The sequence below is a fragment of the Ixodes scapularis genome, unplaced genomic scaffold (genome assembly GCF_016920785.2).
Source record: "Ixodes scapularis isolate PalLabHiFi unplaced genomic scaffold, ASM1692078v2 PGA_scaffold4__175_contigs__length_147842914, whole genome shotgun sequence".
NCBI lineage: Eukaryota > Metazoa > Arthropoda > Arachnida > Ixodida > Ixodidae > Ixodes > Ixodes scapularis.
Window position 1 is genome coordinate 129,168,141 of NW_024609879.1, and position 50,927 is coordinate 129,219,067.

General features: G+C 45.7%; 1 protein-coding gene across 1 annotated transcript; it reads left to right on the top strand.

Moving 5' to 3' along the window:
* The first annotated feature begins 1,458 nt into the window (after window positions 1–1,458).
* LOC115316204 lies at window positions 1,459–39,864 on the top strand. Its single transcript, XM_029975548.2, has 10 exons — window positions 1,459–1,531; window positions 14,749–14,823; window positions 19,650–19,706; window positions 19,872–19,984; window positions 20,321–20,392; window positions 29,901–30,040; window positions 31,854–31,891; window positions 33,559–33,667; window positions 36,040–36,192; window positions 39,798–39,864. The coding sequence occupies exons 1-10, from the start codon at window positions 1,459–1,461 to the stop codon at window positions 39,862–39,864; spliced, it is 897 nt and encodes a 298-aa protein (XP_029831408.2).
* The last annotated feature ends 11,063 nt before the right edge of the window (window positions 39,865–50,927 follow it).

Below are 50,927 nucleotides of genomic sequence, written 5' to 3' on the forward strand. Positions count from 1 at the left end.
TATAGAACTAGCTGAACCTGCCAAATGTTACCATGAACACCTTAATACATTCCTGAAATTAGGGTGTTTCGAGGGAAAAAAAAAAAAACAACGAAACTCTTCTCGATAAGAAAGTTCCAGCCACGACGGACGTCAGGGATTGCGAAAATATGCTAATCAACTAAATAATGAGCTTAAATTTTATCTTTTTTTTTAATTTTGAAAATATACACATGGTTTAAGCTAGCGACTTGCTGGATGTCATCAGAAAACACTACATCAATCAAATTTAAGATGACTTGAAGTACGTGAGAAGCGCGGGGGTGCGCTAAATTGCCACTGGTGCAGCAGGCGCAATTACACCGGCGATGGGAAAACGCGCATGGCACTGTAAGAGTGTTAACTTCCAACACACTCTGGCGTAGTCCACATGTTTAAAGTCATCCTAAAATTGCCTGATCTAGTGATTTTCAATGACGCTCAGCGAGATGCTAATGTGAACCATAGGTTTACATTCAGAAATTAAAAAAAAAGTAGTGAGTAATTGTAAGTAATTTCTAATTAGTGTGCTAATTAGTATGCTCTTGCAATTCACGACGACTGGCACTTTGTTCCTGAAAGTAATTTTTTTTTCTTTTCAAACACTTTGTTTTTTAGGGATGCTTTAGTGTTTTCGGAGAAACATTCAGCATTCTATTCACAATCATGACACAACGACCCAACTTTCTCAGCTCCAGCTCACCGTTATACTGATTTCTTTTAAGGCATTCATTTCTGTATGTGAAGGTAAGATGCCTGTTGATACAAGTGTTCTCCTGAGGGCATTCTTTAGTGCGTTTAAATGTCTGCTTGGCTCGTGTCAATCATTGTTGCAAGAAATGAGAGACCAGAAGATCGTTATTATCAACATAAGTATGACGGTTTTTCATATTGGGATATATTCTAAACATTTTTGTCATAATGTTTGCATTTTCGTTCTTAAAGTAATGTTAACTAGCCAATTAAAAAAAAACTTTAATTGTTATCTCCAGTTATCTTTCAATAAACTTAAACACGTGACGTTTACAAAAACAACAACAACAGCAACAGCAACAACGACAACAACAACAACAACAACAACAACAACAACAACAAGAAAACTTACAGTTTTAGTTATTCTTCGATGACCTTTAAAACCTGACGTCGTCGTCTTGGGGCGTCACAAAGCAAAGGATTCGCACGATCATTTACTCTTCTCACATGCTCACATGCTCAAACTGAGGGCAGCGTAGTTATATACATATTGTTATACTTGAAGTTAAAAAGAAAAAAAAAAAAGCCTTCCGGATTTCTTGCGAAGAAACAAGATATAAAGTTCGACATGCAACGGCGTAATTGCTGTTTACAAAAGGAAATACAAAATAAAATATGTTGCGCTACGCATATAAAAATACACGGACGCCTTTTCGTATTTCAGCACATTTCTGCATAGTGCACACAATGCTTGCACAGTATCTTGCCGTTATTTTTTTGTTAAGTGTTAACGCACATGGCGAGCAAGTTCATCCGAAGTGTAAGTAACAGATGCACATTTTGCTAATGGCCAAAACCTTAGTTGACAATTGACTAAACAGATATATAACAATCGCATCGATGACACCGCGCGCGTATGGCGAATAGAATTGGGTTAGCACTCGGAGGGTGTCAGTCAAACTGGGTTTTTTAAACAGACGGTCGTTAAAAATCCGCTACGTATTCACGCATTTTTAGCAGACGAAAATGATGTCTTTCTAACGCGTCCAGCCGCTTTAGAGCGACTATAGGGTCACTAAAAAGGCTACGTTTTAGAATAACGACACTGAAGCCATCTTGGTGTTTAGAGCCATCGTTGCCAGTTATTTGAAGCTTTATTTTAAATCGCAATAAACGCCTTTTTGTCTTCCAGAAATGTTAAATACGGTTCACGACAATACAAAACCATAGCGTCTGAACATCCTGTCACTGTGTCTACACCTGATGGAGTCGTATTTTTGAATCGAAACGATTGCGCTTGTTCTGCACTGTCACAAAATCCGGCTATGTTACGTTATTCATGTTACAAAATCCGACTGTGTTACGTTATCCATTCTCCCGGGCCAGACGCGTCCTTCCAAGAAATTCGCGGGGAGTGAGGTCTGGGACCCAGCGCCCCCGAAAACGAAGCGATGCTCCCTTTGGGGAGGATGAAGGGACGAGCGGGCCAGCGTCCTGGGGTTTGGTTTCTTTTTGTTTTGTTTTCCACGCCTGCGTGCTGGAATGCGGGGGCCCGTCCAGGGGGACTCTTTGGGGCAAAGGCGAGCAGTGTGAGCGGGAAACTCGGAAGCAACAGGCGGGGAATCGAAGCGCCGAGTCCGTGGAGCTCAACGGTAGCGGGCCAGGTCCGGACTGGGGAAGACTTCGACGACGAAGTGTGTGTGTGTGATTGTGTGGCCGCTTCAAGCCGCCCAACCCACCGTGGTACCACCGGGACCATTCCTTCCCCCTTCGGACAGCGCCTCGCAAGACCGCCACTCCCGGACACTGTGAGACGAGATTTCCCCTCCACTCGCACTTTCCTCTTGATAGTAATTAAGGAAGCGGTATTTCTGTACTTGGTTTTTATTCTCACGGGTGTCCGATTGTATTATTTGATAACATTTAAGCTCCGAAGTTATTTTTTTTTCCATGTTCGGGGAAGCTCCCGCGTAAGAGATGGTTACTGCATTGTATTGAGCGGTAGACTTTGGGTTTTGCCTAATTCGTGGTGCGTTGAGTGATTTATCTTCGCCGCCCGTGCACCGGCCGGGTGAAGTGCGTTCGAGTCCTGTTGTTTTCGCAGCTCGGCACTTGTTTACCTTTATTGTGTTTTCTTTTGTTTTGTTTGTAGTATTAAATTCGTTTCGTTGCAAAACTGTGGTCTCCCCTTCATTGGCAAGACTCCACCGAGGCGTGGACCTATCGCCTGGTCGGCAGTCCTTTGTGTTTAAACAGAGAATATCAGCAAACCTGTGACAAAACTGGCGTCCGCGACAGGACGTAGACTGACTATGGTGGAGACTTGCCTTTGGAGGGCTGCGAGTAGAAACCGCGTGATTTGAGGGAAGTGTGGTTCCGCAGTTCGCCCAGCGGCGAGCTTGGGTAAACCGGACATGGAAATTGAAAAACTCGTGGCACTGGGAACCAAACTAGACCTCTCGGGAGCAGAACTAAAAAGGTGGATAGAGGAAGAGACCGCCAGACAAAGAGAGGAGAGAGCCCTAGAGCGAGAAGCTACTAGGGAGGCTACCGAGCGGGAACAAGAGGCGGCGAAAGCAGCCGCCGAGAGGGAGCTCGAGATATTGAGGCTGAGGCTAGAGCTTGAGAACAAGAAGGAGGGGAACCGCTCATCCGGAGCAGGAACTGACGGCGAGGGTCAGAGCGTTTTGAAATTGAATCCGAACAAGCTCCTACTCGCCTTCGACGAAAGGAAGGACGACCTCGACGCTTATATAAGAAGGTTTGAGGGAATTGCCTTAAGTCAAAAGTGGCCAGAAAACCAATGGGCCACCGCCCTAAGCACGTGCCTCACGGGGGAAGCCCTTAGTGTGTATGGGCGATTGCCGCCCGTAGATGCCGCCGATTACGGCAAGGTGAAAGCCTCGCTGCTCAAGAGGTTCCGGTTCACCGTTGAGGGCTTTCGCGATAAATTCCGTGATGGGAAGCCGGTAGATGGAGAGACGGCCACTCAGTACGCCGCCAGGCTCGGCCACTACTTCGACCGGTGGGTCGAGCTGGCCGCAGTGACCAAAGATTTTGAAGGTCTCCGGGAACTGGTCATCAAAGAGCAGTTCTTAAAGGGTTGTCATCCAGCCCTGGCCATCTACCTGAAGGAAAGAAAACAGCCACATTTGGAGGGACTGTTGGAGATGGCGGACCAATTTTTGGACGCCCAAGGTCATAGCAACCTGGGGAAAGCGGGGAAAAACGAGGCCGACCCCTCAGCGAAGAAAAGTAGCGAGGGGGGCGGGCCTCCGCGGCCTGCTATGAGGTGCTACCTCTGTAATAAGACGGGGCACAAAGCTGCACAATGTCGTAGCCTGTACAACACCGGACAGGTGCCCACATGTCAAAGGTGTGGCAGGAAGGGACATAAGACGGAGGTCTGCCGGGGCCAGACAAAACCTCAGGCGTCTGGCATCTATATGCCCCGACAAGACAGAAAGGACGGAAACGTGACGGATGGGTTTTTAGAGCTGAAGGATGGGACGAAAATTCCGGTCGTCAACGCGGTAATGACCCCGCGTCATAAGTTCCTGGTCGAGGGAATGCCAGTCGTTGAGGGCACAATCGGACAGAAAAAGATCACGGTTCTGCGCGACACGGGTAGTAACACGGTCATCGTAAGACGAGGATTGGTCGACGACGGCCTCCTCACTGGAACCAAAAAGCCGGTGTATCTCGTGGATGGAACCGTGAAAATGCTTCCCGAGGCCCATATCCACGTTAAAACGCCCTACTTCAACGGAGGACTCAAAGCCCTGTGCATGGACGGGCCCCTGTACGACCTTGTGCTCGGCAATATTCCCGGCGCTAGGGAACCGGACGACCCCGCGACTGACGTAGAGGTGGGGGACGACCCGATACCGACAGAGCGAGTTCAGGAGGACCCGGCGGAACTTGACACACAGGAGGGCCAAGACGAGCCAGAACGCGAAACCCGGGCGGAAGTGGAAGATCCCCTAACTCCGGCGTGTGCCGTGGAAACCAGGACCCAGAGTAAGAAAAAACAAACTGGATTGAAAAAACTACACGTGCCTCAAATCGAAGGGCTGGCCATCGACACGCCGAGCTTTGCAAAGGAGCAGGAAGAGGATGACACCCTGCGCCCCTGCTTTAAGCGGATTGGGGAAAGGGCCAGGGGAAAGACGGCCACGATCACTTATACAACCGGAGAGGGGCAAGGGCTTCTTTATCGAGTATACCGGGAGCGGTCGGGGAGAGAGACGCGCCAGCTCGTGGTGCCTCAGACCTACCGAAAGACTGTGCTGCAGGTTGCCCATGAAAGCATTATGGCGGGACACCTGGGGCAGGCGAAAACGAAGAGCCGTATCCTGCAAGAGTTCTTCTGGCCGGGATTGGGCTCGGACGTACGGCGGTTCGTGCTATCGTGTGACGTGTGCCAGCGAACAACACCGAAAGGAAAGGTCCCTCGCGTCCCACTGGGTGGGGGCCCCTTAATAGATACCCCATTTCAGAGGGTTGCTATCGACATCGTGGGACCGATGGCTCCGGCATCGGGCCGAGGGAACCGGTACATACTGACAATGGTAGACTACGCGACTCGCTACCCGGACGCCGTGGCTTTGCCCAGCATCGAAACCGAAAGAGTGGCAGAGGCCCTGGTCGAGATGTTCGCGCGGGTCGGAATGCCACGAGAGATATTAAGCGACCGGGGCTCGAATTTCACTTCCGAGCTAATGAAAGAGATCAGCCGGCTCCTGTCGATAAAGCAGTTGCACACGTCCCCCTACCACCCCATGGCGAATGGATTGGTGGAGAAGTTCAATGGAACACTTAAACTCATGCTGAAGCGAATGTGCTCCGAGAGACCCAAGGATTGGGACCGGTATTTGCCCGCATTGCTGTTTGCCTACCGGGAAGTGCCGCAGGCGAGCCTCGGCTTTTCGCCTTTTGAATTGTTGTACGGTCGCCACGTCCGGGGCCCGCTAGCCATTCTGAGAGAGGTGTGGACCAACGTCGAGCTCGACGCAGAGCTCCGGACCACCTATGAGCACGTGCTCGACCTCAGAAATCGCCTCGAGGAGACGTGCAAAATCGCCCACGAGGAACTCGCGAGGTCGGGAGCTCGTTACGCTCGATACTACAACCGGAAAACCAAGGAGCGGAGTTTCCAGCCGGGAGAGAAGGTGCTCCTACTGCTCCCCACGGACAACAACAAACTTCTGCTGCAGTGGAAGGGGCCCTTCCTCGTTACGAGAAAAACAGGAGAGGTCGACTACGAGATCCAGACCGCGACCGGCCTGAAATTGTTCCACGCTAACCTACTAAAGAAATACGAGGAGCGGGGAATCGAGAAGGAAGACGAGCGACAGGCCTGCGCGGTTCTCTCATTGACGGAAACCGAAGACGACCAGCCGATCCCTCTACCAACATTCCAGAGAGAGGAAGGCCCCGGAGACGCGAAAGTTTCATCGAAGCTTAGTGCGGAGCAAAAGTCGCAGCTCGACCGCGTAATGCGCAGCCATGAGAACATCTTCTCCGACGTTCCGGGAAAAACCACATGGATACAGTGCGAGCTGAAGCAGACTACAGATACCCCCATCTATGTGCGACAATACCCACTGCCATTTGCGACCCACACGAAGGTTGAGGAAGAGGTGCAGGAAATGCTCAGGCTCGGAATAATAGAAAAATCCAGCTCTGCGTACAACGCACCCGTCCTGCTCGTCAAGAAGCCGGACGAAACAAATCGGCTGTGCGTCGATTTCAGACGTCTAAACGGCGTCTTAGTTCCAGACTCTGAACCCATGCCACGAGTCGACGCCGTTTTCGCCGCCGTCGGAAACAAACGCTACTTCTCAAAGATGGATTTTGTGAAGGGCTACTGGCAGATCCCACTCAGCGACGATTCCCAGCCCAAGACCGCATTTTCGACGACTTCGGGACTGTACCATTTTCGGTACATGCCGTTTGGGGTCAAGACCGCTCCGGCGGTATTTGCCAAACTGATGCGGAAGGTGGTGGATGGAATCCCAGATGTGGCCCATTACTACGACGATGTGTTGGTGGCTACCGACAGCTGGGAGCAACACCTCACAGCTCTGCAGACACTGTTTGGCCGTATCCAAGCAGCAGGGCTGACCATTCGCCCGACCAAGTGCGAGTTTGGGATGGAACAAATTGACTTTCTGGGTCACCGCATCGGAAAGGGACAGCTCGCACCCCTCGGAAAGACGCTCGACAAAATCGAGAAGGCGAGTGTGCCGACCACCAAGCGCCAGGTGCGGGCGTTCCTTGGACTGACGGGATACTACCGGGATTTTATTCCCGACTACGCAAAGATCAGTGGGCCGCTAACGGACCTCACGAAGAAAAAGGAAAGGAACCAGGTTGAGTGGAGGACCGCTCATCAGTCGGCGTTCGACGAGCTGAAAGAACGGATCGCCAATCCGCCGATCCTGAGACTCCCAGATTTCGGAAAAGACTTCGTCCTCAGGACCGATGCTTCCGACACAAGTCTCGGAGCTATGTTAATGCAGCAGCATGACAGCCGCTTACATCCTGTGGCTTACGCTAGCCGGAAGCTGCTCGCTCGTGAGGCCGCCTACAGCACCATCGAAAGGGAGTGCTTGGCATTGGTCTGGGGAGTGCAGAAATTCAGTCCATACCTTTACGGTAGGAAATTCCTCGTACAAACCGACCACCAGCCGCTGAAGTACATCAATCAGGCGAAGCATCTGAACAGTAGAGTGCTGAGGTGGAGCCTCCTCTTGCAGGAATTTCCTTTCACTATCGAACATATCAAGGGCAGCGAAAATGTGGGCGCTGATTTCCTAAGCCGCTTGTAAGTCCGCCTCACTAATGAGGGTTTGTTTTTCTCTATTAAGCCAATATATGTATGTTATGTTTACTCCGTACTTCGTTTGTATCCTCCGAATATGAAAACTTCCCACTGTTGGAATGTGCACGGCTTATCTCATACGGGGCGCAGTTTGGTTTGCTTAGTATATGTACTCTTGATTTTTTTTTCTTTTGTGCGCTATTGTTAGCCGAGTTTTTGTGAAGAGTTAGTTTAAATATTCACGGGTGAATCTTCTTAAGTGAGGGGCAGTGTCACAAAATCCGGCTATGTTACGTTATTCATGTTACAAAATCCGACTGTGTTACGTTATCCATTCTCCCGGGCCAGACGCGTCCTTCCAAGAAATTCGCGGGGAGTGAGGTCTGGGACCCAGCGCCCCCGAAAACGAAGCGATGCTCCCTTTGGGGAGGATGAAGGGACGAGCGGGCCAGCGTCCTGGGGTTTGGTTTCTTTTTGTTTTGTTTTCCACGCCTGCGTGCTGGAATGCGGGGGCCCGTCCAGGGGGACTCTTTGGGGCAAAGGCGAGCAGTGTGAGCGGGAAACTCGGAAGCAACAGGCGGGGAATCGAAGCGCCGAGTCCGTGGAGCTCAACGGTAGCGGGCCAGGTCCGGACTGGGGAAGACTTCGACGACGAAGTGTGTGTGTGTGATTGTGTGGCCGCTTCAAGCCGCCCAACCCACCGTGGTACCACCGGGACCATTCCTTCCCCCTTCGGACAGCGCCTCGCAAGACCGCCACTCCCGGACACTGTGAGACGAGATTTCCCCTCCACTCGCACTTTCCTCTTGATAGTAATTAAGGAAGCGGTATTTCTGTACTTGGTTTTTATTCTCACGGGTGTCCGATTGTATTATTTGATAACATTTAAGCTCCGAAGTTATTTTTTTTTCCATGTTCGGGGAAGCTCCCGCGTAAGAGATGGTTACTGCATTGTATTGAGCGGTAGACTTTGGGTTTTGCCTAATTCGTGGTGCGTTGAGTGATTTATCTTCGCCGCCCGTGCACCGGCCGGGTGAAGTGCGTTCGAGTCCTGTTGTTTTCGCAGCTCGGCACTTGTTTACCTTTATTGTGTTTTCTTTTGTTTTGTTTGTAGTATTAAATTCGTTTCGTTGCAAAACTGTGGTCTCCCCTTCATTGGCAAGACTCCACCGAGGCGTGGACCTATCGCCTGGTCGGCAGTCCTTTGTGTTTAAACAGAGAATATCAGCAAACCTGTGACATGCACCAAACACCAAAATGGCGGCGTCCACATGAAGATCGGGAAATGGGGCGTCGACAGTCTAAGCGCAGGTATTTAGTGGCGCTAAGGACTATCATAAAATACCCTTGATGCGACTGAAGCTTGGTGGATCTCGCTGTAAGCCATTTCCTGAGATGAACGCACATCTTTTTGAAATGTGGGAAGCTAGAAAGTATTTGGAAACGACCAGATGTGGCTGAAAAGCTGCCTAGCAGTCCGCCAAAGCAGATGTACACGGGTAGTGGATCCATTACGCACTTGTCTCGTGGGACATTCTTTCAGTGGTCGACTGATACGCTCTCTCTCTCTCTTCATGCCTTTTTTTCGCATTCTCTAGCTTTCTAACCAAAAATTCAGGTTTTGTCCAAAGTCCTCGAGCACTCCATTCTGTATTGAGATAAATGTTTCTTCAAAATTTAAGGGGAAAAAAAAAAAGAAATTAGGCGGCATATTGAACTTTTTAGAAAGCAAAAATGGCAATTTTATAAGAAGCTCGCCCCCATATTGTTCGTAGTTTTTCGTTCCACGTAAAATTTAGAGTGTGTATAGACAAAGAAGATAATTGTAGCGGACAGTCTAAACCTACAAAGTGAATAAATATGGAAAAAAGTTTGTTCGCTACATTACACAAGACGTTGAGTCTAATAACGAAGTCAGGGTCTTCCATAAGGTGTAAAGCAGAGAAAAAAAGTCAAGCTTTTACATTGCGCTGCAACGTATTTCTTTTTTTTGCAGCTCGGCACAAAGGTAATACACATAGAGGGTGGATGCGGAAACGTGGCTACTCAACCAAGATAACTATCGTTTAGTTTTATATTAGGGATCAAATATGGCATTAAAACATGAAACATAAATTATATAACTATTTCAGTTTATAATGAAGTCCTAAATATCTGACACGCTGAAAAACTTTTGGTGCTGATAAAATATCTACTGGCATACGGGAAAATTTGGAAGGACCATACGGTGTACTCATCGTGCAGATTTTGGAGCTTTCTTTATCCAGTTTTACTAGGGGAAAGCCCTGAAGCAGTGTCTAAAGTCGAGAAGTACAGGGAGTTCCTGAGAAACGAGAACCGTGTATTTAGGCTCTGGTAAATGAACTAAGCATCGCAGAAAGATCAAACTCCGTGACAATATGACGTAGCGATTGGGATAGATCGCGAAAGTTAGAGTACAAGACGTCACCTGGATCAAAAGATAATTGAGGAAAACAAATTTATTTATGAGCCGACGTCCAGCTAAACCCAATACCGTCAAAACAAGAAATGACACTAAAAGCTTGAGAACATGACGTCACCTGGATCAAAAGATAATTGAGAAAAACAAAATTTCTCTATGAGCCGACGTTCAGCTAAGCCTAATACCGTCAAAACAAGAAATGACACCGTGGACGCTTGTAGCAGACTTGTACACGTTACTGAAAAAAGTAAGGAATTTCATTTACAATTATGCAAGACTAGATTGTATCTATTTACAGTTACAATTACCCTTACATAAAAGTAAGTAACCGTTACCCCAAAAAGTTAATCCGTTCCTTTCGTACCGCTACTTTCTACCTCACTGTCACACAATGTACAAGAGTGTTATAGAAACGCTTATCGATGGGTACCCAGTCACACTTGTGTGGCCTTGAGCACCAGCTAGCTCTCGAGAGTCTCGTCGGACGTCTTGCCTCGTTTCTTAAGTTCCCGCGTAAGGCACTCTTGAGTGCCTTACTTTCTCGTCTCATCGTCTCGCGTACGGCACTCACGAGTGCCTTACGCGAGGCGATGAGACGAGAAAGTTCTCGAACTTGCGAGAACGGCAAGTAGAAAGAATAAGCAAAAGAACATCCCGCTACCTGGAATCGAGCCCAGATCCCTTGTGTGACAGTCAAGCACGGTGACCATTCGGCCACGAGCCTGCTCTGTGACGCGCGTGGCAATATCAGGTCGTACCCCCTATCACGCATGTGGCACGGATCAGGATAGCGATAATTCAGTTGCCATGTCACACGGACACAATCCAAGCTTCGGCTTTTCTTCTCCCTTTATCGGAACATGAGCTGAGAGGCTATTTGCTTTCCTTTAAAGACTAAAGAGTCTCCGGGCTTCGATGAAATTCATATACGTGACCCGCAACCAAATTTTTAAAAGACCAAATATGTACTCCTGGAAATATTTAACGGCACTATTGAATCTGGAGAATGGTCTACAGGAATAAAAACTCATGTTGTGAAAGTACTTCACAAAGGAGGAGAAAAGAATTAATTAAAAAAAAAAAAAACTATCGTCCCATATCAATACTGCCCTGTCTTGCGCAGTTACTATAAATTGTATTTCAAAACAATGTCTAGTTTTGCAGTACGGTTTTGGGATTATTGTCTAATAATCAGTACGGTTTTGTAGCGAAGCGGGGAACGGATTTTTTGTGTGAAGATTTTAATGATTGCTTGCATACGGGCTTTGATAAGAATCTTTTCACTTGCGCTGCGTTCTTGGATGTGTCAAAAGAGTTCGACAGCATAAATCACAATATTCTTTGTATCAAACTACACAAGCTAAGATTTAATGGTCCATTTGTTTTTAGTTTCCATAAGGTCATCTCTCAGGACGATCTCATGTAGTTACATTTAAATCTAAAAAAAGCACCAGGACACTCTTAACGGCCGGGGTACCGCAAGACTCAGTGTTATCGCATTTTCTTTTTAATTTATATGTAAATGATCCAAGCGTTGTCTCAGTATGCAGAGTATACCAATATGCCGAGGATATGGTTTTGGTTTCTTGTGATGCAGATTATCATGTAGCGATTCAGAAACTCAAAAATAATATTGGTTTCGTGATGGACATGGTTTCACTTAAACTTAATAAAAGTAAATGCTGCAAAGACCGAACTTATTTGTTTTAGGAACCCGCTTAGGAAGGTCAAACTTTCAGCTCCGATAGCACTGTACAATTCTAAATGTAGATCATGCAATTGTGAAAACTTGCATATGTAGAATTTGTCGAATACATGGAAATATATTTTGACAGTGATTTGGCCTGGAACACTCACACGGCACACTTATGCAAACGATTAAAAAGCGTTTTCTGCTGTCTCTTTAATATTAAAATGCTTCTTCCGTTCTCTGTTCGTAAAACGTTAGCACATGCTCTGGCGTATAGTTATTTACGTTACGGTATAACCCTTTTCTCAGGGTACTCTCTCTCTCTCTCTTTTTTGTTTTTCGTGCCAGAAATAATTCTTTTTTGAAGGCCGTTTTGAAAAGTGTTTCTTTTGAGAGACAGGATGCCGGGAGTGACAATATATTTCATGAAATGCATTGACCATCCCTTAGATGGCTTCTGAGAGAAACGGTGGTCCTCCGACATTTCTGAAATTCTGATTTCAAAACTCCCTACATTCAACAGCCTCCAATGATACATTCACTACGATTACATATACCCTGTATCAGGACAAAATATGATGAACATATGCGGATGGGGCTTAATGTGCATACCCCATATTTATAACAACCTTCCAAATGATATATTTGATTGAACATAAAGAAAAATCGCTTCGAGGCTTAGAACAGTAAACTGATCGTTCCTACATTGTAAAACCCGAGACGTCGGACAAAAAGGAGAAGAATACAAGGGGACGACACAGACTACACAGACAGAGTATTCGAACCTTCCGGTTGCCTCTTGGCTTATTTTACGTTGCATAGTCAGCATATATGATCTCTTGTTGTTATTTACTGATGATTTACCCGTTATCCATATTTACTCAAAATTAATGGATTAGGCTGTTCCATCGAGAATGTAACTTTTTTTGTTCACTTCGCCAATTTCCGAGCCAGGCACACAAGCCTCCGAGGCTTCACTCGGCTCGATAATGTAGGTTTTGTAAGTTTATGTGACAAATAAAACAACGTTCAATATTTCAATGCGCTCTTTTCCTAATTTTTTTCGTTTCTTGTAGTTTGTGTTTAGGGAAACAGGGATAATTAATTTAATGTAAATATTTACTACGTACCTAAATATTACTTTTAATGTCGGAATGTTAAGTTTCCAACAACAATCATACTTTCATAAATCGTTTATTCGCTTCAATGCTTCCATTTTTTGCAATAAAAAAAAAATCCGTTATAATCACATAACACTAATAACGAGCAAAAATAATTTGAAACTTTTTAAAATTTTATCTTATCGTAACCCAAAAAGTTGTTTTTGTTTTCTAGCTTATTTATGTAAGCTAGAAAGCTTTATTTACGCGAATAAATTGGCCTTTTTGGGCAAATTGGTCTCAGGAACCTAAAAACATAATTAAAAAAAAAAATGTACCCAGCATATTATCGATTCTTGTTGTTTACTGTAGTCGAATGGCAAATCTTGTACTTTTCTTTATTTGTAAATTGTGGTCGTTTTAACCATCTTGTTTCTCAAAACTTTGTGTGAGCTGCCGCCAAAATATATTTTTCTACAAACGTAATTAATTCCGGAATATTGGGTCGGAATTATATTTCATTTATACAATCATAACGATTTGTTTATAGCCAACAATAAACTGTGGACGTCGCTTAACTTAGATACTCTCCGTAGTGGCAATACACCAAAAGGTTTATTCGACTGAGGAATCTGCAGTTTGCACGTCATCTTGAAACTTTGGCACAATAAAAGCGTTTTATAATAGGACAGAGTAGTAACACGGCAAATTGTTCAAAGCGTAACGTTTTGGCGTTGTAGCCATATTTGTATATAAAATACATGGTCTTTTATGGAGCGTTGCCGTAACCCGCGAAGAGATGGCGTAAGCATACGATGACGCAAAGTTCTGGAGATGCGCCGAGTTTTCTTGGAGATCACGGACGCGGATCTCTAGGTACAGATGCGCGCGACTGTTCCTGTCACCCACGTAATAAGCCTCGGCAATTCGGATGTCGTGAAGCTTGCTTTTTCAAACGAAACTGCTACAGACTACATCACTGCGGGACTTACGAGGTTCGATATTTTCCCATATGTGAAGAAACCACGACAATGTTCCACGTGGGGTCGGTACGGCAATCTTGATAGCGCATGCAACAAGATAGCGTTGCAGTCGCTGTGGTGGTAACCACAAGCGTAGCACGTGCGATGCAGAAATACTACGATGCCCCAATTGAAAACAACAACAACAACAACAGTACGAAGAAATTTTAGTGCGATGCAAAGTCTACCAAATAGAAAGGAAAATATCAGCCTACCGAAGCGCAAGCAACTACTTCTCGAATTTTTCCCGAAGTAGCAAATCAGCTCTAAGATCTCTTGACCTTTTCGTGTATAAAAAAAAAAAAAAAAGCTATCCTTCTTTTCTCTCTTTTCTTTACAATTCAGTTTGCATTAAAAGCTATCAACCTTCCGACTCATTTGTGATGCAAAGCATGTTTGATTGAAACAATACATTTAATATACAAGTTCAAATATGACGATTAAAACATAATAAAGAAAAAAATGAAGCCCTTACTGCCATGCATTATACACCTCTATTAAGTGAAACTTGACAATAGACTCTCTTCGAATGTTCATCAAGCAACGTTGATGGTCGCCATTTTTTGGACATGATGCGCGTGATTGGATCCGAATCCTTGCCGAACGCTGACGTCCCACTCGTTGTCGGTATACGAGCTAACCCGAGTTCACGCCGAATGCTGACGTCACCCTCGTTTCAAATACAGGCTCAGAGTGCGTGATCAAGCAATGGCGGACAGGGGATGGCGCAGACTTTTGAAAAGGGTCTATAGACGATGCGGCATCAATACTTTTTTTTTTTCTATGGCGCATCTAGTTTTTTTAGGAAAATGCCTAAAAAGTTTTGTGAAACGCCCTTCGTTAGGTCCATAAAAGACACACACACACAGAAAAGTTAAGTTTTCTGAGAATGCGATAATACATTTAAAGGTTTACATAAAAATGTGCCAGATCAAGTTTTTTTTTTTATTTTGCAGCTCTGAACGGAGGATACCAGGGCGGCATCGAACTTGATGACAAAGGAAATTTGGCAGCGCTGCTGTTACATAAAGGTGACCTTATTTGAACACAATTGGGCTGTGAATATAAAACGAAAAGGCCCGGCTTTAAATGTGTGTTGGCTTATTATGAAACCTGTAAATAAGTGTAGTTAAATAATTTTACCAGACGTTGAACCCATATTCGTCATTTTCCCTGCTGAATAGCGCCCTGCCCCACAGGGAATGCATGCACTACGGATATATTTTTAACATGGTACACCAACATTTGTATGTTTCCTTAGATATATGCCATAATTTAATGTTGCTTTCTTACAGCCACACTCTTTAAGTCGATCCAATCTACATTTTTCTTAAGTCGACCACCTTCTTTGCTCAAAACCTCTTCTTGAACGAGAAATGTATTAACTATATGACAGCATGCCTTTTTTTTTTTGTGCGACCTGTAGTTTTTTAGGAAAACAGCAAATCGAGTTTTGCGAAAGTCAAACTATACGCCAAGTCATATCTAATTGTTTCACGCGCGAATTCATGGGCACTTGACACGCTCCTTTGTGTTATTCAGATCTATGCGCATGTGGTGCAGTGCCCAATGGACTTTTTTCTAACGCCCCTTGATCTGTTTGTGTTTGCTGCGATGCCATAGTTGCTCCCTATAGGAAGCAACTATGGCATCGCAGCACTGAAATGAGCGGCCATTGGAAGCGAATGGCGGCAGAGTACTTGCTCCGAGCATGTGTTTCGCGCCTTCGCGTAGCTGTGGTTGGCGGTACTCGTAAGAAAAGCGAAGCCTAACATTTTTTCTTGGGGCTTTACCTTTTTTTTTTTAGGGTGCTTTCATACAAACGCGTTTAGCTTGGGTGGAGACACCTCAGCAATTTTTCAGCCAAATGGTATTTTTACTCCAAAGTGCGCGCAATAGACTATTTACAAAATCTTTGGATATTACACTGTGCACGTTGCAATATGGGACCTCTTGGGCCATGGAGAGGAGTGGCATGGTTTCAACTTCGATTGCCCCATTGACGAAAGAAGGCATCTCATCACTGCATGAAAACGAAGACAGCGCTCGCTTGCATTGCACCCGTTCATCTTAGTAAGAACTACCGTTGAAACACGGACTTCCAGCAGCTGTAAGGACCTGCCTAGACTTAGCGAGACGTAGGAGTACGGCCCGCCGCGTCCCACACCTTTCTGGCTGTCTGGCTACAACTACGGAGCCCAACATGACAATGCCGTGTCACGGTTCATTAAAAAAAAAAAAAAAAACATAGGACAATGAGACGACGAACAGGATGGTCGGCCCAGTACAGTTCTTTTTCCTGTGTATACCAGCGCACAGACTCTGCTACGTCGGGAGCCCCCAAGAACGTACCCCAGCATTCTATCCGTAATGTTAGGTTTCTTCAATTTCTAATTCGTAGAGAATTATGAATTTTAAAAAAAAGTAATGTTTTCGAAAATGCATGCACCATGTTTCGTTGCGACGGGATGCCGTGAATTCAGGTTGGCACATCAAAACCCAAACCGTGTGCAATGGGTTCCCAAAATGCTTTGCGCGGCACCACGCTGCTAGGATCGCTTTGATCTGTGTGACTCAGCTTGTGCGCATAGCCTTGGCTAATGCTTACACGCCTATTTATGCATAGGTCACGCACTGAGTGCCCCAGCACGTCACGCGCTCGGCCACTTTGTGAAACAAAGGATGTCTCCACTCTGAGACAGACAGACATGTAGACAGCCTACTTTCTACAGCGAAGCTGTTTATGGCTAGGGTTCCGTAGATTTTTCGTGTGCAGTGACTAAACACTCTGCGCTCACACCGCCGGACGTGCCGCACGCGCACGCCTTCCCGTATAAAAGATTCGAAGTAAATAACAGAAATAAAGCGGTGACGAACGCGCGTACAAGATGCCATTTGTTTTATGCTTTTGCCTTAGGACAGTTACTGCTGCAGACGCCGGCACGTGCGTGGCGTGGAACGCCATTCCCTGCATTCTCCTTGATGCTTGGGTAATTTAAATATAGGTCTATTCAGTAGATTAGTTATCAATAGGCACCACTTTCAAGATAAGTAAGCTCTCGGGTAGATAATAAATGTTTCTCAATGATTTGCCGCTGTGCGACCCGTGTCGGCCATGTCTACACTCGCACCGCCCTCTCTCTGTCATCGTTCCAAGTGCTTGCGTGCCTAGTTTCATTTCCTTCTGCTCTCCCAAGGTGGCGGTTCGGTCACACGTGTCTATTTTCCTCCGGCTCCTCGGGGCGGGTCTGTGTCGTCTGCTAAACAGCTTCGCTAGTCATCCACCTTCAGAAAGTGGAATGGCTCATGATTTTTTCTAGAGATCCTCGATATGCTCCCCCGAACGGGGAGCAGAATTACTTATTTGTTTTCTCCGAGCTGCCACGCCGCTATTCGCCGGGATCGATCACGTGAGGAGCAAAGCATCCAGCGCCGTTCAGGGAAGCCACCGCTACGGTCGCTCCGCCGACGTGTCACGTGCCTTGGCGTATGTTCCCCTGCTTCCGCCTCCTTCTCCTGCTTTTCTGTTTTCCATAATTGGTGGCACGCGTAGCGCCAGTATTCGCCGAAGTCAGTCACATGACGAGGAAAGCATCCAGGGCCGTGCAGGAAAGCCGGCGCTACAGCCACCTGCTGAGGCTGATCTAAGGGGGGGGGGGGGGGGGCGACGGGGGCGGCCGCCCCCCCCCCCCCCCCCCCCCCCGAAACAAAGTCGACCCCTCCCCCTCCCCCCTTCTCGGAGGGCAATTTGACATGGGTGGACCCCCCGGTGCACACGAAAGAATGGGAGAAAAGTATACTCACAAAAAACAAAAAAAAACAAAAAACACGGAGCTTTGTATTTGCCCCTGTCCACCTGCCGAGGCTGAATGCGGAACTCTGCTACCGTAGGTAGCTATATACAGGAACTTTAACTTTTTCGAGTATCGAGCGCTGTCTGGGGAGGTGTTTGCGATTATGAACAATAAAAAGCCCAAAGGAAAGACAAGGATAAGAACACGAAGACGGGATTTACGCTAACAGCCAACTACAAATGAAGGCAGCCCAGCATCCCTCCGCCCATCAGAACACATCAACATCGTGCCGTTGTGTTAGTTTTCATTGCTTTTTATGCCCACGATTACCGATATCCAGAAAAGATCGCCAAGAAAAGACGAAATACACACAAAGATGGGCGCTGAATATGTCGGTCGTACGGTTCGGTGCCCTCCGAAATTGGCGAAAGCGGGAAGCAAGACTAAAGGGGAGGATGGTACGTATGCGCAGCAGCTTACTTGACAAAGTACCGTAGTTACTTGACAACATGCTTGTTTATCGGCATTAAGTCGGTGGATAGACAGGGTACTGGTCACTGAGCAATAGTGAAGCCAAATTACGCCGGAATGCAGGAGTCAGTTACAACAGCTTTAACTGGCTGTTTTTAAAAACAAGAACAACGAAGACGTTTAAAGCACATGTCTTCAAGTACAAGTGTAAAAAAAGCGAATTTTTAATAGCCTAGTTTTACTACACAATTGTACAAATAGATGAAACAGAAAATGATCTGATCACGTAAATAGCGTCACACGTGTATAGCGGATGTGTATCGAAGCAAGTTCTCTCTCTTTGTTCCTTTCTCGAATTCTAAACAAACGTGTCGGCTTCAGTAGCTTTGCTTGTGGTTTCAGCGTAATCTTTCAAATACATTTGGGAGAGTACGCGGCTTAGGCCGCATTTTGAGACCTTAGGGATAATTGAAACTTTTAGAAAACTTTCAGACTTGTCTTTAGCGTTTCTCTAAAGTGTACTGAACAACGACTAAAATAATCCCTGGGAAAGCGGAGCAAAGAGGACCAAGGAGAAACACCAGTCTCCGAACACAGCTGGCTGACTATACTCCGTTTCACCTTATGTTGTACCGCAGCGAAGGCTACAAACGCGAGCTCATAGCGTTTACGGATGCCCTTAATGCGCGAGAGCTTGCGCCGACGAGATGTGCCCTCAGCAAAGAGCCCGCGCTTGTAGCCTTTCCTGCGGTACATCATAAGGTCAAACAAAGTATAGTGCGCGACAGAAAAAATTTGCCTGGTCCTGGTATCGAACCAGGGACCTCTCCATTTCCAGTGCAGCGCTCTATGAACTGAAGTAAGCAGGAGTTAGATGTCAGTAGAGAAAACGGGTTTTATCAGCCGCCACCATTCTAACACCAACAAGGGTGAACGGCCTACAAGAATAAAGTTATTATGATATTGCAATTAACGCAACGGTGCAAGCTGTGCTTGGAGATCTGGGTTTGTCCTTTGTCTCCCTCTTTCCCCTTCTCCAGGGATTATCTTCGCCCTTCTTTTCCAGTTCGCTTGCTTCTTAGCAATTATTGCATTATCATCATAACCATAAAATGCAGGCCGTTCACCCTTGTTGGTATTAGACTGGTGGCAGGTGATAAAACCCGTTTGCTCTACCGACGTCGAGTTCCTCGTTAGCTTAGTCGGTAGAGCGCTCCACTGGAAATGGAGAGGTCTCTGGTTCGATACCCGGACCAGTCACCTAGTTGTGTTTGGAGATTTGTGTTTGTCCTTTGTCCCTCTTGTTCCCCTTCTCCAGGGTTTATTTCCGTCATTCTTGTCTAGCTCGCTTGCACCTTTGCATTAATTGCATTATCACCGTACTAAACAAAAACATTTCTGTTCTACTTAAATGAAACGGCTAGATGTACCAGGAACCTAGAATAATTAATGTGAGTTTTGTTAATTTCCACGTTCTAGTATAGTACAAAATGGCATCAGTCTGGGTTCTTTATTAAAATATAAAAATAAAACTATAAAAACATAAAGCTCGACGTAAAAAAGCATTGACCGAATGAACCTTTTATTTGCAGGTACAAAGTTCAACGATTCCGAGAATACGGATCTGGAAGCTTGGCTGTTTAGCGCAGGTGACTCTTATTTAAGAATCAAACTCGTATGCGAATGTAGAAAAAAATACAGACATTCCATATAACTGTTGAAGAAATTTTAATTGCAAGGGAGTACGTTTCAAACAGTTGTATATAAAAATAATATAAGAATGTTTTGCCATTTGACACCATTATTTATTACAGCCAAGGGAAAAACTGTATTCGTTGGGCTGAACTTTTACATGGATACGCATTTTGAGAAAAAACTACTATACAGGGCCGAAGCCTATGCCTATTTGGCGGCATTCACGAAAGCTGTGAGTTAACTAATTCAAGCTGCATGTTTCAGTTATGCTTGCATTATTCATTTTATGTTCACTTCTTTTTTTTATTGGCTTTGAACGCAGAGGATACGTGCTGAACCATTTGCTTAAACGTTGTAAACACTGTACCATTGACAAGGCCCAATCGCCTGCTTTCGCGCGAAGCCAATACGCTGGGTAAAAGAAAAAAGTTATAAAAATTATTTAGGGTGATTTAATTATACAAAAAAAAAAGAAGATTGACACTGAACCAGACAAAATGAACAGAGTTGTTTTCTATTGATTGATGAAATGACGTGCAATGAAAAGGTTGATGTCTATTAATTTCAGGTTCAAATGCGATTTTGGAGACTAACTGCGCCACGCGTGGAAATTGTATTCTCCGCATCACTATGGTTAATCGTAAGTACAAAACATACAACAGAAAGGAAAGTGCACAGTGCTGTGCTAGTGCACTCCGCCACACTGAAAACGCGACCAGGCCATCGCCGTTTTTTTTCTCACAATATTAAGAGCTGTCATCAAAACTGTATATCATAGCGTTCCAAAGTGCTGAATTAGAGCACTAGACTAAGTGGTAAATTTTTGATGCCCACCCTTTAGAAGTAAAATGCGAAAAAGCGGCGAAGTCGTGTTTGCGATAACATTGTCACAGCGTAAAGAAAAGTGGGGCAACCAAAGATTGCGTGGAATAAGGGAGAAGAAACAGTTTCTGTTTGTCATTCTTTGAAGGGTGTATTTTTGGCGCGAGCACTCGTTCCGCACAAGCATGTTTCAAAGCTTAACCTTCCTGCCTGTAGCCCTTGCTGTCCTGAGAATTGGTTAGTCTTCCGCGACATTTTTCAGATGGTATCTTCAAAGGTATAAGGCCTCTAATCGAGGATGGGAAGTCTACAATAGGTAGCACAAGCGCGAGCTCCTTTCATTTTCATGACTGCCCCTGAACTGCCGTAGCCCTTGCGCAATGGGAGCACCAGTTCAAGCCACCCGCTAGTGCTAGCACTCTTTACGGCTGTCATCGCCATCTAAGGTATTATCAAGTAAGAGATTGTGGCGGAGTGATGTAAACAGCGACCAGAATTATAGTAGCACTCAGTCAAGAATAAAAGTAATGCGGAGGGCAAGTTCGTCTGCTTCTTGCGCAGGGGGTAGCGGTCACGTCAGGACGCCGAGCCCTGATTGGCTGATCGCGACCCCTTATCTGAGCGTCGTCTGCTCCTTTGCAACGTCGTCTGCTCGCAACGTCGCCTGCGTCTGTCTTGCCTTTCCTGCGACTTTCGGAAGTGCAGAGGCCAGATTCACGAAACGATCTTACGCAAAAAATGTGCGCAAGACAAAACTTGAGAAAAAATTCGTATTCACGAAACGAAATTTTTGTAAGTTTTGCGCAGGTTACGACGAAATCCTACGACAGCTCCGAAGCTGTCTTACGCACTTCTTACGATCTAATCAGCATGGCCGACAGCGTCGCGGTCGCGACGACCAACGGAGTTTATTTTTCTACGTGCGCTTCTCACGCATCCCGACTTCAAGCAGCAAGAAAAAAGTAAGAAGTACTTGAAGCAGACCACGACGAACAAGAACGCTGGATCCACAAACACCCGGGAAAAGCTCCAACGGCCACGATTCCACCGACAAGGACCAAGCGAGCACGGCAGTTAGGCCTAGCAGGCACTCCGCGAATCGGCGACCGTCTGCCCACGACCGGCTGGCGTGCTGAATGGAATATGCCCGCGCGACCCTTGTGAACCCTTCCCGGCTGATACTTTGATCGCTGTCCTCAATTTTAGATTAAGAGGTCAATCTCTTCCTCTTGTCATCTCCTTGTTTTCCGAGGCAACGGTGACTCTCGCCAGTACAAAAAAAAAAAAAAAAAAACGGTGAGTCTCCGACAGACGCAGGAAAGGTAAAACAGCCATCGCTTTGACTAACAGACGTAAAGCGGACAACGTTAACTGCGCCAACCCGCCGACGCCGTTAAAGAGTGAGGAGTCTCGCCGCACACGAAAGGAGGGGAAAAGTATTTGGGAGGGAACTTGCGGACACTAACCGCCCTCACCCCCTCTCGGTTCTTAGCAAACAAACCTCGGCGCCTCGGGACACCTCGCCGGAGAGTCCTTTGGCTTCCCATGCGCGTCTGCTAGTTGTTAGACAAAAACAACGTACTGCTCGAGTTATTTCGTCTGCCCTCTTTGAAAAGCGAAGTCGAGCTCGCTCATAAAGACCTGCACTTCCAAAAGTCGCAGGAAAGGTAAGACAGACGCAGACGACGTTGCCAAGGAGCAGACGACGCTGAGATAGGGGGTCGCGATCAGCCAATCAGGGCTCGGCGTTCTGACGTCACCGCTACTTCCTTCCTCATGCGCAGAAGACGAAAATGAGCCCACTTGCGAGGCGTATTCTGGACACAAGCTATGTATAGGGATTTGGAAAGTCCGGTACGGCGAGATAAAGTTGCACTAATTCCTAACTTCATTTCTTTTGACGTTCCATCGTCCTCGTGTTTCTTGTCAGTGGCGACGATGGTCCCGGCATTCTTGGCTCTATGTCAAAACCACATGGCCAGACGATGGCGTTCCATGGTTGTCCCTTTTACTACCGATTTTTTTTCCTCCCTTCTTTACACCGGCCGTCTTCTTCAAGTTCTTGAACCACATCATCAAACACGTAAGAAAAATGACAAAGATCCATTGATGAATTCTTAGGGAACGCATTAGCATGACCCTTGGGAAACGCCACACACGTCTTTTTTTGAAAATCGCTGATGCTGACACCTTCACTTTTCTGTTTTGACCTTCTCTTTTACTTCCTCTATTTCTTGCTGCCTCTTTTTGGCCTCGCTATGGGATCAGTGTTAGCGTTTCCCAATGGGGACGTGTGTGGTACTTCCCTGGTGTTATGCTAACGGATTCCCTAAATATCTATCAATGTATCTTCCTGTAATTTTTTAGAGCGCAGCTCTTAGGGGCCCGTTCCCGGCTTGAGCGGCGTCGGCGTCGGCGTAACCAAGGTCACGCGACCCCCAAGGTCATCCCAAGGTCACGTGATCCCAACGTCACCCCAAGGTCACGTGACCCCAGAGGTCACGTGACCCCTCCCCCAGGGTCACGTGACCCCAAGGTCACGTGGCACCCAGAGTCACGTGACCCCCGAGGTCACGTGACCCCCCGAAGTCACGTGACCCCCCGGGGTCACGTGACCACCCCAGGGTCACGTGACCCCCCGAGGTCACGTGACCTCCCCGATGACGTCATCGTCACTAATGACGTCACCGGCATCTGGATTGTCATCGGCATCATCATTGATGACGTCATCAGTGACGTCACTGATGACCTCACCGGCATCCGCATCGTCATCATTACTGATGACGTCATCAGTGACGCCACTGATGAGGTCACCGGCATCCGCATCGTCATCGTCATAATCACGGATGACATCATCAGTGACGTCACTGATGACGTCACTGACATCCGCATCGTCATCGTCATCATCACTGATGACGTCATCGGAGTCCGCATCGTCATCGTCACTGATGATGTCATCAGTGACGTCACTGATGACATAATCGGCATCGTCACGTGACCCCCCCAGGTCACTTCACCCCCCCCCCCCCCGCCAGTACCCTTCCCTCCTCCTCCTCAAGAGCTGCGCTCTAATTCGGTGTTACAGGGAGTTGTAAACGGCTTTAACTTTTTACCCTTTTTTTGCACTCTGCCTGTCTGAATACGTCGACGCCCTTGGATATGGTCATCCATATCACTCGTAGAAAGAACCAGATTCATATCACTCGTGGAAGGAACCGCTTCTATATCACTCGTGAAGGGAACCGCATCCATCGTTTTTACTACCCACACAGATCACAGCCCCCGCACCGCTACTAGGGAAACCCAGAGCGAAGAACAACCGGCGACGGCAGAGCGGCAACTGAGCACGCCCGCAATCTATCGCGCCGCGGCGCGTCCTGCCCTCTGGCTCCGCGCCAGCTGTGCGAGTTGACTTCGACGAAGACGAGAGGGCTCGTTTTGACGAAAACCCGGTGGTGTCTGTCAGTTTGTCAGCAACGGGAAGAGAGGGAGAGGGCGCGTGCTGACGTCAGTGCTTCGGACCAATGGGAGCGTCGAATGCATGACCCCCCCCCCCCCAACTTCTCCCTCTCTCCCCAAGCGCTGACAGAAAAAAGACACCGGTGGCAATCGGGTCAGCTGTACACAGAAAAACAAGGACACGAAGGAAAGGACTGGACACACCACTGTGTTTGTCCAGTCGTGTCCTTGTTTTTCCGTGTTCAACTGACCCGACTGCCAACAGTTCAACTAAACCACCAACTAGCTCAACTAAAACCCGAAAGACACCGCCGGGGTTTGGCCAAAACGAGCGTTCTAATGGTAACGCATTAAAACCAGAGCAACGCCGCGCCGTCAAGCACAGCGCGCAAATCTCGGAGCAAGGCGGGCTCAGCGCTACTCATATCCATCACGTATACAGGACTTTTTTGAAGCAGCAAGCATATTAATTTGGGCGGTATTGGGTACAGCACGGCAAGGATTATGTAACGATGGATTTGGTTGCAAAACACGTTCCTTAATCAAGCGCCCAATGAAGCCACAAAATAAGCCGGATGGCTAAAATACCAGCTATACGTGCAGTCAAGCGGCTATAACAAACGCTCGTGGTTCCCCCTGTTCAGCAATGCAGAATTTGATTTTTCTCAAAATTTGTTTAACATATAAAAAAGAAAATTTTGAACTAGTAGCCTAAATTACAAGTCACATACATTGAAGTTGGTGAATTATTAATTTTGGCCTAGGAGGCCGAGAAGCTCCATTGGCGACATGCGCGACGAAAAAGTGTCGCTGTGATCGGCCTTACAAGGTTGGCTAAACGATTGCTATGGCGTCCTGAGAAGAATTATTTCTTCTATCATCGAAAGGAAAAAGTCAGACTCAAATCTGACGGTGTTGATTTAGTAACGTGTAGCTTCCAGCGGTGAATTTTATGCACCGTCGAACCTGTCGCTCGCTTCTAATACCATTGGTCGTGACGTCAGGGATAATAACCATAAGAAGGCTCCACCAAAACATATCGTCGCTAATACTGGCAGCGCTGAAGACATGACGTCAAACAAACGTTGCCTCAAACGCTGTAAGATGGGGGCACTACAGCTTTTTCTGCACGAGTTACATGAAGTTTGACGGTGGGAAATGAATGCTGGAAAAACTCACGTGAGAAAAAAGAAGTACAAAATACTGTGCTCTTTAAGTTGCCTGCTCGACTTGCAAGTTATGCAAGAAGTGACGTTACCCCCGCTGGAATGCGCGGGAGAATTAGGATGTTGGTCTTGGCATAACTTTTATTTGCCATTTTTAAATATCTGTCTTTAATTCAGAGATAAGAAATATAATGCCGGGAAGAGTAAAGCCTGAGTGTTCCAAAAGATTGTGTTTAATTTGAGCAGCTAAATAAATTAAACCGTAGTTTTTGTTTTCTTTTTTATAAAAGTGCGAAAAAATTTTTTTTTTCGTAAGGGTGTACGCAAAAAAATATCACAATCTTTCAGACGGAGTAAAGCCGGAGTCACACTAGCTTATACAGGGTGTCACAAAAGAAAATTTACACGGTCGTTTTTACCACAAAAATGAACTAGGCATCGCCGAACGCTCATTCTCCTCCCAAAGCTAGCGCTAGAGGTCACAATCAGATGCCAAAGTTTCAGCCCAATTCGATAACTTTATCAAAAGTTATAAGTGATTTTCTGAAAGTTTCGACGGAAAAATGGCGGCCGACGAAGTTTTCAAACACATGGGGATCTATGGCACCAGAAACTGAAAACGGGCACAAATGGGCTCCATTTCTCAATTAAAATTATCAGAAAATCAGTTATAACTTTTGATTAACTTATGGGATCGGGCTGAAACTTTGGCATCTGGTTGAGACATCTATTGCTACATTTGGGCTGAGAATGAGCGTTCGGTGATGCCTAGTTTATTTTTGCGGTAAAAAAGACCCTGTAAATTTTCTTTTGTGACACCCTGTACATTATATACAAAAGACAGACAGAAAACACGAGTCATCGCAATCTCCGTGGTTCCAATTTTGCGTGCCAATCTTTATCCCTGGCACGGCCACTCGATCTCCCCTGTTGTCCCTGGGCTCCTCATCATGCGGCATTCGAAGCACGCATCTCGCGGTTACTCGCACTGGAATCTGTATGCATACTGTCATTTGTAGGATGTATCAGCAGTGTGACCACGGCTTTACGGCAAACGGAACCGTACAGGGTCTCGGTAGAGCGGTGAATCACTCTTGAAACTCACGAGCTTCCAAACTTTCCTTTAAATATGAGAACTTATTGAGTTAAAGGGTAGTCACCATGCACGTTCACCTACTACGTAACGGCAGTAAAACGGCAATCTGTTGCCTTGTAGCGGACACCATTTATCGACAATACCACCTATTCTCCGTTCACCTTTAAGGTGCAACCCCACCCCTGGTTAGTGGGGTTAGTGTGATTCTGAACCAACAGATGGCGGTGGGATCGCCTTCCAGGCCTGTACATCAATGCGAGAAATCGTGTGTGGTGGCGCTTCGATGCAGTTGGATATTCTTCTATATCCAGAATTTGACATCCCTGGTCCCTTGCTTGGTTTCCTCCGCACGAGCTTTCTTTGGAACGCCCACGGCTGCGCCAGTTCTCGTGCAAGGGGGCCAGTTGCCACGCTCCGAGCTCATATCTCCAGCAAATGTAGGCAGAACAAAACGCGAAAATCGTCCTGAGCCCAATGGAGAGACACATGCACAACAAAACTACCGACGCGTTGAAAAATATAAAATTGCCTGTGCGCCGTTATCGGAGATTTCAGAGGCCAATGACACATATTACAATGTGATCAGATTTATACTGATACGAATGAAGGTGACGAGAGGACGAACAATGAACTGAAAAATAAAGGCTTAATCGGCGAACTTGTTCCAAACAAAAAAAAAAAGTAAACAAAGAGCGTCAAGGCAGCAGAAAAGCAGGCGGCGATTCGCCAGCGTAACAATGAGCGAGACCGAGGGCCCTAAGCTGGACGCTTGGCGAAAACGACGGCGAGAAATCTGGCGGCCGCGATTGGCCAATGCCACACTTGACCTTGGCGCCGGCCAATCATAACCGCCGAATTTCTCGCCGACGTTTCCGCCAAGTGTCCAGATTAGGGCCCTGAGACTGACTCAACAAGGTCGCTGGCAGCTGCTTATCTAGAGTGCGTCACGTCACCATCTAGGAAGTTCGGCAAAGAAGGTTCGAGCGTCGCGCGTTCGGGGCGAGGATGAACTGGTACTTTCGAGGACAAGAAAACAGGGCGAAAGTTCCGTCTGGTGTCAAGAATGAACACGAATCTTCCAGAAGTCCGTCACCGAGCGTTGCTTTCTCGGCTCTGCGGGCGGCAATATGACGGGCCGGCCCTTTTATCGTGCATGTGTTTGGATCTTTGTGGATTTCAAGCAAAACGAGATGACGTCATAGTCTGGTTTCCAAAATTCTAGCTTGAGGAATTAACTACCTAAAAGAAAAGACTATTTTTTGGGCGTTCAGGTGTCTCATCTAGGCAGCTGGGTGTTTATTTTGACCCAAACCACGAGACTGGAAAACACAAAAAATGTCACTCAGGTTTAGATGTTGAGTTTGGTAAACCCAAAGTAGGACTGGTGCGGGGGTCATAATAAAAAAATGCCGAAGTTAAAAATAAACTCACAGCAACAAAGAATAATGATTAATTTTAATACGAATTCGATGATAAATGCAATGACTGACCATGCAGGCAAAGATTCTGGGTCTGTTGATAGCTTTTGCACATAATTTAAGAAACTTTCAGGGTGCCACAAAAGAAAAAAATACGGGGGTTCTTTTTACCGCAAGAATACCGCACTTGATTTATCCTGTGAGCTAGACCAAATGAGCTACACTTAGAGTATCGGCAATTTTTCCCCCGATATTGCTTTGGGCGCCCCAATGTTGGTGGTTAGTAACAAATCAAATGCAACTGCCGGTCGTTATGATTCAAAAGTGCGACTTCCTCAGCAATAGTTTCGGTGTCAGGAAGCTCACGTAATATTGCTTTGCTTTGTCGCCAACTGTTTAAACATTTGTTGAGGACGGAAAAGCGTTTCCTGTGATTTCAGATAAAGCTTCAGATAAATGACAACCATCATTTTAAGCAACCAAGATGTGTATGAAGCGTAGCTTATTTAGTGGGTCTAGTTTAGCCCGACCGCATAGGCACAGAAAGAGAACGAACAGCTTAACTTCGCGCTCTTGGCGCTGCTTCAGTGGCTTCATCAGCCCGTAGCGTTGGTTGCGCTCCGAATTAAGGTAAAGCAAAGCAAATATTCAGATCTTAGGGTTTCACAAGCCAAACCAACAAAAAACACTTAACACGCCCAAGTAAAAAAAAAAATTATTGCGGGTTTATTTTGACTAACCGTAGATCCTTTGACGTGCATCCGAAATCTCAGTTTGGCCTCCGTCGGATTGCGGGCACCTCGGTCGATATTTAAACCCGACAAATATAGATTCATGGGCCAGCGCGTTGGCTGAGAGGAAGTGAGACGTTTTAATGTCATTGCCACTTAAGAGCCACCGAGGTGGTTTTTGAAACAAAATATAGTCGAACCATTCCGACAAGCATAGTTTGATATCGTGAATGATTTATGCAAGTGATAAAACATTAAAATGTTTTCGCATACGTGGTGGAATCTGAAATGGCAGAATGCATTTCATGGCGCCCATTTCATTTGGATTGCTTCGGGCATGTGTACCGACGCACAGTAGGACGCGCGCAAAAGTAGCTGTGGTGCACCCGCAGCCTCGCACTTGTTGTTCTCACATTTCTGGCTCGCTCACTGCGGGCATCCAGGCATCTGACACCCTGACATCTGGCGCTTTTTCTGTCTTTCACGTGGCGTTCCAAGCGGCACACGACGGAAAATGCATATCAAGCTGTTCTTGAACACGTGTCGCCATCTGTAGTTTATATTAAGAAACTATAAATCGCCGTAACTGAATGGGAAAAGTTTGAGGTCTTATAACATTCTTAACGTGTAATATATCGATATGGAAGTTCTGGAAAATGTAATATCGAAGGATGCTTCATAATTTAACGTCTCGTTATTTTGATTAGTTGACGTGATTCTGTTTTTATAACGTCATAAAATATTACAATTTTAAACTTTATTTTTTATTTTAAAATATACATTATCTGTACAGTTTTTTTGTTTACTTTTTTATTTTATAACATCTAACAGAACGCTCACGTAAAATATCGTGGATGATGGGACGTTCTAACCCGAGAAATAATTTTTTCAATATTAGAGACTGTGGTCTATTAAAAGCTAAATGATTAACTAACAACTAAAAATAATCGTGTTATCAAGACATTAAAGCATTGTTGAAAAACTGCTCTTCAATTTGACACTAACTTTAATATTGTGAGATACATAAAATGAAAGTTATAAACCGTCGGAAAAGCACCAAAACGTCATGCATGGTGGGGTTGCACCTTAAGCTGAGACTAGAAGCTCCGCCTTCAGCGCGAGCTTTCTGCTCTTGCTAACACAAGTGTAAACGCACAGGCACGCGCAACCAAAGCACTGCGGAAGCCAGCGTGCTCGCGTTGAAGGAGGAGCTTCTAGTTGAACGCATGGAGGCGTCATCGCTCGCAAGCGTTACACCCGTTGCGAGACGCTGCCAAAAGCACTGGCATAGACGTTGACGCGAGCTAGGTGCATCCCTGCCTGGATCCACTAATGCCAACGCTTGAAGAGGAACGGCGCATATATAGACCTACAACTATACCGAATTACTGACTGCATGAAAGAGGAGCACCTCCCCCATTCAACGAATGAATACCATTACATACCATCTTTTTAGAGTGAACAAGAGTCGAAAATTGAGGTGGTGAAGTCGATCGGAAAACTTGATGGGAAGAAAACCTTGGAAAATCTCGCCGCTTTCGTCGCGGGACAACCTCTGACCGTGGAAAAGAGTGACGTAGTCATTCTGCTAACAGGGTAGGAATGCCTGATTAAGTGTCGAAGACATTTTGTTTATAGAATGGCCCTTTGTATTTGTAATTATGTAACAATGTAAAATCACCCCTTGCTTCACCTTTACGACGTGGGCGCACTGAAGTACGCGGGATCACGTGTCGAGAAAAAAAGTGCTTCAATGGCGTTGAAATTTGTCGCATGAGAGGGCAAACCTCTGGGAGTAAAGAGTTTACAATGACTATGTGTTCAAAAATTTTCCTAGCATTAAATGAAACATCTTTGCATTATCTTGTAATATATCTATAATAATGAAGGAATAGCCTTAAGTGAAGGGTCTTGGTGTTAAACATATATTTAGCGCTGTCGGTAGCAGTGAGAAACGAATATCGCCAGAAGAAAGAATGTGACTCAACAGTAGCCTTTCGTGGAAAAAGAAAAAAAAATGGGGAGAAGGGGGTTTTCGATTACGTTTTCTTTCAATATTTCCTTTCTTCGTATTAATTAACAGATCATTTTACGAAATAAATAACGCATTTTTATACAGATGTAGGTTTATAGCATTTGCAAGGGAAAAAGCTATTGTAATTTTCTTATCTAAATCATAGCCACCTCGGTAGCTGCGAGACAGAGTGCAGGTATGCGGATCCCCAGCTGGTGGGCTAGAATCCCAGCTTAAGGTATTCGCAATTTGAAGTAGGCTTGCGATGGATAAGGTACCGTGATTTCGATTGCACGTCGAAGAATCCTTTTTAGGTTCAAAGTCTGGTTATCAGATTCCCACTTGACTGCGCATTGATTGCGCTAGGACCACTTGTAATTGGTTAAAGACAAGATAACGCAAAAAAAAAACACACACAAAAAAAAACACTCTGACTTACTGATACCATATATCGGGTAGCCCTGGAACCCTTCCGATCTGCGGTTGACAAATCAAAAAGTTTTTTTCATTATCTGTGTGGTCAAATCTTTGAGAAATGGTCGCTCGTAATATTGTCAAAATTATTTCAAGGCCATGGTGAAAAAACGGTGCGTAAAGGTCGGTTCTCACATGCAGCGAAGCGCTGATGTAGCGCTGCTCACGTGTCGTTAGCTACGTATCGTCTGCCATGAGCAACAGTTCTGACGGTGCGATACAATGCTGGTGAAGGCTCCCGTCAGCACGCGCATAGCGCGAGGCCTGCGCTAGGCTTGTAACGCTCCGCTGCATGTGGGAACAGGCCTTAATATATACGCAGGTCATAAGTGCTTCAGCACTACTCGACAGAGGGCGCCGCTACGTTCTTTCGTTTAAAGCAGGCGGAAGCTGTTGAAACACACTTGATCACTATCAAAGGCAAACCAGCCTTTATTGTCAGTTTTACGTCACAAACTTTAGTTTTTGGTGAAAACGCATTTTCAGAACCGCCATTCGCCGATATTTTTTAAAATAATAGAAATGGTTGGCTCTCCAACCACTCCGATAGACAGTTGACGCGGGTGAACGTTTTTGAGTGAACGCATATTACACTTCACACACGTATGCGTGTCTGTGCAATACGTGGTAAAATGCCCGCGGTACTTTTGGAAAAAAAAAATTCCCATACTCCATGAAAAGCGATTTGGTACTTAAATATTCCCCCCCCCCCCCCCCCCCCCCCCACAACACTTTATGTGCATGCACTAACAGTACATTGGACATAAATAAGTGACGGGCGAGTTTTCTGAAACGTAATTCGCTTGCCGACAACAGTAACATTTACATCCGTAGCCTGAGCTTCATTTACTAGAGTTATTTAAAACCAAATAAAGTTGATGAATACAAAGTTCAGTTATGTGGTCTGGTATCTTTTTGCAGATTAAATGTGACTGATGGGGAGGACAGCACTGTTCAAGGTTGGAACATTGTTTTAAATAATTTTTGTACAGTTTAACTATTTCTACATTTAATGGTTTCATACAAAACTCTTTTCGAGGCGAACGATTTGGTACAATGTAAAATGTGCTGCCTCTGTTTTGTAAGTTTGTTTAATTTTGTCTTCAGTTTTTATATCCTACTGTATTAGTCAGTTCCGTTGATATTTCGAAATAATTCCAGTTTAAGTTACCCCAAGACAATAGCTTTTGATAGTTCCGAAGACAATATTTCTATTTGGATAGAACAGAGCGGTACAGTTTGATCAATGTATTAATAAAATTACTTCAGATAACATAGATGTCAAGGCCGTGTAATCCTTTTAGAGTGAATAAAGGTTGTATATCTATCGCTCTGCCTCTATCAGTGGTGCCAACTGGAATATTACAGGATATTTGAAAATCTACATCTTGGGAAGCTGCCATAAAGAGTATAGTTAACAGACATCTTTCTCCAAAAGTGGCCGCTTGGCCTCCTAGTACAAAGTCACAATTGAATATAAACATAAATAAGGATTTTAATCACGTAACTTGGGACTTAGACATTGGATTGGATCAGATCTCGTAGCCTCTGGATTAAAATGGAGAAAAACCTTTTCAATCGATTTAAGTGTTCTAAATAAAATTAAAGGTGAGAATTTTATTGATAGAACGAAATGATCACTTGAAGCGTTTTCTTTCAAAATATCGGCTAATGATGTTATCTATCGTAGAATTAATAAACAATCTGCGTATTTATTTTGAAGTTTCGCAATTTGAAAAATGACTGAAGCGATTGCACTCGTTTCGGGTTCCAATGTTTTTGTGCTACATTTATTATGACATCATTGTGTCTGCAGATGAAACCTGGTTAATACAATTCAGTTCAAAAGTTACTTTACAGAAACACCGGAGGGAATTACAACGTCCGTTTCGATGTGTATATGATCCCTTTATACAGGTAGCAGTGTTACTAGCGAGTTTTCGAATAGCGTACCCAAAAGCTTTGCGTACGCAAAGATATAGCGTCGTCGCCATGAGTCAATGCAAACCGCGGTTTGGGCTCGCCGCATACATGCGTAGTGGTGACGACGCTATACTCTTTGCGTAGGCAAAGTTTTGGCTACGCACTTCTAAAACTCACTAGTGGCACAATACTGAACAAAGTACGTTGCTTAGACGAACGCATGAGACACTGACAACCCCAACATAAATATTCTTTCAATGTTGCAAACAACTAGAAATGTTCTATATGGCATTATCTTAAGAAGATTAAGCTTGGGAACGGCGCATTTGCAGAGAAAAATATAACTGAAAAAATTCCTTCAGTTGGAGCTGATAATCCTAGATTTCTTGCATTCCACGCGGAACGGTTAAACTTTAAGAAAACTTTGTCTTTTCACTGTGTAGTAAGCCAGAGGTTTACTAGCTTGGCTCACTGTTTCTTATAAACCACGGTGACTGCTGCCCAGACTGTTAGAGGGTCATTTAACAATATTTGGTGCAACCAGCAAGCGTGAGGCGTTAGCATAGAATTTGTCAATGGCACGATTTGAATTGAAGAGAGAAATATCTCGATACCGATTATGCTGGCTCTCTGTTGCACACCTCCATACGAATTGTTTCCAATACGGTAGACTGTTGGTGTGGTCTTACGTTCGGTAATGCAGGGGTATCTTATTATGCCGGAGCCTGCAGCCCCAAGAGGGTTGCTGTTGTAGAGGACGACGGACGGACATTCAAGGGTGCCAACGCAGCAGCCCAGCAAGTTGCCCATCTGTAAGATAACGACATGCTCTCACTGGCAAAACTGAACAAGCGGAGGTATGCAGCGCGACACTGCTACTGAAAACAAGCGATGAACATTTTTTTTACTGCTTTTACCTTAACATACAAGCTCTATTAAAAGTTACTTGCGTGGCAGGAAGTCCTCATGGTTCAGGGCAGTAACCTAAGAAGTACAATTTGGTGCCCCTCGCCAAGCTTCAGAATTAATATGCGAAAAAGCATCGATGGCGTGTTTGCGCTAACAGTGTCGCGCAGTGCACGGTGTTCATAAACAAATTGAACCTCAAATAAGAGCGAATTTATTTATGAATTTCTCTAAAATGCAAAGAGACGTTTTTGTTTGGGAATTTGAGGCCTCAACAAGCCTGAAAAAGCAAAGATAGAGCCGAACTTGACGTTCTTTGGACCGAGTCTGCTTAAATTGGCTCTTATTCGCCAAAGAAGTGCCGAAGTTAGGCTTCGCTGCTGGTAGTTTTGTCGTCATCTGTAATCTTTGGGCCTAAATCGCCGAGCAGGTGCCAGAGTTAAGCTTTACTTCTGGTTCGGCTTCCATGGGGCACCTTTGAATCTAAATTGCCAAACAAGTGCCAAATTTAGGCTTCACTGCTGGTTCTTCGGTTCTTTTGTGAGTGCGTCAATTTGGCAATTATGTGTCGAGCCAGGAAAAAGCCACAAAAACGACCAAGAAAAGTACTTTGGCGCTAACTAACGCATCGGAGCAAAACAGTACCATAGCCTGTTAGGCGTTTATCTGGCGTGCCTGAGTATCAATATGGTTTAAAAAAGAAATTACAATGTACTCAGAAGTTCACACATCGAATGTGCACTATAGTGTTTCCCTGAATAAACGTTTAAGTGCAGCCAGAAGAAAAGGTGCCTAAAAAGCACTAGTGTTGAGATTGCTTCCCGTATTTGTTTACTAATCTTGACTAGAACATATTTTCATGCGTGCACCAATATGGTTGGAGTGTTTAGGAAAGCGCTTGTCTAGCCATGTTATCTTACCGGTACCGGATAATCTTAAAGGGGCCCTGCAAGGTCTTTATTACTGGCTTTTAATTTACACCGAACATGAGCGCACTGAACGTAGTAACTTAATGAAACGTTTCTTTCCTCGAATTTCGCGTTATTTTAAAAGTTATAGACAAATTAAAATTACAAAAACAAGCAAAAAATAACCTCTTTCATGACGCCCTTGGTCGCTTGAGTAACCGTGAGCCAGAGGAGGGGTACTGAGCTAAGCGAGCGCTCACGGCTGCCGCACTCCGTGTCGACGGCTCGAGAGGGCGCCACTAAAGCATGTTCTGCATAGGCTGTATGAAGCGGGCAGCCAGGGCGGCTCGTATTCCATTTGCTGCGTGATTAAACACTAATTCGGCATGACACTTCATAGGCCACGAACGACACCAAACGCGGGGTGAAGTTTAGTTCAGAACAGGAGCCACTTCGCGCTGCCATATCGCCAAACGGTGAAACCGCAAGCCAAACCTGTCGCCGAAGGCCTTCGGGACGCTCGAAACCGGTTGGATCCTCGAGACCGTGTACGACCGCAGCGCCGCCGCGTACATTCGGGACCTTTCAACGCTCGCCGCTCGTCGGTGCCTGATCCCACTACACCTTTCTAGTAAGCGCCACCTTTTCCACCGCTTGGTGGCGCGTTTGTCGACGGGTCATTTCTTGTTTCCGTACTTTCTAAACTGCATTTCTTTCTTTTCTCGTTTTAAACAATGAACAAAAACTACTTTCATATATAATTGAAACGAGTCGCGCCACTTATATATTGTATATCGACTAAAAAGAAGCTTCTAGCGGCTTTGACCAGTAGTGAGGCAAGGACCAAAGACGTCACATATCGCGCGTTTTCGGCACCGCGGGTCGCTCCCATAGGTGGAGGAGGTTTCCGCGTCATCTTGTTAAAATATGACGTACTGATATTTAGTTACTCTCTCGTGCCCGCTGGTTTGCCCGAACCCCAAGAGACGTGGAAACAGCGAAAAAGGTAGAAGCTTAAATATGATTGCAGGGCCCCTTTCAGCAGAATATTCTGCTGCTACAGAATTAACTGATAATAAAAAGAAAATAAAAACATTTGCTGGGCACTCCAACGCATGGCAGGAAAGTGTAACCTAAGTTGTGTTTCTCTCAATCATGTGGAATGAGTTGAAGAGAAGCCGACTGGCTTTAATTGCTCATTTACCGTTTAACTAATATTTGAATGGTGCCATCAAAAATATCTAACGCTCAATGAAATCCTTTACTGCTCAATATCAGCTACAAAGATTTTCAACCTTGTCTGAAACTTCTAGATAATTCAATCTAATGTTGTACAGCTTTATGGACGTACATTATAATTATTATTTCAGACTGGGCGCAACTTACGACGGAACATCACCTCTTGCAAACCTATGTCCAGCATCATTGGGCTACATTATGAGCAAGAATTCCAACACGTGGAAACACCACCGATTTTCTTTATGCAGCGAGATCATGATGCGATTTTCTTATGGTTTTGAGATGTACGTTTTGCAATCCTTACATTTTAAAGAGCGAGGCATAACATCTTAAACAACGTTTTTTTTTTTTTTTTTTTTTTTTCTGTAGCAAAGTAATATCCAGAGCGTGTCATTAAACACCGGTCGAATTGCTCCTGCAAACAGTGCGCCTCGTACAGAAAAAGGGTTGATGTGCTATTGGTCTCCGCCAAATGACCTATTTATATTAATAACATTTGGTATAATTAATCTCTTACTTCTGAGTGGTTAACGTTTTAAGTAGTAACTCTTGATGTATGTTATCAAATAGATGCTTTCTGGGCATCATCAAACTCCACTAAATCGGCGCACTTTTAAAAACCATGTGGCATACGCAGCCTTTAACGACGTTCTGCGGAAAGAGCATTAAAACGGATCTCAAAGCCAACGGTTCTGTACCCCGTGGCCTGAGCGCGCAACTACTGTACGCTTCTGGAACATCCTGTATAAGGGTTCCAGTAGGAAAGTAATGTTTGATAAAAATGGCGCTGTCTTCTGGTGTCATCTTTCAAGATATGACCTCCTCTATAAAGTCTATGCCTGTCATATGCGCCGCTCCTCCCCACCCACCGGCCATCATAATCCTGCGTGAGTGGCGCCAACAGCAAGGTGAGTGGCGGCACAGCGCAACTTCACTGATGGCGCCGTGAGGGAGTTGCGCGACACCACTGCTCAACGGCGCCACTAACGCAGGGTATTGACTAGAGAGCCTAGATTTAAGATGAAGCAACTCGAACCACAGAGAGCGTTTGAATTTAATGGCGGACGCCCCCGGCACATAGATTATTCGTAAGCGCATATGCGTTTAGTTAATGAGTTTTAGTAGTGAGTTTTAGTATTGCGTATATGAGCAAACGCAAGCGCTCTGCGTTTACGTTAGCGTTACGTTCTCCACGCTGCGCATGCGTGAAGTCGCATGCGCCAATCCAAGGCCGCAGTTTTGACTCCGCGCACGCGCAGTGTGAAACCCGCAACGCTAACGCAAACACGCATGGCTTGCCTTCGCTCGTATACGCAATACTAAAAGTTACTAATATTGCGTATACGAGCAAACGCGAGCGCTGTGCGTTTGCGTTAGCATTGCGTTCTCCACGTTGCGCACGTGCGAAGTCGCCATGTGCAAATCTAAAGCAGCAGTTTGGGCTCCGCGCACGCGCAGTGTAGAACACGTAACGCTAACGCAAACGCACACGGCTTGCGTTCGCTCGTGTACGCAGTACTAAAACTCACTGTTGTCTCTCGGAAAAGACGAAGGCGGGCGGAGAGGTAAAGCCTATATGGAGACGCTTGAGATGAACGACGCTTTCGGCTCCTTCTCATAGCTTGTATTACAAACCTGTCCCATGAACCACGTGACCCCAATCGAACATTTTGAAACACTCTGTAATCTAGGCACACTAAAATTGAAGGCCGGTGAGTGGGAAGGAGCAGAATGAGACTGCAGAAAGGTCTGGTATTTTGCGGTTTTCAGTTATTTTTTTCTTTGGTTAAGATTTTCAAAATTCAGTAAGTTTAGATTATATGGGTAATTTCGGCCTCAGGAGACGTACACATTTAAGCTATAAAGGGGTTCTTACATTTCGCAATGGCAGGGAAAGCTGAAAAGTATTCATAAATGGATCGCATATATCAGCTGCATTCCGATGTGTGTTGTACTTTATATAGGGTGACCATATTCCTCAAGATAGAAAATGGGACATCCCAGTCCGGAGGGGAGGGAGAGAAAGAAAGAGAGAGAGAGAGAGAGAGAGAGGGAGGGGGAGTCTTGACAAAAAAAACGTGTTTGTGGGCAAGAACAGTTCTCTCAATTTTGCTGGGTAAATATTTTAAAGTATCTACTTTTTTTTTTGTAGAATACATTTGTAACAAGTTGGCATAGTTTCCGCTTGCTTCAACTCGCGTTGTGCTAGTTTCGAAATTATGCACTCCTGCGAAAACGGGACATGATTCCTTATTGGGACAAAAAGACGGGACGGCCGAAACGGACCTCAAAAACGGGACTGTCCCGGCCAAAACGGGACGTCTGGTCACCCTAATTTTATATATATAATACAAGTAAATTACCAGTTATGTCAACCTCGTCAGCCACGGAAACGTTCCGCAAAACAGGACTTGATATTTCCTGTGGGCTCATTTCGCACGTGAGAAATCTCAATTTTTATTAATCGACAGCTGTACTGCAAAATATAGGAAACAAAATCCTACATGTTTAGTAAAAAATATAGTCTCATTCAAAACATAAAAGCACGAAAATAAGAAAATAGAGCAACCCAAGTGCTTGCTGACATGTGTCATAATATTTCATGACCTTTTGTAAACACAAAATAAGTATCTGAAATTACTACTTTCTAGGCTGCGTGAGTTAATGACATGACAAGTGTTACGTTGAAACTACCTGTTTCATCTTTGACAAATATTATCTCGGGGCTTTCATTAAGAGCCCCATAAGCCGAGTGAATTTTGCAGCAATGCGACGAGTTTGCAATCATGCGCCGTGTCTTGTGGTGGTGTCGATTCTTGACGCAGGGACTGAATGACTGACTCATGCTTCTGAGTAATTCAATTTTAACAGAAACATATTCTCAAACTTTATTTAGGTTAGACAGGTGGACATGTCTTGGAACAAAACCTGGCGAGGTTCATAACCATCCTCTAAAACTGCCCAGCGACTTTTTTACCTCGCTCATGAAGCATTCCTATTGCAGTGCATGGAACAATTCTGAATCTGCGACAAATTGTAAAGTAAGGGTTTTAGATGACTTCTATGGCAAATGCGGAAATTCCGCACAAGGCAGATATTATTTAGATTAAGAATATATTCTCAACATATTGTTCAGTTTGTTAGCGGAAGAGAACTTTAAGCTTTACAAGATGCGTCGTACAGTAAGGTTTTACATTATAAATGTACTTTATATTCTGCTTTATTTGCACCGCAAAATACAACTTTGATTACCTTGCCAGTTGAAGAAAAAAACTGCCGCCACGATGATTCACGAATGATTGCGTTAGCATTTCGCGCAGCGGTTATATAGGTATAACAAAGCACAGCGAATGAAGCCTCGCAGCACTTTTCCGCAGGGTGAACATTCCCGAAACCCTTCTTCTCCTTGGTGCAAGCAGATCAGAGGCCAGATTCACTCAGAGCTTTTTAGGTTCCGAAAACTTAGCTAGGACGTTCGTAAGGTAAGAACATCGTAAGAAGAGGAGCAATCGGTTATCACGAACGCGTTCTAACGTGAGAAGGGAAAAGCGACGTGTGCTCAAAAGCATTTGAAGGTCAGCGCAGTACTAGGGCACTAATGCTAACGCATTAATAACGATTGCACAACGCTCTAAAGAAATACTTTCTCAAAAACTTCGCATCAACATATAAAACAACAACAACAACAACAACAACAACGAGGATTCATGTACTGTTTACCTCTTTTGCGTCACCTTACAGTGGTTTTGGAGTTACAGGTGACGTTTTACTGAAGGGCGCAGTCGAAAAGGTTATGACTTTTAGTGACATGACATTTAACCACACTAAGGCTGGAATATTTTCTAACCATAGCAAATACGTGTTTATTTACTGAGTAATGAATTTGCAGCTGTCAAGTACTGAGTACCCCTGCAAATTTCTGTGTTGCTCAGGGAACACTAATGCACACAACTTAGTTCCTGCTCCAGATGGCTTCATCTGCAACAAAACTATGGTAAACATATTTTTTATACTTAAATTATTAATTTATGCACCCTATCGCATTTGTTGTAGTATTGAAATATATAAAAGGAGTGACTGAAACATTAAAGTTTGGTTTGAGCTAGAGAAAATGAAGAAAGGAAAAGAAACACGAACTGACAAAAATATGCTGCATTAAAACTTTGCTACCAACCAAGATCGTTCAATCATAATTATGTAATAAAATTAATAAATAATTACATCGTAGTTTAGACCACCATGAACCGGAACGGTATAGTCACACCTACACATGAAAGATTACAAGGTCCCATTTGTCAGGCCGAGGTGCCTGCATTGTGTTGAAGGCTCATGGCCGTACCTGTGGCTTTGAATTTAGTACTTAGTTGCATGACCAAAGCTGTAGATACAAACAGCTAAAAATGAAAGCCGCTTACAACTCCCTGTAACGCCGAATTAGAGCGCAGCTCTTGAGGAGGAGGAGGGAAGGGCACGGGGGGGTAAACTAACCAGGGGGGGGTCAAGTGACCTTGGGGGTCACGTGACCCCCAATGCCGATGATGTCATCACTGACGTCACTGATGACGTCATCCGTGACGATGACGATGCGGGTACCGATGACGTCATTAGTGACGTCACTGATGGCTTTACCAGTGATGATGACGATGACGATGCCAATGTCGGTGACGTCATCAGTGACGTCGCTGATGACGTCATCAGTGATGATGACGATGACGATGCGGATGCCGGTGACGACATCAGTGACGTCACTGATGACGTCATCAGTGATGATGACGATGACGATGCGGATGCCGGTGACGTCGTCAGTGATGATGACGATGGCGATGTGGATGCCGGTGACGTCATCAGTGATGATGACGATGACAATGTGGATGCCGGTGACGTCATCAGTGATGATGACAATGACGATGTGGATGCCGGTGACATCAGTGATGATGACGATGACGATGGGGATGCCGGTGACGTCATCAGTGATGATGACGATGACGATGGGGATGCCGGTGACGTCATCAGTGATGATGACGATGACGATGTGGATGCCGGTGACGTCATCAGTGATGATGACGATGACAATGTGGATGCCGGTGACGTCATCAGTGATGATGACGATGACGATGGGGATGCCGGTGACGTCATCAGTGATGATGACGATGACGATGTGGATGCCGGTGACGTCATCAGTAATGATGACGATGACGATGCGGATGCCGGTGACGTCATCAGTGATGATGACGATGACGATGTGGATGCCGGTGACGTCATCAGTGATGATGACGATGACGATGTGGATGCTGGTGACGTCATCAGTGATGATGACGATGACGATGTGGATGCCGGTGACGTCATCAGTGACGATGACGTCATCGGGGGGTCACGCGACATCGGCGGGGGTCACGTGACCTCGGGGGGGTCACGTGACCTCGGGGGGTCACGACCTCGAGGAGGGGGTCACGTGACCTTGAGGAGGGGGTCACGTGACCTCAGGGGAGTCACGTGACCTCGGGGGGTCACGTGACCCCCCACGAGGTCACGTGACCCCGGTGGGGGGGCTCGCGCGGTGCATTATGGGACATTTCCCATGATGCATTGCGCGGTTACGCCGACGGCGACGGCGACGGCGACGGCGACGGCGACGCCGCTCAAGCTGGAAACGGGCCCCTAAGAGCTGCGCTCTAAAAACTGAACGCCGTTTACAACTCCCCGTAACACCGAATTAGAGCGCAGCTCTTGAGGAGGAGGAGGGAAGGGTTAGGGGGGGGGTGAAGTGACCTGGGGGGTCACGTGACCTTGGGGGGTCACGTGACGATGCCGAGGATGTCATCAGTGACGTCACTGATGACGTCATCAGTGACGATGACGATGCGGAGTCCGATGACGTCATGAGCGATGATGACGATGACGATGCGGATGTCGGTGACGTCATGAGTGACGTCACTGATGACGTCATCCATGACGATGGCGATGCAGATGCCGGTGACGTCATCAGTGACGTCACTGATGACGTCATCAGTGATGATGACGATGCGGATGCCGGTGAGGTCATCAATGACGTCACTGATGACGTCATCAGTGATGATGACGATGACGATGCGGATGCCGGTGACGTCATCAGTGACGATGACGTCATCGGGGAGTCACGTGACCTCGGGGGGTCACGTGACATTGGGAGTCACGTGACCCTGGGGAGGGGTCACGTGACCTTGGGGTGACCTGGGGGAGTCACGTGACCTTGGGATGACCTTCGAGGGTCGCGTGATCTTGGGGTGACCTTGGTTATGCCGACGCCGACGGCGACGCCGACGCCGCTCAAGCCGGGAACGGGCCCCTAAGAGCTGCGCTCTAAAAAACAAAACAACAACAACAGCTGGTTGTGGTTTTCTTATATTACCGCTTCTTGCTTCGGGATTTGTCGTTCGGCAATCTTATGGCGAATTCGCGTGGTCATTTCGCGGCAAAATATTTTGCCATATCTCCGCCAAGGGCGTTCGCGTGGTCAAAGGCTGGCTAGTGCGCGCCGTTCGGGTGGCACTTCTCAGGCGTGTGCTGGCAATTTCCCGGCACAATTTTTGCCCGAGCTCCAAGAGGTCAGGCAGCTTGTCTGCCAGACTGTATCCGGTATCGTCATATCCGAATCGGGAAAGGGAACCAAACGAAACAATGGTCGCCGAGACCGTGTTCTAGTAGAAAACGAAGCCACTGAGACAGACACCCCTCCGTGGTCCGAGAAAAGACAGCAAAAACAACGGAGATAAAGATAAAATATTTTAAAGGAAGCTTCCGCAAGATCAGTTTCCTATGGGACACAGCCTGTTATTACACCGCTGTGAAAAAAATGTATTGATAGTGCTGCAGCTCGACACTTGAACGCGCATTACTATTTTAAAAGGCTGGGTCAAATCAAAATGCTGAGGATTCCAGCAAAAATGTAATAACAAGAAACTGGAATATAAAATGGCGACGCTGGTGAGCCTTCTGGGATCCTTGTAAGATGGCAACAGTTCTTCGAGAATCTAAACAAGATATATTATAATTTGTTTACCCACATCTCAGAGTCCGAATATATGTTGCTGATGCCTACAGCGTGCCTATTATATCATACAATAATCGAGGAAGAAGTTAACGAAGTTCACGCGCGACCCAGGCAGACGAAAACGCCAGTTGCAGGCGCTTTGTGTTCGGGTGGAGAGGGTCACGTGGTGCGCCGCTGGCGCGGTTTTCGTTGCCTGTGCCGCCGGCGTGAGCTCGCCGGCGATTGACCACCCGAATTCGCCATTATAGGACAACGTGCCGGAGCGTCATTAAGCGCAGAGTGATAGTAAGGCGGCTCGGTGCTAGCCACGACCAGCCATTCAGTAGCTGTACAAGGCAGTCTAAACCATATTTTCATAATTCGTTAGCTGTACAAGGCAGTCTAAACCATATTTTCATAATTCGTTAGGAAGTACCAAGGGCCTCTGTCGAGATAAAATATCATGGCCCGGCCCTCTAATCTGGCTTAACCAGAGACGGACACCGGCCGCGATGACACTGTATAGTTTAATTGAAGATACCACCTTAGCGGTACTAAAACTTGCAGTCAAGCTATAGTGATCAGGAGGTCGCGCAAATCAGTGGGATGATATCAGCTTGGTGGGTGTATCTTCAGTCTTATACTTGACATATTTCTCCCTTCAAGTGATTCCTGAGGGCGCGTTCGGATTTGCCGTAAATCACGCATTCTAAAATAGCGCGAATAGTGAACCGCTCACTACAATCTACGGAGCGCGCTTAATAAACGAAGAGGCACAAAAAAAAAATTGGTGTGACCACGCGATTTTCACACCTGCAATGGGCACGACAAATGTCACGCTTCTTGTTCCTGTGCATACTGCGGCTTTGAACTCTATCGATTTTTGTGCATCGTCATTCGCTGGACGCGCCATTTGAATAGCAGGGATGAGAATTTCGCGTTGTATGTGAACATATGGAAGGATGTATTAATTTTGCGTCAAAAAATATCGACGGAAGAAGTAGACTTAAAGCGCCATGTTTAAAAGCCCATTCACACTTTAATTTTTGACTGAAGTCACTGACTGCTGGAGTAACGCCGGGTGGGGCTTATTATGTTAACGCTTCTTACTTAGGCGTGATTTGTTCACGGGTGTTCTTATTGGTTAATGCCGCAATCTGATTGGCTGTGGAGTGATAATGAGATGCACGGGACTCGCCAGGCTCTACGTTTCTCAAGCTGTCAGTATCTCCATACCTTTCCAAAAATCGCCTTCAGCGTGCTGCCGACTTTGTCTGCTGGGCTGTGAAACGCCTACTGAGCGTGCGCTGTATCTTTGTTGTGCGGTGTATGAGGCGCTACGCATGCGTCCACGGCTCAGTGAATCAGCATTTTTCGCCCGGATGATAAGCGCTGGGAAGGGCTAGGCGGAGAGCAAGTCGTACGTCTGCTTCCTTTGCAGGAGTTGCAGTGATGTCAGAAAAATACCGAGCTCTGATTGGCTGTGATTGAGGTATAGTGGGTAGACCTGAAAGCAAGGTGCCTTGAGGTTAACCCACTGGTCTTCATTCAGAACCAATCATAGCTTGGCGTTCGGACGTCACCACAACCCCTGCAAAGTAAGCAGACAAACTTTCCCTCTGAATAGGTTCTACTGCGTACAGGGGTCTGTTTACCTTGAGACACGGCTCTGCGTTAGGGCTGGTGCACACATTTGCGTCGGGCGCGTTTCTCTGCGTTCTGTTGTGTAGCACAGTGGCTCCCCATTGGCTCGTAATAAGTGTCGTCATAGCAACGGCTGGACGCAAGCAGTCTTAAAGGGGCGCAAGTGGTTGCAGTCGCACTCGAACGCAACTGTGTGCACGAGCCTTTAACCACGTTTTAAACAAGCGACGAAACAATTACCATGGTAACTCGAAGTTGTGTTTCGAGGTCAGCCCTCGCAACGTAGTAACATAATCAAGCGCATTAACTTTCACTAGCTCGCCTGCGTTTTGTCCGACTGCTCGATTTCTATTTTGATTTGGTTTCTTCTTGTGTCAGGTCCACGTGCGATGCAAAACTGTAGTTGGCTTTACGACTGTTCATACTGAAATTATATATGGAGTGCCGACTGAATTTTGGCACTTATGGTTATAAACAAAAAAGCGATCCTCTTTATATTTTACAGATGTGTTTGGGCGGCAAGTGTGAAGACATTGGGGAAGCCAAGGCGCCTCGATAAGCCGAGTGAATGACTTCGCTGGATATAACTTTTGACTTCGTTTTATTTGCAAGATCAACGAACATGATAACAATGTTTTATCAGGGAGTTTATATTTACAGTGTAATAAACCACAACAGCACTGGCCTTCTTGTTATTTACTGTTTACTACTTCTACCCCTTTTCGCGTACACGTAACTTATATGTTTTGCCTTTGGTACACTGCTTCATTCGATAATCCCGTAGACGACAGCCCATCTGCCTTGCGAATGATCATTGGACGTGCTGGGCATGGTTGATGATTTAATGATAATATAAATTATCCTTTATTTTTAATATTTTCAGATGCGTGCTACCTCGTTTTTAAGGTCTGTTCACACGATGCATCTTTTAGGCGCGCAACAGTTTCGCGACACCCAAGATGCGCGAAATGTGCTCATTCACACGTACCGCTTCACGTGCAACAACGATGACATTTAGACTCGCGAAAATAGTTTGGGTGTTGACCATAAAGTGGCGCTTCAGTTGAAAGCCAACATCATCATCATCCCCATTAGCCATTCAGCGTCGTGTTCTCCATCTCCCGCCACATTCTAAGAGTCAAAACACAGGCGAGCTGGTGAACAATCTTAATTAAGAAATAGAACCTTAAGACAAGGAAAAAAAAAAAGGACATACACACCACCGTCTTAAAACCAGCACAGCATACAGCTGTCATTTACTTTCATTTACTTAATTTACTCTTAAATTGCCATTTAATAGTTATTGAATTGTCATTTACTGCCAATTACTTTATTTACTGTTGAATATGCGTAATCTGGATGGAGGTTGACAAAGAAGAAGACTGTTGTGGAAGTAAATGAGAGCTGTACGCTGTGCTGGTTTTGAGACGGTGGTGTGTATGTCCCTTTTTGTTTCCTTGTCTTAAGGTTTTATTTCTTAATTATGACTGTTCACCAGCTCGCCTGCGTTTTTGTTTCCTGGTCTCAAGGTTTTATTTCTTAATTATGACTAAAAATAGACGCGAATTATCGTCATCACGAACTACGTCTTCGTCCATCGCTGGATTTTTTTCCCGATATGCTACTCACTTTTCCTTCAGTGGCGCTTGACGTGCTTGCGGAAGCGCCGGCAGTGTCCATTGTTCGTGGTTTCGGTTTTTTTCGGATTTGGCTCGGCTACAACACCGGCAGTGAAGTGGTCTTCTCAAACAGCTCGCTCCCCCCTCAAAGGCCACGTGAGAGCGTTTTTTAGCGGCCATTGGCGGCGCCCTCAGAGTGATTGACAGGACTCGGCAAAGTTTCAGCAAAAGATCGCTTCAGAAGCGAGGTGTGCGCGCACCTTTTTTTAGATGCGCGCGTCCTTTTCGGACTCTTTCAGACTGCGCAACCATTTCGCGAAACTACGTTTCGCGACGCTAGATGCGCGAGAAAAATGTATCGTGTGAACGGACCTTTAGTCCGCCCCCCTGGCGAGGCATTGTGAGTATAGCGGCCCATCTAGTAAGTAAGTAAGTTTATTTCCCATCAACACTGATGGCGGAGGTCGAAAAAAAAGCTTTAAAGTAGAGCTTGACAAGGTCCTCGACCTCCTACATAGGCGAAATAGCAGAGGCACAGGAAAAAAACAAAAGTGAGTCGTCTCGTTACCCTCGTGATGAAGAGTGGAAAGCGGCACGTGTACCACACGCTCCCACATGTGCGCATGCGTTTCGATATGACCACGGAAATGTTTCAAGGGGTGAGGTATAAGGTCCGTTCCCCAAGCACCGTTTGATTACGTTGCTTCATGAAACGATATTGGGCTGGAATGTTCATGACTTCACAGAGGCGAACTGGTCCTAGTCTGGCCCAAGGATACTCGCACGGACCGCCACTGATTCAGAAACTTCTTTGTCGCGGTGGAATTAAAAATGTAAAATCGGAGTATATATATATATATATATTTTTAAGTCTTGCCTTTGCAAAGCTTGATAACGTAATTGTGGGATCGAAACAACCCGGCTGACGACAGTCGAGCGCGGCTCATGGATTTGACACGAGGACTACGTGAGTATTGGCTTCAGCTCGCAACAGTGAATGAATCGGCGGACACTCGGGTAGTGGCTCGTGTCCAACCACTGTGGTGATGAGAATAACTGAACTCCAGCAATGCCTTAAAGGGGCGGTGCAACGATATTCAATTGGACTGTTTTTCACTTTACACTAGCTTACTGGCACTAGTGGGACTCAAGGATACTCGCACGCAACGCCACTGACCAAGAAACTCCTTTATTGCGCTGTAATTTCGAGGACAAAACCGAGTGTTTTCATTCAATCTCTCCTCCGAAAAACCTGATGACGTAGCTCGGCGGTAGCAGTACCGCCCAGTGACGATATTTGAATACGGCTCATAGATTGGACCCGAGCATGGTGTGGACACTCGATTTGGGCTCGTGATAATCGATAGCTCGAGGAACATTCGGGTAGTGTCCTGTGTGCAATCGCTGCAATGACGGCAACAGCCGAACCATAACAATGTCTGGAACTCAGCGCGTGTCCTGTGCCTCGCCAACCCCAGCGCATGGCTATGATCAACATTGGCGGCATATAATCGGCTCCAGATCACGGGGCCGCTTGTTCTGGCTGCGAGTTGAGGGGGTGAATTCTGCTCGTTTTTCTTTATTTTTTTTCTGCGACTTCGATTGCGTGTGGTGAAAACGAACGGGTATTTCACAGATCATTAACGTCAGGGATTCGTTCTAAGCGGTATTTGCGCAAAATACACATATCAGTGCATCGCCCCTTTAAGCTCAGCACGCGTTTTCTACTTTACGGACCCCAGCGCGCGGCTATGATTAACGTTGGCGGCACAGGCCACGTGGCCGATTGTTCTGGATCTGAGTTGAAGGGACGAACGATGCTCATATTTCTCGACTTTATGTGCCGACTGCCATTGATTAGAAAGAAAAACTAAGGCAGGTTTATTCGGTTATTAACGTTAGCGAGTGATTCTGAGTAGTATTAAGCGGAAGTAGGAAAAATTAAGAAAAACTTTAATGGAGCCGAAGGAACAATGGACAAGCCCCCAACTTCTGCCAACAACGGTGCTATATACGCAAGAATCGGTAACGGTAACTTTTCGCATCTCGCCACCTGAAGCCTTCAATTTTACAACACCGAATGAATGGCCGGAGTGGAAGAAGAGATTCAAGTGCTTCCACAGTGCATCAGGACTGGCATCTCAACCAGCATCACACCAAGTCGATGCTCTCATTTACATCATGGGACCACAAGCTGAAGACGTCTTACAGACATTCAAGCTGTCCGACGCCGAGGCTCAAGGCTTCGACAAGGTGATGGTGAACTTAGAACGTTACTTCATTCCCCGTCGAAACGCGGTGTACCAGAGAGCCATGTTCAACACAAGATTGCAACTGGAGACGGAAACCGTCGAGGAGTACGTTACTGCTTTCCATGGACTAGCTAGCCACTATGTGAAACTATGGACCACTGAAGAAAGAATTGATCCGCGATAGGCTGATTGTTGGTTTGCGGGACAGGATGACTTGGGAAAAAACTTCAACTGGATCCTGATCTGAACCAACAGATGGTCATCGCTGCTCCGCGACAATCGGAAGTGATTACGAAACAAGTGGAACTCCGACCGAAAAAAAAGGAGGCCAACGATGACTGTATAGCAGCCAAAACTGGGACAGCATCAGGACCTGCTCATCGAGGAGCTGAACGTTCAAATATACGGCGGCACCCAAGCCAAAAGGCAAACCTTGCCGGTGGTGTGGTCGAGAAGCTCACCCGAGGATCGTGTATACGGTGATCGAAATGGTTGTACGCATCCTTCTCCCCTTGCGAAGTTCTGTCGGACTGTATCCGTTGGACAGGCGTGTTGAACGGAAGATCCGTACGAGACGCTTCAACGCCCCTGCCCAACGGATATGGTCCGACAGAACTTCCCATGGAGAGTAAACAAACATTGAAAACGGGCTTTATTACTACAAAAAAAAAAAAAAAAAACGCTTAAAGGAGTAAAGAACAAAAAACTGTTTTTGGCTGCATCTCCTAGTTTTTATTTAAAAAAATGGACGAAGATTGATGTTTTCGGCACCTCTCAACTCCTTCACCATCTTCCGAGGCAAGTGCGCTGTGACGTCAATGTGGGTCGCGCAGGGGTTTCGTGAAGCAAGCGAAAGATCCTCGCGCCTCCGACCGGTGGAACTGCGGAGTGGCATCTTGAATGCGCGCAGCTCGTTTATACAGCCCGAAATAAACAACAAGAACAACAACAACAGCAACAACAACAACAACAAGACCAACAAGAACAACAACAACAAGAACAAGGACAAGAACAACAACAACAAGAACAACAACAACAAGAACAACAACAACAAGAACAACAAGAACCAGAACAACAACAACAACAACAGCAACAACAACAACGAGAACAACAACAACACAACACAACAACAACAACAAAAGCAACAACAACAACAACAGCAGCAACAGCAACAACACAACAACAAGAACAAGAACAACAACAAGAACATCAACAAGAACAACAAACACAACAGCAATAGCAACAACAGCAACAGCAACAACAGCAAGAGCAACAACAGCAACAACAACACAACAACAAGAACAACAACAACAAGAACAACAAGAACAACAACAACAACACAACAACAAGAAGAACAACAACAACAAGAACAATAACAACCACATCAACAAGAACAACAACAATAACAGCAAAAAGAAGAAGAACAACAACAACAATGTAGTGCGCTGTTTTCTTAAACAATTATTGGAGTATTATGTTCTTTCTCTGCGAAAAATTAACATTTTCGACTACTCTTATTTGCTGTAATCATCTAGAAAACATGCCCATTCTGCAATAACCGAGTTTGCAATCTCAACGAAATGTCGCGTTTTTATTGGTCACACGTCTTCCTGGCTGCCGGAACAATGCTCCTCCCATCGCCGGAGATAACTTCGGTGTGTTTCATAATTGATTGATTTTTAATAGAGAAATCGGCCACGCATCGCTACGATTTCTGAATTTCTGGGATGCTTAGAGACCCCAGAGGGAGTTCTCGCCATGTTTAGGCGATCTGAGAAACCTCCTCCGGGCACCTTTAATTGTCACTCAAAATCGAGTCACGCATTGTCACACATGGAGCTTACACACGACAAGTCCTATAACTATGACGGTGACGGTGACGTAGAGCGTTGGGAGGGCCAGTCACTGGAAGGCATACAGTTGGAAACCCTCCGAATGACACGATGAACATGTCGGTTAACTCGAATACACAAGCCTCGCCGCTTCCATGATTCGTGACGTCATGACTTCTGATTGCAGCTGCGCAAATGTCGTCTCCTATGGTCCCTGACAAGTCCCGAATTTTTTACGACAGCTCGGCAGCCAATCAAAATGTGTCATCAGCCGATAAGAATGCCGAAGGACCATTCACGAAGCAAAAATGGTGATCATAATAAACCACGCCATGCGTTTCTTAAAAGGGCACTGAAGCGGACCCTGATGTCGCCTATTTGTAGTTATAACTCATTCTGCGGGCTCTGAGCATGCTGCAAAAAACTCAACAACAAAAACAAAAAGTACATTCATGGGCGGCCGATTTCCCGAATAAAAATCTAAGTATAGATCGCGACAAGCCACTCTTTTTGCGCCTTTGAGGAGACACCAGGGGGCGCTGTCCGACGGCGTTTTCAAACAACAATTGTACTACATGTCATACACCCAAAGAATTAACAATTTTCTTTCTCAAAATATAATGCACACCGCGCTTAAAAAGAGGAATAACAGTTAAGTTCGGA

Coding starts and splice junctions, on each gene's coding strand:
- LOC115316204 (XM_029975548.2), top strand. CDS start 1,459: ATGCTTGCACAGTATCTTGCCGTTATTTTTTTGTTAAGTGTTAACGCA. Junction 1,532..14,748: donor CGAGCAAGTTCATCCGAAGT/GTAAGTAACAGA, acceptor TTTATTTTGCAG/CTCTGAACGGAGGATACCAG. Junction 14,824..19,649: donor AGCGCTGCTGTTACATAAAG/GTGACCTTATTT, acceptor TTTTATTTGCAG/GTACAAAGTTCAACGATTCC.